Source organism: Zosterops lateralis (assembly GCF_965231275.1).
Source record: "Zosterops lateralis genome assembly, chromosome: 1".
In the NCBI taxonomy this organism is placed as follows: Eukaryota; Metazoa; Chordata; class Aves; order Passeriformes; family Zosteropidae; genus Zosterops; species Zosterops lateralis.
The window spans coordinates 112,627,114-112,699,202 of NC_139762.1; the positions used below are offsets into that span (position 1 = coordinate 112,627,114).

Sequence of the window (72,089 nt, forward strand, 5' to 3'; positions counted from 1 at the left end):
TTTTCCCAAGTGAGGATCTATGTAATCATCCATAAGGTCAAAGGGTCATAACACATGTGTTACTACCTCAGAGCAGGTCAGTCTGAACACTGTGGACGAGTGCTGCTGAGTGCCAGATGGCACAAACACAATGCTAATGTGATCTTCTCCTCCTGCACATAGCCGCAGCTTTGCATTCTTTGAAGACACACGCCACTGATGTGAATTAGTGCAAATCTGCCCCCTGCAGTCACCAGCCTCTTGCAAACATGGCCTTCATGTCCTTCCTCATGTTTTATATCAGCTGATCCTTGTCATCATTCAGATATACAAAGGACATATGGTGAGGATCTCTGGCATGCAGGGACTCGGGTTTGGCCAAACGGGAATCAAGCCATGAAGGACACAGAGAGAATGTTACTTTCATCATAAGCCAAGACTGTGGGAACTGTTCTAGACATTAGCAGACCTTTATGTAGAGGTTTTTTCAGCATGGAAGAAGATGCATGGCCTATTTCATGACAGCCAAAGTAAATAGTGTTAGCAGGACTCCCTTATTTCTCTATTTTTGTACTAGACATCAGAGACATTTGCCAATGTGATGGTGACTGATATAAACTCAGTGCACAAAATAGCGTCCTCATTGCTATTCATTGGCAATATTTTAATGCTGCTGGCTGATCCTCTTCTGTAGTGAACAGTCAGGCCAAAGACTGTTGAACATTTCTTTATTTTTAGGTAAATCACATGAGGGGAAGTCAAGCCAATAAAAAAACAAATACAGAAAAGTCTTTAAAATACTAGACATCTTTATTTTTTACAAAATTATTGAATAGGAAGTTTTAGTCATAGCCTGGTTTTCATCCACAGGTAATTTAGTATGTCACATACAGCAAGAATTCCTGGGTGGTTTGCAGTTTGTACCACTCTGGAGAGACATTGTCTTTTCCATTTCGCTGTCCAGCATTAATCCAAGACTCACATAACTACTCAAAGTTACTGAGTACAGCATTAAAGTGATGTTGGGAAAGCATGCAAGTGTTTTAAAAATTTTTAAATAAAAAAGAAACATTCACTGTGTTCTGTCAATTTCAGAAAAAGTGAAGTTACAAAAAACAGTTCTCTCTATCTGATCTCCAGTCACACACACAGCCACTAAGAGGGAAAGCCAAAACTATGAAATATCTCATTACCTATTAATTCAGTCATATAGCAAGGATAGTTGGCTTGTTCCTGTCTGTTCTGTGTATAGAAAAAAGCTGTCAAGAAACAAACTTAATTTTAATAGTTTGGAGAATAAGGGAGGAGAATTGTCATTCAAAATAGTTTTTTCATGATTTATCCTGGAAGAACAAAAAAGTTTCTGACAGAAATTTCATTTCCGACTTTGCAACTGAAATTTCAGATACACCAAGGTTATCTCTATGCTATCAGTACAGCATCAAAAACTCTTCATTTTCTTGCAGAAAGAGGTAGGCCTAAAAATTTTTACAGGATTTCCTAATTAAAGACTATAGCCATTGCCAGTCTCCTGAAGTCTTATTCAGAAAGAAATGGGCAGAGTAAAAAGCATAAGCTTTAAGGCCAGAAAGGATCATTAGATTATCCAAATTTCTATGTGTTTCAGGCCAATACATCTTAATACGTTTAGCTACTTACTAAGTCTAAGAACTTATGAATGATCCTAGTACATTTTTTTGAAAACCCTCCATTTTTAATTATTTCCTAATGCTCCCAGAAAATCCAACATACCTCAATAGATTAACTTTTTTTTCACAGATCATTAGTGATTTAAGGCCATTCTAAATTTAAATCTGCATAACACCAGCTTCCAGCTTTTAGTCTTTATTGTACCTCTCCATACAAATTTATGAAGTCCCTTTGTGCCTTACTCTTGGGAAAGTAATTAAACATGGAAATCTATTCATTAATTGGTAGCTTTTAAAAATCAACTAGGCAGATTGAGCCCTTGAATTCTGTCATTCTAATGTATACTTTCCAGCTCCCAGACATTTGTATTCTGTCCCTGCTCTCTCTCCACTTATGCAACAAATCTACATTTCTTGAAGCTGTACAGATAAACTACAGATATGGAGGTAAAAAGATAAGTTAAACACTGTGATGCAACATATCACAAAGGTAGCACCACTTTTTTCTCTCAGTAAAAAACTTCTTAGCACACCTAATATGAACTAGAACTCTTCCCAGGGTTTTCAGGAAATAATTCTTCATTCTGTATTTATGATCTGTATTCCATATTTCTACATGTGTAACCTTAGTTTTGCAAATATTAATGCAATATTAAATCAGGCCTGTCTTATAAATCAGTCTGGATATCAAATAATGCATATGATTATATTTTTGTGATTACTTTATATGAATGTTACCAGCAATAACTTCATAGTTCCAAATCATAAATCAAAAATATTTAATAAATTTTGAAAACATTAGTTGATGTGGACCTCCTTTTCAAAAACTCTCCCAACTAATAATGAGTTGTCACTGGCAGTTCATTTCAGATCAGCCTGTCAGCTGTTTACAATCTGTCTACAAAGACAAAATGCAGATTTTGTCATAGATAGAGCATAGAAAGAAAAATATAAGTGAGGTTGAGGGAAAAAAGAGCTCGTATTGCCTTTTTAAAAAGAAGTTGATTGAATTCACCCAATGAAGCACATAAAACTCAGATGGATAAACGTGTCTACACTTTGGGGGGAAAAGTCTGAACAGTGTCTTTATTTCACGTTGGGCTCCTAATTTAGTCATTGTCAGTTAGGATCTCCTAGACTGCGAGGCAGTGAACCGAATAGACATGCTCTCCTCCCACTTCTAATCTGTTCCTCCAGACTCTCAGCCTGTTAAAACAAACTGCACTTCTCTGCTTATTTACATACTCAAGTTTGCTCTGGGAGGTGGTAAAAAAAGGTAGAGAGTATATAATTTTTAACAAAGGCTACAGCCACAAAAACACTGTGACACTTAAAATCAGAATGGACTTTCTAAGATGTGTGGGATCAGAATATCTTAGTTAAAACCTGCGCCGTTACTGGTTTAGCTATGCCCAAGCAAGTCTCAACATTTTCTTCCCATTCTCCAGCGCCCCTTTTCCATATGAATAGATATCAAAACATAAAACAAATTAATCTAACTTTTATCAGTTAAGAGGAGTTCTAGATCTTATAGAGTGTGAATCGAGTCTCAAGGTCACCTCCAAGATTTTTTCTAACCATTGCATTACTTCAGTTAAAAAGCGACAGGAATTCTATTTAGGAATGACAGATTTACTGTACAGACAGCTTCTTCTAGTGGAAGTTTTTGACTAGATTTCATCTTCTTAGAGATATTTTGCAAATATCATGTTGCCAGTTATTATTAGACCTTACATTAATTTAAAAATAAAAATTCCACTTGACAAAAATATTATCGTACATGTGCCTCCTTTGGCTCAAAGCTATCAATCATCATGATGAAGTAGATGTAAGTTATGAGATTTCCATGGAGGAAAGAGTACTGGACCAGTGAGAGAATGTTATAACCCAGCTGTAGCAATAATTCCAAGCAGCTTTTAGGCAGTGAAGTCTTAATAAACTTAAACACTTGTTTAAGCCAGATTTATTGAAGCAGCTTCACATAATGTGGTTCTGGTTTAGGGTTTTCTATTCTGGGCAGAGCACCAACTGGAAAGAAGCCTTGGAATATGCACTCTCTAGTCCTCTAGACTCCTCTGAAAATTTCATATACCTTTTTCTCTGCTCTTCCCTGTCCTCTCATCACATCTATTACTAATGTTAAATAATAACATAATTCACTATTTTATGATGAAGAAGTAAAATTAAAGTAAACCAAAAGGATTGCATTTTATTGACCAAAAGAGGATGCTTATTACTAAACCTACACCTGAGACAGCAGGTATTTGACAGTTCCCATATGAGAAATTGCCATTGCCTTGGATATGTCTGAAAGCTCCTAGTGTTTCTTATTTCGTTACGTTTTTGTTTTTGTTTTTGTTTTTTCTTTTAGTTAGGAAAAAGATAAGTACACTCTAAAATTTCTATTTGCACAATACATTGTGTCACTCAGTCATGTTATCTTCAACTCCCTTTTTTCTGAAGTGTAATTTGCCCTGTACTTCCCCCTCCAGAGCTCTAGAATGCCTTCTATTTAGATTTTGTATGTTAATCATTTCCAGGAGATCTTGTCATTTCCATGACCACTTTTTCATAGGTTTCTTTCCTCTTCCCTGACTAACTCAGAGGAGTGTTTCCATTGGTATCTATTTCATTTCTGTTTACAAATGTAAAGGCATATAATAAATTTTTTGGAGTTCTAACAATCATTCCTTCCTTTCAAACATAAGCCAGTCTGGAATTCATCTCTATTCTTTCCAATAATAACTTATACACATGAAAACAAAGATTACTTCTCTTGCAAAGCACATTAGTCTTCACCATACTGTGGGGTCTCCAGGATCTCTTTAAGTCTAACAAGATTCTAGTTCAGTTGGAGTCTAATAAACTAAAAGCAATGACTAAAATGTTGCTTTGTATTGTGCTATTAAGTCTACAAGATTTTTTTATGCTTCTCCAAAAATTAGTATGGTGATGAAAAGATACGATGTGACCTGATAGGTGTTTCTTGTTATTATACAATGTGGAAAACTGGAAAGAGAATTCTCTCAAACTTCCTCTATTATTGATGCCATCAAGTCTTAATGAAAAATTGCTAGAAAAAAGTCTCAACCCAAAGCCTTCTCTAAGCAAAGCAGTGACAGTGACTCTGACACTCTTCATTAGATTTGCATTGGGCTTGAAGAACTGTTATCCATCCTGGCCTGAGGATATCAGACAGTGGAGAGCAAGGCAGGTTCCTCAGAACTCTGACACTCGGTTTGGTGTCAACCTCCAGCCATGAGACCCTGTATGGATTGACTGCAAGAATTCAAGCATGGATACACTTATTTCATTTGGGAAAATGCATTACAGCTCCATAAATTGACAAAATCCAGTCTCACCAAGAGCAATTCAGCCCCAGAACAACTTAAAAACACATCCCTGTTGTTCAAGTGAGAACAAAATATAAGACGGTGCTTCATAGGTGTCAGTCTGCTGTGTTTCCTAGGTCTGTGTGTGACTGGGCTTGTTCAAACCTCTAGTGTTCTGAAGCAGCCTTTTCATACTTTGTCTCTGGTTACCACCTGTAAATAAACCATGAGCCTGGGTAATGTGCCCTGAAAGCTGTAAAATTCGTGGAAGAGAGGTATAAGTTACTCTCAGGGTATGGAAAAGATGAAGGAACTCTTAAGGAGCAGGTAACACTTAAGACCCTTTTCCCCCATCTTGCAAACTTCATTTTCTGATGTCATAAGTGCTATTTTTTGCTTTTTTTCTCAGGTGTATGAGTGGGAGAGACCTCTTAAGATGCAGAATTAACCTATTAGACAAAGGCATCTTATAATCTTTTAATTAACATAATTGGATAAATATAATGGTGACCCCTATTAAAAAAAAAAAGTGTTTAAAACTGCCATTATAAGGCTCTCTCAGAATCTGAGAATCTTATTCAGGATGTTATACTTTCAAAATGTCATCCTGGAGTTTGTTCATAGTCAAGTGCCATAGAGTACATCTTCATACAGACTTTTCAGGCAGCAAATTACACCAAGGAATTAGTGATTGATGCTGTACGGGTATGGCAGTAAGGATGTGGAGATCATCAATGAGGAGAAATTGTTTCCATTGAAAGCCCTAAATAGCTCAAGCTCACAGAAGTTTAGAGACACAAAAACTCAAAAACTTTAAGTGGCATTTCCATATAGCACTACCTAGCACTCAAAGTGGCATTCAGGGATGTATGAGTTATATAGATCCTCATATCTTCTAGTTGAAGCAGGGAGAACATCATAAGGCAAGGACATACTTATTGGGAGAGGCAGGGTTCAAAATGGAAAAGAAAGAAAAGGCTGCAGTTTGTTTGGTTTCTTAGGCCTCTCTTATGACCAAATGCAAAATACACCCCTCTCTAATGAAGCACAAACAAAAATTGACCAATTTTAAGTACTTTTGTTGATGATAACAACTCGCTTTGGGTACCAAAGACGAAAGCTAGCCTGTAAAATATTCCTACCAGACCTTAAGATACTGAGTGACACAGAAACAATGAAAACAGTAAATTTAACCTGGATAATCACAAAACAATGCATATGAGAAAAGTTATATTGCATTTTATGTACAGATATAATTATGGGCTTCAAGCTAACATTTTTTGAGATATGGAAGTGGAATATTTCCGTGAAAATATAAATTCTTTGTTCAACTCTAACTGAAGGGAGTGTTACTAGGAAAGAAATATCCATTACACAAACTGGAAATATTTAATTTATATACTACTTAGACAATGAGTTCTAAGGGAAACAAATAGCATAAATGGAGTTCATATTGCAGAGAATAGAAGACTACTGCAAAAAGTGCTTCATAAGTGAAGGTACATGACCATCAGTGAATATTTCAAATAAAGAGAACAGTTTTGTTGTAGCAAATGAGTTGGTAATTATTCCTTGAACTTGTTGCTGCATATATAAAACACAAAAATTACCATATTCAATGCAAAAATGGACAGCAATTCCAGTTGACAGGACTATTCATTTTAGAAGAAATGTCTGTAACAGAAGGCACAAAAATTTTCTGATGCTCAAGCAAGCAAATGAATCAACTACTTAAGCAAGGGGCAGAATTACTGCACTTCTATAGAATTACAGGAGTGATAAGACCAAAAGAGCACAAAAGCTAAATTAATTACACTCATTATGGTGTGTAGTGTAATTACATTGATAACACTCTACATGGATAGTAAAGTGATTCTGGTATGGTTAAAAAAATACTCATCCTTGGGTGTGAAAGTAAAAACCATGTTATCAAATGGTATCAATTTGTCTGTCAAAATATTTAAGAATTATCATCTTACAGTGAAGCTACAAATATTCACAAAATATTTGCACTGCATTCTTTTTTGGTGGACTTCTAATGGTAATATTTGATAACAATAATAATAATTTTATTTATTATATTTGATTTTTTTAATATATCTGTGAGCAGAGGATAAGACTTTCATATTCATAGAGACAGTTAGGAGGTAAGACTGGGTGAAAAGTTCATCTATTATATGGTTAATGGAGGAGGCAAGAAATTAAATGTAGACCAGCAGCAAATATTAGCCTAGGGAATTCAAACCCATACTCCAGAGCAGTAAGTGCTGCCTACTCTCACTCCTTTTATTTGTACCTCTCCTTTGCTTCTCCATAGATATCTTTCCCAGCTCAGGTCCGGTGCAGGTAGCCCCTGATAATGGGATGGTGAGAGCAGTGGGACATATTTCAGGCAGAGACTTTCTTTCTTATCATGGCAGCTGCTCATCCTGGTCTTCTGCACTGAACAGTGGTTCCAACTCAGAGTCTGTCATGCCAAACCACCCTGTGCTGGGCAGCTCGGACAGGTCTATAAGCAGCATCTCTCTTTCTAGTGACCAGTGCATGCTTCAGACCCAGGTGAATTACAGATCCATGGTGGACAAGGAGAGTCAGGCGGGATGAAAAGAATGTCTGTGAGGTGCTGGTTTCTTTGACCATATTGAAATAATTAGGATTTCTACATTTCCTATGCCTAGTGTATTCATCTATCTAATGTCTCGACTTTACGCATTTCAGAAAACCAACAGAGCCATCTTTTATATATGATCTGAACATATATTCATTTTGTTGTTTTACATGTCAGTTATTCTCCCAACACTTTTGCTGGTTTTCACAATAGGTGACCAGTGCATGTGTCCAAGGTGAATCTGACAGTTAATCTTTTCCACATTTTTGCTTATTTTCATTTTTTGCGTCTTCCATGGCATAATTTTCTTCTTAAAACCAATGTCTCATTCCATGCTAAAATTTCAGTTTCTGACACTTACAAGGTGTTCATACCATCACTAATTTCCTATGTGGGAAATGTTAGGTTCCTATGTGTAGCGTTGGGTTCTTTTAATTTTTTTAGAAAAGCTCCTCTACAATGAGAGCCCTCATCACAGGAAGAGTTCCTTATAAAACTCTGCTTGGCTGTCTTGCTCTATGCTGTCAAATCTCCAAGTGATGCATTTAGACAGCTGACAATGGAGTCATTTTCCACCTCACTGATCATCAAAAGTTCATTGTTTTCATGTACACTTACCTCACACTGTTTTATTCTGTGGCTTTAACCTCTCTGAGATGAAAATAAGATCTCTGTCCTGCATTTGAGCAGCACTCAAATCACAGACTTGGAAAACTTTTACAGTGCTTTGATAAAAAATTATGATGGTCTCAGCAATAAAGGCAGAAGATTGAACTTTGGGTTGTAGTATCCATTCACACAGATCCAGGTTAAATTGCTGTTGGCCTCTCTGCAATGTGCCAGACCAACAACAGTATTTGTTGACAGTGGTTTTCTTTAGTAATTCAGAAGTCTGATGCAATGAAGTTGTTTCAAAAAGGTGAACAGTTTAGCAGAGTGAAAAATTGGGATGAGGCAGTATTGTAGATGCTGGCTCTATCCAATACTTTCCACCAGAACAGAAATTAGACAAAAAATTTTGAGCATGCAAGGACAACACAGTGATGGGAAAAGCCATAATCAGAAGCATTTCTGAAGCAAAAATATTTTTTTGATTCAACTGCAGGAGAAAAAATGAAAGAAAATTTGGAAGAGAGAACGATCATGTGGGAACATGACAAAATTGCAGTTTACTTGACTGTATCATCTCCTCTCAGTTTCTATTGCATTTGGTTCTTTACTGTGTTTCCAAAAACCATCCTCTAGACTTGATTCCTAAAATGTTGGACAATTAACAGATTTTAGAAGGACTACAACTTATATTTCAGGTTAAACAGGACAGTGATTGTGTTATGCTACTTTGTGATTTTTATGCTACTAACTTTAGTATCCCTCCATCTAAAAACTACAATGGAGTATAGTGACAAACAAATGTGTACAGGCGTAGTTCAGAAAAGTTGGTTTTATTTCCAGCTATTTAGAGGATATTGAGCATCAAAAAGGGGCCAAACAGAAAGAAGGGATCCATGCCACAAATGTCTCAAAGAATAGTTTGTTTCTAGAAAAAAAAAAAAAAATCTCAGCCATATGACTTCTGGGAAAGAACTATGGGATTTTATCCTTTTAATTATTTCATGATTTCTTTTTCTCCTCATAAATATTTGAACTTGTCATACTAATCTCTGCTTTGCATATTTGTAACATCTGTGGATCTTCTCTAAGATAGGGATTTGATTCCTTTTCTACTCACTAGAAAGAAGACTTATTTTTTTCAAAGTGAAACTCTTTAGATTTGAAGCACATTACATTTGAGCTCAAAAGTTTTAATCAATAACCCAAATTAGGTCTTCTCATTAGAATTTAGATATGAAAAAATAATTTAAAAAAAAAAAAAAAAAAACCACACCACAAATACTTGAATTCTTTTCAGTCCTTTGAGGAAAGAAAGGAGAAACTTGTTTTTATACCAAGAAGCTAGCAAACCAGAGTGGAAATACCAAAGCAGGACAAAGAAAAATGCTTTTTTGGGGCCCGATTGCCTGTTCTGATCCTCATCCTTTCTCCTCTGCTGAAGCGTTCCAGCCAATAATCCCTCTATGAAGTATGTTACTCACAGAGATACAGATATCCTCACCATTCAAACCACTGGAATTTTCAGTATGAATATTGCTTTCAACATAGATTAGAAGGAGACTTGAAAACTTTAGATTTTTTTGCTATTACCAAAAGAACATGATTGTGGAAAGTTTGAAAACCAATCCAGTTAATCACAAATACAAAGAGCACAGGACAACCTTCTAGCAGGGTCTATAAATGGAGCAAGTACTTCCAAAAGTTGTGGGTTGGACTGCTTAGAGCATCAGAGTGCACTGCACACCTTCAGTGCAGTAATATACTGAACATATCAAAAAAAAGGAAGAAAACCCCTTCGGATAGGCAGCTCTTAGCTATTTTTTGGGGAAACGCAGGGCAAAGTTTTCCTGCTATTCTGTAGAGGGAAAAGTGCTGGGCATAGAAGCTAAGGGGCTCATGAAGCCCACAGTGGGGAAAGGGCAGAGATAATATTTAATCTGAAAGGATTAGCTTGAATGCACTATTAAACTCAAGAAATGTGATTTGAGCATAGTAATCAATGTATGTTGTCAATTACTCTGGGTCTGATCATAAAACCCTCACTGGATACTAGGTTCTTTGTAAAGCAATCACATGGGCTTGCAGTAAAAGAGATGAGATAGCAAATGGATAGCAAATGTGACCAATACAATTCAATTTTAAATAAAGATATGTAGTTGTTGTGTCTTGGATTCTTCCCAAATATTTAAGACTGATGTATCACCAGCAAAATTCATTCATTATACCCCTTGGATTTATGGTATTTTACTTTAAAGCATTTTTTCTTCTGTTAGACTTTTTTATTTGCATATTTGCAAAGGTTTTCTGTTGTTCACACTAGATTCATGATGCATTTTTTGTTTGCACCTTATTCAGCTGAAGAATAAATGGCTGAATAAAATTTACCTCATGAAAATGAAATGCTGTAAAATACTAAACCCACAAGTCTGAAGTTCTCCATGGAAGATTATTTCAAGTTCACCAGTAGATTAAATATATATGTAGTAATATGTGTATAAGTGACCTCTTAATATACTTAAATAACCCCTCTTGTAAAATAATTTATTTTTATATTCTTTATTCCACCAAAACTGCATTGCAGTTTTCCAGTCTTTATATTTACATTATTTGCAACTCTTTCCATAAGTGCCGGTACAAATGTAACTGATGAAAATCCAGAATAGTCATACAAATGTTCCTGAAAGCAAGGTGCATTTCTGAGCAATTTTTTTTCTGATGCACAATAATATATACGTATATATTAACAAACCTTCATAATATAAAATATCTTCCATGGCAAGTAAAACTTCCCCACTTAACAGCTTATTCAGATTTCAGTTACACAGACTTCTGCATTTCAAGTTAGTGCAAATAATGAGAGTAAGAGCCTGAGCAGAACGATGTAAATACAACGGAACAAGAGAAACAGCAAAATTTTACCAACTCCCTGCATACGGTTATAACATTTAATCAGTATATCATTAGTATTCTTCATATACAATGTATTTAAATAATTGGCTTGTCTGAACTATAGGCAACAAATTTACAAAATAAAATAATGTTTCACACAAATATGGAATGTCGGACAAATATATGAAAATAAAATGCATCTAGTAACAAAACATTGTAAATCAAAAAGATAAAAGATGTCTTCTCCATTTTTGAAGATTTCAAGGCACTTTCTTGGCAAATCAGAATTCTCTCCTTGGTAGAAAGTCTGCAAGAGAAAAGGACATGCCATTTTATAACCAGTTTCAAACCAGAGAAGCAGATAGCTTTAGTAAAATTCTGCTCATAAACCACGGTTTCCTGCGGATTGCATAAATCATAAGATTAACTTCAAATTCCAGGGGGTCCTGCCCTCCTGTGAACAATAATGAGTTTTGCCGTGGCAAATCCTGAGCATCAGTGCCAAGAAATTTAACACACACTGGTTTGCACTGCTGCTGCACCTTGCATGGAAGTTTCCCACGCACAGAGTCACATGCAGAAAAGCATTCATCAAATGCTTTACTTACATTTGCAGGGGTCTGACTCAGGAAATGAAAACAAGCCCACCCAAACTCCTAAGAGCTGTAAGGGCAGCATATGCCCGCTATCCCGGCCCCGGAGCCACCCCAGCGGCTGCCCGGGGCGTGGCGCCTCTCCATGGTGCTGAAACATCCCTCCACCGCCTGCGCGACCAGATCCCGCAGGCAGATGATTGGCTTTCCCCAAGAAAAAAGTTCATTTCCAAGAGGAAAAGACGACATCTTCTTTGTCTGCCAGAATATTTACAGACGAGGAAAAAAAATATTTGCAGAATAGCACTGCAGTTCTTTTTTTAATGAGGAAAAGGCAGCCTATTTTAACATTGGCAGGAAAAGGCCTAAAAATAGCTGTCACTTCTTCAAGTGAGAGAACCTCCTTCTTCAAGGCAACCAAGAATCTCCAAGACTCTGTGAGATGTTAAAGTGAAGGCATATTTTCTTACAGGCAGCAGGATCTTTGGCCACGTCCTCTCTACACTAGTGGTAAGGAAAACAGATCCCCTGCGCCAAAAGATGAAGTAGAAGCAGTCAGAGAATCATGTTAGAATTGCAATGTTATTGAGAGATGAACATAACTCCTTTGTTGCACTCCCTGTTAACAGGGAAGAGAGAGAGATTCCTGCCACTCTTCACCCTTCTCAAGAAAATGTTTCCATTCCAAGAATCAGTGGATATGAGTAAACATGAAGATCTGAGGATGTCTTATTTATAATGGAAACTATCCACTGTAGTTAGTGGAGGAATGGTGTGAGGGAGCACAGAGACAGCTGGGAAACACTCAGATCATGGCTCTGCTTTTTCCTATAATGTTTTCAATATTTTTAACAAAGTAGAGAGAAAGGCGGCCTAGATACAACTTCAAGTGAATGCAGTGCACATGAGCTACTAGCAATGCTTACCATTTAAAACATTCCTTCCCTATTTTTCATGTCTTTGAGTGTATTTTTGGCAGGCAAATTAAAACACCTGGCTTTGCAAATCATAGCAAATTTTGATCCTTTTATGTTTTAAAGATGGAAATAGGTTAAGATAGATGCTTCTGTACTGTGGATGTGTAGGCAGATCTTTGACTCATTCTCTTTAAAGAAAAAGGAAAAATACAAAATTTGGAACACCAGAAATCTCTGAAAGCCCTGATACATGAATCCAGAGGTGTAAATGGATACAGGTAAAGGAAAAACAGAGACTAAAAAGGTAAAACTGTTGAAAGTAAGAGAGTGGTGGGATGTTTGAGAAAGCTGAGATTTAAGAGAGAACACTACAAAAAAAATAGGAATTTAAGCACCCCCCCAATTTTATTTTTTTTTTTTTTTGCCTTGAGTCATGAAAAGGAGATACAGGCAGAGTAATGAGATGCCTAGTCAGTCTCTGGTTCATTGTCCTTGGTATATTCAAAATCATCTGCAAGACCTGGAAATCAAGAGGCCAAAGAGACTGAAAATAGTTAAGAAGAGGGGAAGAGAAAGAAATTATGTCATCTCTTCTCAAGATTGAAAAATTGCCATATTCTTTAAAGCATAGCCACCAAAATGAATCCCACCTCCTCTTAGAAATCAAATCAGCTAACACTGACTCATATCCTACTCTTCTTTTCTTATTCTTGATTAGTATGAATTGAAGTCTTGATGCAGGAAGAAGTGACATACACAACTCCCTCAAGCTCCAAGCTTGCAGTTTTTTTTCAGGAGGAGGTGTGAAAGGAAACAATCTTTCAAGAAATTTAAACAAATAAAGCTCAATGATTTTATTTATTTTAGTGGTTAATAATAACAACCAGTGTGTGTATCTTCAAATTAACCTTTGAAAGCATGATGGTCTTATTAATATTCAGACAACAGCTGACTAAGAGATGTTACTTTTATCAGTGACAATGCTGCTTAATTAACATATTTGAAATTATATTCATAAACAAGAATGGACTGGCTTCTTCCTCAGATTATTTAGTGAAAACTTTAGCATTCCACATCTTTATGTTCAGTTTCGTTCCACCACCATGAAGTGGTTATTAAGTTTTCAGAAATTCTTAGGAAACACTATGGGAATGAAAGGAGTCCCAGAAATGAATGAAGTGACAGGTTATCTATGAAGATTGCATTGGTAGACCTGAGACCAAGACATTCTGTTTCTTCCAAGGATTAACAACAAAGTCCTCTGCAGAATGGCCTGAAATTAATGTGCTGATGACGTCCTTGGTGAAATTTTAATTTCACCAAGCAGACTATTTCTTGAAATTTTGAATAGTAAGAGGCCACCCAGTGCATAATTATGGACTGCAATGCCATAAGTGACTTGTAGGGAATTACAGTGGGGCTTGTCAGAGGTATTTGTGCTTCTACGTATTTCCAGGAGGAGCCAGTCAGTTCTGCAAAGCCAAAGCTGCATGTTGATACACTCTGATAATATCACATTTTTGTATGCAGACCTGAAAACAAGGTACAAGTGTAAAGTAACCCCCTAGACCATTCAACAAATAAGAAAATGAGATACTTACATAGGAAAATGATACTTACATAGCAAACATCCTAGGACTGTGTACACAAAGGGCTCATTGCTAATCTCGTTAGCAATCTTGCACACCTTTTGTAATCTATAAAACAAAATTACCCACAGTAATAATGAATCTCAGTTGCTAGATACCCTCACAAAACTGCATAAAATTAAAATATAAAGTTTGTACTTGAATTTCGGACACTACATAGTGGAACTGTTATCTGATGGAAAATTATGAAATTATGCGTGCAAGATGCAATATTAGATTGTACCTTAGCATAATAGAGCATAGTGCTCTAGAGGAAAAGTACAAGTGATGGCAGGAATTAAATTTCTACCAGGTAGTTTCCTACTGGGATGTGGAAGACCAGAAATTTAACTCATTAATTGGAAGCCTGTTCTAATTATCAGACTATAGCATAGTCAGAAGTCAGGCTGTTTAAAACATTTTATTGCTCCATTTAGTATTAATATTGATTTAATTCCATATTTTTCACATTTAAGTACATCTCCTAATCCTCAGACTAAAGATACTAACCTCACATTTCCAATCTCTCTGTCGTGTGTCCTTGGTTCAAATGACCACTTGGTTCAAGTGGACCACTGCTATCCTTTCTGATATTTGCTAACAAGAAACACATAGGTGCTAATTTCTTCACTTGCTTGATAAGTATTTTAATAAAACTTAATATAAATTGTGCCAAACAGCAAAACTGTGATTGTTTCAGTTCCTCAGAAAATATTTGTACAGTGTATAACCATGTCAGAGGTAGCGGAAATAACTCATCCTCAGACATCCCATGATGACTAAGGTGTCACTGAAAGAAAATATCAAACCCCTCTAAAGATACAGGGAAAGATCTTGGCTATGATCAGCCTGAGTGATGGATAAGATGGAGACCAATCTGAAGATTTAACTCTTCTTTGTAGAACAGAATGTTTCAGGTGAATGAAACTCATTGTCTGCTTTGAGTTTGCTTGATGAAAGGGAGGGACAAATATTCTGCTGTGGTTTAAATCACCCTTTTTATTTTACATTTTGCTTTGATAGTTGAACTAAAAAATAAGTTCTTCACACCGTTCAATAACACAGTCTTGGTTTCAACTTTAAGAAAAGTTATTTAATTAGAAGAAAAATAACATTACTGTGTTTCTTTAGAAATAAAATTAAACACTCAGGCAATACATAAAAGTCTAAATAATATTCTCATGCTCTGGATCCATGTATCAAGGCATACAACATGGTATTTTTGTTGTACATCATGTAATAAAAATATGCCTTGCCTACTCCTCAGTCTACTTAGAAAGCTGTATGTATATCTTTTGAGGATCACCCATGGATTCCCACCTTCCAGCTTCTGATAAGTGTAAAGGCAAATGGAGATGAGGGCTGCTTCATCCCCTTTCAAACACCAAATCCTCTGAGATGCTGAGCTATGGTGAGAGAGCATCTCAGCTGCTCACAGTGTTTCTAAGTGATGCAGTCAGAAAGTGCCATTGTTTTTTCACGTTAAATCCTGAAAAGATTCCAAAGCACCAAATTTTGTCCACAGTTTGTGCTTACACATCCCTAATGATATTCACCTTCTCTAATTAAAATACACTGATATTTTCCACTGACTTTAATTGATTTGTCCATTGCACTAGAGAACACTGAAGTAACTTCTATTTAAGGAATTTCCATTTTGGTTTGGGATTTTTGTTTCTTTTATCCATTTTATCCAAGAACACTTTTATTTTTAAGTGTCTCTGACAAAATTATATTCAGGCTGCGTTAAAGCAAAGCTTCTGCAGTGTCAAGAGAGGAAGGTTGTTTGATGAGAACTGAAAGTATCAACAACAGAATGATGAATTAAATGATTTTATGTTGTTTAACAATGGATATATAATAGAAAATTATACTCACAAGCTGAAATATACAGAACCCCAAAGATATAACCCTACTATTAAGCATTAATAGAAGGTAAAGAATTATTCAGGTTTTATCTTGCACAAGTAAAGCTAAAGAGAGCAGGAAGGAGAATATGGTTTCATGTCTGTCCTCTGCATAAGCATGCCCTATTGATTTTTTCATGTCGTTTTAATTTCATTTCTTTCAGCATCACTTTGAAGGAACTCAATGATGTTCAGCCAACAGCAAGTGCATTTAAAACTTCATATATTAAAAGACCTTTGGTATGTTTTGTAATGTAGTGCTAAAGAGCAACTGTTAAAAAAGGACATCAAACACTTAATAGGAAAAGTGTGCTGCTTTCAAACAAGTATCAAAGGTAGCATTAAAAGGTAATTTGCTACTTACAGGTTGGCGTTGAGCAGTCCCTTGTGTTGTGATACAGTCGATGAAAGTGCTTGCTACACTCTGAGGAAAATGTGACTGGCCCTGTTTGAAAGTAAGGAGGAGTTAACAAAAAGTTCTCAGTGTCACTGCTCTGCAGCCTTTAATGAATGACAGCACCACATAGCATTAAGTTCATTCTTTCTTGGCTAAAATTGCATTTAGTGTTTTACTATACCTTAAATAACTACAAGTACAACACAAGTACAATAATGCTAGTGAAATAACAGAAAGAGATTTTGTTGCCGTGCCTGTATGCTCAGGATATAAAAACAGATAAATGACAGGTGAAAATGACAGGCTGGTTTAGCCTTGAAATTCCACTGATTCAAAATCAGCAGTAGAATTTCTTATATGGTGAAAAATAGAATGGCAATTACAATAGAATTAAGTTTGTTCAATAGATGTCCGTAGTACAACATAGAAGGAATAAAGCACCTGGACTGAGGATACTATTTGTAAAGTTAAATAAAAGCAACATATTAAGCAAATATGAGTTTCTAACTCCTGGAAAGATTAAGTGCTTTCATGTACGAATGCTTTTAATTTGCACATAGATGGTTTATAAAATTCTTAATATACAGTGTGGGTGTTGAGGGGAAAAAAAATGACAGCTGAATAACATCTAGGAACCTGATCTCTTGTTAAAATAATCCTAGTAAAAAAACATACAGGTGTGCAGAACGCAAGATGTGTTTCATCTTTGGCAAGGCAAATCCCTGCATGTCCAAGGTATAGTGTGCTGCTCTCTTCTCTGGATACACGGTGCCATCTGTTTACAATATTATTTAATATAAAAGGTGTCCCTGCTCATGGCCAGGGGGATGGAACTAGATGATCTTTAAAGCTCCTTACAACCCAAACCATTCTATGGTCCTATTTTCCTATAAAAACATGGCTCGACTGTAACAAGTTGCCAAAGACCCCTTCCAAAATCACTGATGGCCCCGGGAAAGTATTACTGGTGACATTCAAGGAAAGCAAGAGCGTAATATTTGCATTGTGTGACCTGTTTAGCAAGACTGCCACTGACAGCTCTGGACAAGTATCCTGTGGTTTGGACAGAAAACATTGACATAAACTGATGTTAAGTGAATAAGACTAAGTTGAAATCTAAATTTAGTTCAAGTAGGAACCCTGAATAAAAATAGCTTGTTTCATGCAATGCTACAAAATGATCCACATGAAGCAGATTTTGTTGGCCAATTTTCCTTTCAGAGGAAGATAGGAAGCATTTCTGGGGAAAAAAAATACTTGTTTCATAACTTGAAAGATGGTTTATTAGCCTGGTAAAATATATCAAGCTAATTCTCTCTGCATAGTGAAGCAAAACTGCCATGAGCTCCAGAGAAGATTCCTTTCTATGACAATGAACATACTTGAAGATTAGATATATTTTACAGCAGTACATGGATTTCAGTAGATTTTTTCAGCCACAAATAATCTTTTCAACAAACTGGAATATTTTTTTATCTGAGTGAGTAATTAGGCTCAAGGAAAAGTATGTAATTTGAAATTATCCAGCATATATGGAGACAACACTGGCTTTTGTCACTAAATAAATTCCATGTCCCTTCAGATAATATATGGTTTTCCAGCTCTCTTCCCTGTCATCAAAAATAGGCTGTTAATTTTATTTGTGCCTTACAAAACACTCTGTGTCAGCTGGCTTTCCAAGCTAAATTGATAGATTGCTTTATGACTCACAAGATTATTTATGATTTTTCCTATAGTCAAGCACTGTTACATACGGTTCTTATTTGGCTTTAAAATGTGTCTATTATTCCTGGCATATGAGAAGCAGGCAATAATTTTCTTAACCCTGAAACTGTAAATATAATGGACTATAATGTTGATTTCGGCTTCTCTCTTTTTTTTTTTTTTTTTTTTTTTTTTTTTTTTTTTTTTTTTACAACTTCATTAGGTTAGGATGTCTTAATTCTTGAACTAGTAAGGACTATAAACAAAGTTTAATTAATGAAGGCTGCTAGAAGATTATGATTGAAACAGAATAACAGAGCTCTAAGTTCCACTGTATTTTAAGAAAATGCCTATGGATTAAAGGATCTAATAAAGCTATGAAAAATAAAATAAAATTAAAAACAACAACAGGCAGAAAACTCCATCACTGAAGATCATAAGATATATTAAAAAAAAAAACAGTGAAAGGAAGAGAGAGAGAGAGAGAGAGAAAGAAAGAGAGAAAGAGAGAAAGAGAGAAAGATAGATAGATAGATAGATAGATAGATAGATAGACAGATAGACAGAGAGATAGAGAGATAGCAAGAAAGGAAAGGAAAGAAAGAAAGAAAAGAAAGAAACTATCTGTAGGCAGAAATTCTTAGCCAGCAAATAAACTTTCAGTATTTTGGAATGATCCTGCTTTCCTCATTCATTCCAACTAATCTTACTCAAGTAATTTCAGCAATTTTGATGGCAACTACTCATGCAGAAAAAGACTATTAATTTAATGAATGGCTCCAGAGACAGGCCTTCAAGTTGGTTTTTTTTCTCTTTTTCTTTTCTATGATTTACCACTCTCAAATTACCTTCTGTAAAACTCATGGCTGTTTTTCCCTGGTTTTGAGTAATGAAACTCATTCTGTATTCATTACTTAGCTTTCCTAGATTCTTATGTTGAGATTTTTATGGTAGCTGAGGAGTTTCCAAAGCTAAAAATGAAAAGGAAATGGATTAAGTACTAAAGCAAACAAATGTTTCTTCTCTATCCTTCCCAGGAGAGGAATATTCAGTATTGCTGTGTTACATAGCATAGCATAGTTTGAAGCTCTATGTTAATTTCTTTCTCATATGGACTGAAAATGGTCAGGTTCACAACTCTTGTTTACTGCCAGACTTGTTCAGACTCTTGTTTACTGCCAGGGTGAAGGGCCAGCTGGCTCTGGCACATTTCCTGCAGAGTCTGTTGGGTTGCAGTGAGCCATTGGCAGAAAGTTCCTTAAAGTTGTGCTTATCCCAAAGGTTTGAATACACTTCCCCCATGCAAAAGAGACAACAAATACCTTCCTTTCTTGTCAGGCACTGCTTGAAATTTCCAGCAAAAAGGAAATGAATAATTATTTCCAATTCTCTTTTTCATGCTCTGATGGCCAACTATTTCTCTAGCTTTTAGTTTCAATACTTCAAATAACCTTGAAAATTAGCAAGAGATTTGCAGTGTCATACTTTGAGACCTTCACTTTTCTGAGTTACAGAAAACTGGAACTGGAGAGCAAAGAAGGAGTGCAAGCACCTTGTCATTGGCAACTCGTATTGCATGTATTCAGAGGGTACAATATTTTTTCTCAGTAGTTACAATACTGTCCCAAAGCTAAGTGCATTATACAGCTCCACCTCAGTTTTCAAGTACTTGGCTGTAATCATCATAAACTTTCATATTTGAAACAGCAAGTTATTTTTATTTTTCATTTACACTAATTTAATCCTTCCTTGTTCTATCAGCTTCCACTATTAAAATAAGTATCCAAACATAGACATCATGAGACAGATGCAAAAAATCTTCCCTGATTTGGTGAAAACTTACTTGGTCACAAAGGTCTGTTTCTTAAAGATATGTGCAGTCCAATGAGAAATTCTAAAATCAGTTAATGTGAAAATAAATGTGGAAAGCATAATAGGAGGATAAAAGTTAAACAATGACTTTTAAATAATGTTTTAACTTAGCAAACTTTGATAGTTATTTTAGGCCAGATAGTTCAGTCGATTATTCAATGAAACTAGAGTTCTTCAAAAATTTCTAGTTCGAAAATTATGCACATTTAACTTCAGAAACATTAATTTGGTGTTGGGCCTCAAAAAAAATTAGTGGTGTGACATTTGTAGCTACTTAGAATATGCACATGTGGGAAAACACAAGTGCTGCCTTACCTGTAAAATGTTTTATGAACTTGTCTTTTAGACTGGAATCTCTGGGAAAAATTTCTGAGGAGAGAAAAAAAAAATAAAATTATGTACCCCAGGAATTACAATAAAAGCTCTGAAAGTATTATTATACATTCCAAGATATCTGATGTACAGAGACCGAATAGCTTCCCAAATTAACTATAGATGTAATTTTTCATACTTGTAGGGGTGTGGATATGTAAGCAACATTATGAAGTATTTCAGGTAATTCCCAGATGAATATTAAATGGTCATCCTGCAATGCACAATCATTTTCTGACACTAATTTCTGCACATCTTAGGTCAGAGTGGGGCTGTAAGTATAGAAATACTGCAAATAATATAAATACATTATCACACAAGTATGTGAATACCTGAAGACATTATGCAAAATATTTAGATAAATACAAATTAAATATCACTTTTTGGGTTTTGAAATAACAAGTATCTGAAGAGAAAAATCTCCCACAAATCACCTAAAACAGACATGGGCCATGCACACTTTAATTGCAATATTAGTTAAAAAAATTCTCTTGTGAAAACTGCTGTGAATTTTAAAATATTCCCTTTTCATTTATGGCATTTTTTCCCCAGAAATTACAAGAAAGTAGAAGCCTCAGAACATACAAAAGAATCATAGAGAACAGAAAAGGGAACTAACACAAAAAGAGTTATTTTTTCCTCTTTTTTTCTCCTCTTTTTTCAATGGGATGCTGCCTCCGGCTGACAGTAGAAACTTTTGATGCAAGTAAATATCCTCAGAACCAGTACATCTTCCCCTCAGTCTCACAAATTTTCCACTGAAAACACTTACAAAACCTTTGGGTACCTGCAGCTATTGCTGGAGACAGTAACAAGCTGCTTGTTATGTCAAATTCAAAGAACTTTCTCTGGCAGTTAGACAAGGAACACGACTAACTTGCAGCATTAGGACCTGCAGTTAAATATATTTATTCATTAAAAATATTTCCTTGCATCTAAAGTAATTTTAAATCTTTGTATTCTCCTACTTTTTTTCAATTCCCAGTCTGAATTAATATCTAGCTCTGAAGAGAGCTTGTTTCCTTTCATACTACAGACAAATGCTGGTTATCTGCCAAGATAAATTCTTACCACTGGCTTTAGGCAGTTTCTCAGAGGTCACATGGGTGTATTTTTAGGCTGGGATTTTAAGATAGAATGCCCAAGTCTTACAGCAACTCATCAAGGTTAGGAGACCTAGTTTACTTAAGATTCTCTAAAAATATCAGTTTTAACTAATTTCTTTTCTTATTGCAGAAGAAATGCTACTCCTTCTCCAACAGACTTAGAACTTTACTGATAAGAAATATCAGGTAGTTTAAAATTATACAGAATGAAGAATACAAAAAAGCAAAATAGAGAACAATTGGTGTGAGTTTTGAATGAGATGTGTCAAGTGGACAAGTACTGATGAATAAACACAGCCTGGTAAAGGATAGGATAGGAACTGACCGTTCTTGCTCAGACAAAGAACATTTAGATACACACACTCGCAAAGTACATAGAATTTCCTATGGGAACAGTAGCTGCTTTTTACCCCATAAAATTCCCTATCTGCCCCATAAAATCCTTTAGGAAAAGTCTGTTTACAGCCAAACTCCCACCCCTTAATGCCCAGAAGGTGAAACAGAAGGACAGATTGATGCTCTGTCGAGGAGCCAGGCGTTGCAAGTATAAAAGTGCAGCTGTAGCTGTGTGGGTAAGCCTGAGAAGGAACACTGCAGAGTCTGCTTTCCACGAGTAACCCACATTGGGCCAGGGTTCACACCAGCCCAGCCTGGCCTGCCCCAAGAGGGAAATTAGGTCAGTTGTGTGCTGAAAAGCATCGCCTGCGTGCCTGCTGCTCCCCTGCTGCGGCTGCTGTCCCTCCAGGCGGCAATCAGCTTTTCAACATGTGCCCACAGCTCCCTTCCTTCGAGTGCTCCTTTGCTTAATACTACAGTGCATTTGCTGGGTAAAACACAATCGGCGAGCCCCCAGCCCTGCACAAAAACAACCGAAGCTCGTTTGTGTAAGAATCACTGGCAGCGCAGGTTACTGGAATGCTTCTGGCTCCCCCTGAACTATTACTTGCCCAACACAAGCACACTCATTTTCCCCCTTCTGCCAGTGGCTTAGCCAAGCCCTTCTGTCTGTACACAACTGTGAGCCTGAGGTCTCAAAGGACTTAGCATTTCAATCAAACTAATGAACATATTCTTTGAATAGAGTATGTGCCACTGACTCCTGATCACACTGCAGACAGAAGCAGGATATCAAGTCCACACATACTTCTAACAAGCTCCTCTATAAAGCAGCCAAAAATCACCATGAAAAAGCCCCTGAACTTGCTTCTAATGTCTAACAAGTTCTTAGTTGCTCCAGTCATATTTCATGAGTTATCTATCACCTATTAATGTGTCCACTTTCACAGCAAAGGTTCATATCCTCACAGTGTAAGTTAAATTCCTTTGACATACTAATTTCACAAAAGAAAAGCAGAAGCGTTAATATAATAAGATAGATTGGCAGAGTATTGCTAAAATCAAAACACCTCAAAGTCACACTGGGAAAAACTAAAACAGGAAAATGAAAAAATGAAATGTTTTAAGTATGAAGCCCACAGGAAGGGGAAATATTGAGTGGAGAGTGCTTACTCAATCCATTTTTACCTCAAGGCCATATTACACAAACTATTAAAATACAGCCAGCATATATCCTACAGGATAAATGAACATTGGTTTTAATCAGCTGGGAGAAACTGTGGCATTCTTGTGCCCAGGCTTATAGAGTGTCCACTGCTCACCACCGAGTACATCTGAGTTAAAAGGCACTTGAGCTATTGACCCTGTGTTCATTTTGGGCATAATCTCAGTTTTTAATCATAAATAACCTCAGTTCAAGGATTTATTTCCTATTTACAATAGGACCTCCACATATATCCTTAGATATTTACTCATCTGGGGCAAAATATTGATTGCCCTTCCACAGACAGAACTGGCCATGGGCAACTATTTAATGGCGCTACTATGGATTTGGTACTGGCTCTTCTGTCTAAAATAGCAGGAATATTTATGATAAACTCTAGGGACAAGACAAATTTGAGGGTTTTCCAGCTCTGCTTCACAGACAGAAAGTTGGTTCTAAACCAATCCATACTGTTAGTTTTATCAAGCTATGACATTTCAGATATCTCATGACTTTAGGTAAGAGGTGACTTGATATCACTGCCTGAGTTTTATCCCAGCTGGGATAATTGTGATGATAGGGAGAGCTAGCAAGGTCTGAGCTAGGAATCCGTAAGTAACAGCTGATCCAGCTCTCCTCTCTCAAATTTTGTTATAAACTTTACAAAATTGATTTGACCACTGTTGTAAAGCTAATTCCCCAGAAGACTATTCTTTCAGTTGTTCAGCTGAGAGTAATGTTTAATTTTTCACTAATTTAGGTTAAATTACAAAAGGGTAGAATATTAAGTAAAGCCTGGTCTCAGGTTTGTCTTCACCTTGCAACTTAAGACATAGTTGCTCCACCTTCAATGGGTCTTTTCATCTTTCTGTGCCTTCAGTTTATCTGTGTTTTGTCTGTTCAGACTGCAAGTTGTGACACAGGTGCTGATTTTTACGCTGTGTTTGCACTGTCTCCAGTATCATATCACCATAATTGTGCCAGGAACATTCATGTCCTAATGGAGTATAAATAAAAAGAACTGTGATTGCAGCCCTGAAATAAGCCAACTCCACATAACAGTTTGTTGATTTGGAACATAAATGCTCCACATCCTCAGGCAGAAAAGAAAAAAATCAAGATCTCCATTTGTTTATGTTCCCAACAGACAACTTTTGTATATTTTTAGTTTATTCAGAGAATTAGTGTCAATCAGACACCAAAAGTGCTCCACTGGTCAAGGCTGGGCCAATCAGAAATGGTGGTAACACCTTTGTCATAACACATTTAAGAAGAAAATAAAAAGAAGTTATTGTGTAGATGTAACTGCAGCCAGAGAAGAGCAGATTGAGAACATTGAAAGGAACAACTCTGCAGACACCAAGGTCAGTGGAGGAGGAGGAAAGGGAGAAGGTGCTCCATTGTGCTGGAGCTGAGATTCCTCTGCAGCTGGTGGTGCAGATCGAAGTGAGGCCACTGTGCCCCTGCAGCCCACAGACATCCAGGTGGATGCAGAGATCCACCTGCAGCCCATGGAGGAGCCCCACGCCAGAGCTGGTGGGTGTCTGAGAGGAAGCTGTGAACCTGTGAGAGGCCCATGACAGAGCAGGCTCCTGACAGGGATCTGCAGACCCATGGGGAGAGAAGCCCATGCTGGAGCAAGTTTCCTGACAGAACTTTTGACCCTATGGGGACCCTCACACTGGAGCAGGCTGTGCCTGAAGGATTGCATCCTATCAAAGAGTGGCTCACACAGCAGCAGTCTGTGGAGAACTGTTCCCTGTGGGATGGGCTCCAGTAGAAGTTCATGAAGAATTGTCTCCCGTGGGAGGGATTCCATGCTAGAACAGCAGCAGAAATGACATGAAATGAGCTGACCTAATATCCATTCCCTGTCTCCCTCTACCACTGAGGGGGAAGAGATAGAGCTGAGAAGAAGTGAGGGGGGGAAGGTGTTTTTAAGGTTTTATATTACATCTCATTATCCTGCTCTGATTTTGTAAGTAGTAGATTCAATTAGTATCTCTAATTCCATCCAGCCTGTTTTGCCCATAACAGTATTTGGTGGCTGATCTCTCTGGCCCTTATCTCAGCTCATGAACCTATATTTTCTCCCCCATGTCCAGTTGCAGAGGGCAGTGATAGAGTGACATTGGTGGGTGTCTGGCATCCAGCCAGAGTCAACCCACTACAGTTGTTCATTTTCTTGTTTCTATCTGTGAAATGGCAGAAGAAAACTGTCAACAGTAAGATGTAGCTGACTCTTCTATTATAAACCCAGATGCAGGCTTCCAAAACATTTTGGCATGAAAATAGCATGTGGGTTTGGGGTTTTTATTTTGTTTTGGTTTTTAGAAAGAACATTTCATGTCATGAAACTGCTAACAACACAGTATGTTTTAGCAGTTTTAAATAAATGTGACATTTTAAAGGACAAGGCTCTCAGAAGTTTCAATTTATACAAAGTCTATATTGGCTCATGATACACAAATAAATCTTGCAATCGCTGAAATATCATGCTCCCAAAAATATTGGAACACTGTCAGCAAAACTATCTCAAGTACTTACACAGACGAGTCACATTTATTTGGATGAATTTTTCTTTACTACAAATTCTCCATTTTGCCTAAAGGTGGCAACTCTTGCCTGCTGCAACAATACTAGGTGAAACACTACTAGGAGGAGGTTTGCATACTTTCAACAATGTCAAGATGGTTTAGTTAGCACAGAAAATAAAATGTTTCATGATAAAAGTGATAATGAAATCTTTCAAATGTAAATTCTTAAAGAATTTTAAAAGTTCCTAGAAGAATTGAGCCAACAAATTCTGAACAAGATAATCATTCCCAAGTAAAGTGATACGCTAGGAAGATGAGTGAATAGAATGACATTGCAATACCAGGATGAAAGTATCCTCAGCATCACTGTCTTAAATGTAAGTGAAACCCTAGAAAAACGGTGCTTAAAAAAATAAAAAAAAAAAATTAAAAAACTTAATGTCCCAAAACTTTCTTTCTCTGCATTTAATCTACATACATAACTATTCCTACAACTTTTAGAAGTAGATGTACTTCTTCAGGTTAAAAAAAAATTAAAAGAGTTTTGCTCAAAATAGAAAACAGTTCAAAGGACAAACATAAGGCATTCTAGTGGAGAAAAAATTGTTAATGTTCATTTGATAACAATTCAGTGTGCATTTTTATTCCCTACTAAGGGACCACCAACTGATTTTGAGGTCCTTAAGGGTGCTCAAAATCCTTAGGATGAATTTGTGGTTGTATTACAACTCAGTTCACAGACTAATAGATTTAATATTTTTCCTATTGCAGTCTCCCATAGAGAGGGAAAAAACCCTTTGTGCAACAAGGAGCAACCCCTTCCATCATTATCAATCATAAATAATTTAATATTCTATATTATTTATAAATTATTATATTTAATATTATATATTATTTATATTATTATTTTATATTACAAATAACTTCCATATGAGAAAATATCTACTTAAGTGATGTATTTTCATTCTCTTAGACTACTCATCTGCAACTTCTACTACATAAAGTGCGTTTCTTCTTTTGTTTTGTTTTCTTCCAGTTTTCCACAATTAAAAGTTTCACAATGATTTCTAATTGTCTTACTAATTTGTTTGTTTATATACCTCCAACTCACATACTCAGCTTTCCCCCACTACATTTGTAATTCATTCCTTTAGGCAAGGGAAAATATCTATTTCTGTGTGCAGTATTCCGAGAAGTCACTGTGTTACTACTCCTGTTAAGTAACACACACAGTTCCCACTTACTGAATACTTTTGTTTTGAGACTTTGATGTGTACATACTGAGCATAGATGGAAAATGAGTCAATGCTCCAGACAGACACATTCCTTTCTGGATGTAGTATTGCTGTTTGAAATTCAAAGCTTACCAGATTCCTCCAAGTGCTGTCTAATGAACATTACAATAACTTAGCAATTTTTTTCGTTTTCTGTCACTTTCTACCTTTAGCAAATGAAGAATTATCTAGTATCTTAGTATTTCTGGGGGGAAAGAGCCTCAGCTAAATCCCCAAATCAACACTGCTTGGATTCACAGAGGTGGAAGTGTCTGCTCAAGAGAAAATCCAGAAATAATTATATCACTGCATACCACTGCCATCTACTGAATGTGGAATATGCTGAAAGTACTCATGCATACCTTCTTGCTCTGAGAGCAGAGTTTAACAGGCTTCCCATTACGCTGCCTAATGGGAGCCCTTTCAGCTCCCACAACACAAAGTATACTCCAGAGCTTAAGGGTTACACAGAGTGCAATTAAGAATTCATAATTAATGAGTTGGTCAATTTATCCTCTCAAAGAGTAGACATAAACGCTATTCTAATCTCTTTGGATTTATTGGCTGTCCATAAAATTTTTGTTTGGGATTACAACTTTATTTCTACAGAAAACTGAAATATATTGTGATATATTATTGTACCTCACTAGTCAAGTCCTAAAATGCTAGTTCTGCTCCCATGTCTAATAAATGCTTCCATGTTTAATTATTTGTCCGGGCTTGAAACAGTGTTTCTAAGGATACTTAAACCAATGACTTAACATTTACTTGCCTTGGTATTCATTCCAGTAATATTTTTCTGATGTGAACATGGCAAATAATAGTCTTCTGAAATGCAGAATAATTCATATATCTTCAAGTTTTCCCAACTTTAGATACAAACACAATATCTGGTCTTGTATATATAAAATTTCAAGGTCTTATTCTGGAACATTGACCAGAAACTTGAGTAATGAAGTGGGCTGTTACATCAGGCAGTTTAGAAGTACGAAGGAATAGCCCCAAAGAGAAAGAATACCAGGGTCTGCTTTCATAATGATTGATGAAGTCTACCACATCAGCCACCATTGTCAGGAGTACTACATTAAAAAAAATCAGTGTTGTTATTACCTCTGCGCAAGATGGGTGCAAAAAGAAGCACTAGCTCCCAAAATTACAGTCTGGCATTTAGTCATAATTGCTATTTTTGTCCTCTCTTCACTCTAGAGTCAACCCTTCACTCTTATCCCAGAATGTCTACTTACATATGTCCCATCTCTCTTACTCGTCCTTGTAAGTCTTATCTACATCAGCTGCTCCCTTAAAACCAGGGGGACTGATGTCTAGGGGAACTCAGGAGCATAATGCAATCAATTTGGTTCTATGGAAACTGCAGTATTGCATATACTAGACATTTAAAAAAAAATGTGTAAATCATTGTACAATGGGATTCCTAAAACTCACAAAACCCCCCAAAGCTGATAAGGAGATCTTCAAATGGTAGTAAAATGTGAAAATTAGCCCATTAAAAACATACAGACAGCAAAGGTATACACCTTTCGTAGTTCTGCATGCTTAGGTTTTGTCTGTAGATCTATGTTTATATGTCCTCATAAAATTTGTTTGATGGATTGACATTTGCACACTACAGATGCTAATAGATTTGAAGTATTTCAAATTTATCATTATTCACCTTTTGCTCAGAATGGAATATTCATTATTTCTTTAAAGATTTCTAAAAATAGTCCTGAAATTTAATTTGAAATGCTACCTTTTTACAGCGACCAGAGTCAAATTCTATTCTCAGTGATGGTTGTATATTCCTTCTCACTCATCAACACCTCATTCATGTAATTGCAAGAGAATTATGGAAGGCATTTTTTACTCAAGTAGTTTTCAGCTTTATTCTTATTAGAGACCTTTGGGTAAATATCAAGAAAACAAATGACAAATGTGGGATGCTTAATTTCAGTTGGATTTATAGAATTTATTTGAACAATGGGGCAGTAAACTTCAGGAACACTGTTATAAATAGTATGGAAGATTCTGTACATACTATAATATAAATAGTAACACAGAAGATGTGACTCAGACCTTTCTTCAAGAATAAAGAGGTTCTTATTTATCTCTAATAACTGATAAACAGGCAACAGAAGTCTTACATTAGCTAGGCACATTCCATTTATTTGAAAAAGATTATGAACAAGATTTTTGGATGGGCTTCCCTAAAGAGCAGATAGCTGGATTCAATAAATCCAATAATCCTCAGCCAAATTATTTTAAGTGTGAAATACAGATGTTAATTCAAAATAAATATCTCAGTTATGTTTTATGTACTATCATCCCCATTGGATCATGCCCTATGAACACCTGAGAGGGATAATTTCTCCTTAAATCCCTACTACGTCTCTCCTAAGAGTCCTTCTGATTAAATTCTACATCTTACCTAAAAATGATGCAAGCTTGTAAGCCATGAACCAAAACATGTTCTTAAACCTACAGAAGAAGTACATTTATTTGCCACAGTGTTTTGTTCCTAAATCTCCCATTCTTTGTTTACTGCAAATCATTAAGTGGAGTAATTTTCTCGAATTAATTACTACTACATATGAAGGAGTACATGGGATTAGAAATGGGATTAAATGTCTCAAGGTTCTTGTCACATTTCTGGTAAATCTGTAAGTAATATCCTACTGATTCAGTGATAGTTTTTATGAAAAAACTGTCCATTATCCAGGCCCTTTTCGGATGTTTCAAACTGTAAAATATCACTGTTTTTAGGAAAAGCAAATGAACTTTGATGTACATCATGAGACAGATAACTTTTAAGGCAGTCCATTTTTTTCATGTTTCTCTTTCTGAAGCACCAGAGTCATAATTGTGCTGCTGTCTCAGAAGGCGTTATGTGCTCATTTATATTCTAAATTTATATTCTAAATTTGTACTCATTTGTATTCTAAATTTTCTTCACTGCTGCAGTTTTTTCTCCATTCATCTGTGGTAGAAAATGAATGAAGTCTTTTTTGAGAAAGCAAGACCTTCAGTCCTGTAATCCTTGTACCTCTCTATTGCAGGACATAGTGAAAGCAAATTGCCCTGGCCAGGGATGTTGTGCCATTGCAGGTAGGATCATGGCAGTCTTGCAAGGGTCCATCCCAAGCACAATGTGGGATGGACTGTGGGAAACCTGCCTTCTTTTATGCTAGTGCAGGAAGGAGAAGTGACACAAAGTCCTCTGAGACAAACTTTTCTCTCCAGGTTTTGCTATGTTTCAGGAATTTGTCAATAAAAACTTTCACAAAATCAGATCAGTAAGAATAAACAAAGCAAACACATATTGATTTTACTTGATTTTGCTTTTTCATTTTATTATGCTGCTAATTGGAAAGAATACAGAATTCTTTTCCAGCTTTCTGATTTGAACTCCAAGGACCATCTTTGAGATAGCACAACTGTTTGTGTAGTCTCAGTTTCCCACTCCCTATGATCCACATCACCATATTGTTCAAAATTAAAAGCATCTGTGGCAGTGCAAGGGTAGAAAATGGAAAATTCATCCAGATGTAAGAGAACAAAAGTAGGAGAAACAGGCATAGGAGTATTTGGTGTTCATCTTGTATCACTTGGAGCACTTTCAGTGGATACAAAACACATTCCTATCTTTACTCATACTGAGGTCAATCCTTCAGAAGCTATGGAGTACAACTATATTTAACCAAGGCCCTTCAGTAGCCTTAGAAGCAGAAAAGGCTGACTTGCAATCAGGGAGGATGATGCAGATCTGGTCACGTCCATGGTAAGGACCCAGACAGATACTTCCCCCACTCTTCCCTGTCCCTGCCCTACTCTTGCCAAGCCATTGCCCTTTGCCTTTTCCCCTCCCTTGCATTCTGCTTGGCCTCCACACCTGGTCTGGGCTCTGCTGAGCTGCGAGTGGGAGCAGAGACTGACAGGAATAGTTAGCAATCGCTGCTATGAAGACAACTAACATGAACAGCATGAACAGCAATTTTCCAGGGAGTCCTTCCCACCTCAGCAGAGCAATGACTATTTACAGCCTGAAAGGGCTTGCCAGCCACCAGTTCAACATCCTCTTAAGGGCAACAGATTATCCCTAGAGTTGGCTCATCCAAGACTGGGCACTGAACTGTGGCAAGGACATAACCTGAAGCTGGAGGGAGCTAACTCACTCAAGCTACAGAAGAAACATTTAATTGTGTTTGAAGTATCAGGATAGGTACGAAGTATCCTGAAGTATCAGGATAGGACTGTGAATGGGGAGAACAGTTTCTCCTGCTGTGAACTATTCATGCTTTTCAACACAGGGAATATTATGTTCCTCCTTTTCCCCTCAAACTTTGATTTTTATTTAATTAGTTCATCATTTGTGAAGGAAACATAATTGCTCACTAAGTGCTTAGACACTATAGTTTTATTTCTCAAAAAAAGAAGTCACAGCTCAGTTCTGGTTAAAAGATTGCTCTAATGGTATTATCATCATCACAAACTTGAAGAAGCTGAGCCCTAGCTGCAGTGTGAATGCAGAAACCAGCACGTATTCAAATCAGAATATTTCCCACAGCATCTTCCAAGTATGTCCAGAAATAAGATACTAAATAATTTCTCTATGCTCTGTTCCTTTATAATGTATCAGTTACATGCTGTACCAAGTCCTTCATCATCCAGACAGAATTTGTACAAATATATGTCAGTCTATAAACTGGCTGTGGATGTTTCCAAACATTTTTTTTTCTGTCCCATGTCTACCAGTATTTCACCTTGTCACTAGTACTACGTGAAGGACCTTAGCCAGATAATGGAAATGTACATCAGTTGCACGTGTGGAGCTTTCGCCCAAAACCATCCCATTCTTCCTGAATGTAAGATTGTCAGTCGGCTCCAGGTAATTTAATTTTGGTTGTAACTAAAAATTCCTTTCAAGTTTTCAGTTTCTACTGTCCTTCTTTGGATAGTCTTCTCACTCCTATAAAGCCTTCATGATTAAATATGGGGGTTTTTAAATTTTTAATGGAGAGTTTAAAAATACTAAAGAAAGCATTCATTAGTGTAAGATTAAAAGTGGCAAGATTAATTTTTTTTCTCCTTTTATTCATAAAAGCAACAAACATCTCTTAGATGCTCATTCTAATTCCAAGACTGGAAAAGCTGTAATGCAAGACTACAATAAAGGAAGGAAAATAATTGTACATGTCAATGTATCTCTTTAAGACTGGCAACTGTCAAAACCCAGTGTCTGAACCAGAAGTTCCAATTGCTATGGTTAGTGACAGAATCCATTGTTTGAATATCAAATTTTGGAATAAAAAGCAAGCGCAAGTAAGGAAATGGATTCTGTTCAGGGTCTTAGCTTATGTTTACAGCAATAAACCACAAAGCAGTTGTGTAGAAGCAGCTCTCTGGATTCCCGGCTGGTACAATTATTCTAGGAGCTGGTGTACTCTCAAATAACATATTTTCGAGGACTGAAAAATGCTGGAAGGAGAGTATGCCCTGATTCTGTTCTCCTTGATTTCAACAGGAGCAAAAGCAGGTCCTCAGTCTGTGTGTAATTCACATGATCTACTTAGCTAAACAATTAAGTCACAGCTCTGACATCTGATATTTATTTTAAGTTCTTTGAGCCAGATTCTCTTCTCTGAGCCAACCCTTTTTTCTGTTCTGTTGGCACAAAGGCTGTAACAGCCATGGATTTTCCCAGCTGGAGATTCTACCAGCATGGATAAGTCTTTACCTGCCTGGTAAAATCATCTTCCATGTTATTTCCTCCTCTATGTCACCCTCTGAATCTTTACCATACTCTTATGAGAAAGAGTAAATTACTAGGCCTGGGCTACATTCCTCATTTCTATATTCAAATATCCTTAGCCTGTATACTTGCCTCTTCACACTAAACCTATATGGTTAATTTGAAATAATCCTTAGGCTATTGTAACTGAAGTAAAAGCACAACCTGCTCTGGTGCTCCTTCTGTGGTATTTCAGAAGACACATAACTGAGGATCATTCCAAGGTGTGTTACCAATAAGATACCTCAGAAACTCTAAACCCATGTACTCTGGGTCACTTCTGTCTGTGCAGGCCATGCTTAATAATTTAATCATAGTGAAAGGTCATCCCTAAAGAGCTTCAATCCAAGCATGCCAACTTCTTAACCCCCACCTCCACTCTAAGAGAGCAGAGGCTGTGTGAAAGGATAATCTGAAGAGAGGTTCAACTGAAAAATTCCACACCATCTGAAGATAGAAATAGAGTGTTTGTCAACCATTTTTTGAGTGGGGAACCTTATGGCTCCTTCTACATTATTGCAGGGGATGCATGCAATGAGAGGAACTTTTAGTGAGACCGGTTTAATGGAGATGAAGAAACCAAGATGCAGTTTAACAGTGTGCTTATTTGAGTCTCCTTTAACCAACAATACAGTGCGGAACTGATCTGCTGGGAAATGTGAATGCTCACAGAGGGACCACCTCCTGTGTGTGCTGTGGGAAGTAACGGGACAATGCTATGATGTTGTGAAGGGACCACCAATTATTCAAACTTCATCCACACCTTTGAATATCTTCAGACTGTCAAGGAATTAGTCAAGGATCTGAGTCCAACCTCAAGATGCACTCATACCCTAGTCCCTTACGCCTGTGCACTTTTTTGATTAACTAAAATCTGGAGCTCTCCACAAATATATGCTGGTACACAGTGTAGGCTACAGCTTTTCCCCAGGGCCACACAGTGGCTTCAGTGCCACTAACAGATATTTTCACATTATAGACTCTGCCTTGGACAGCTCAAGAGTCATTGATTTCAGAGGCAACTGGAAACTGGTACCAAATGGGTTTACCAAATACATACACACAAAGAAAAATAAAAAATAATAATAATAATTAAAAAAAAAAAAAAAAAAAAAAAAAAAAAAAAAAAAAAGAAAAAAAAAAAAAGAGGAAAGTGTGCTTTCTGAGAAGAAACTAAAGGTCTGCTTGGGCATCTCTCTTATATTGTTGTATCCCCTTTAGCTACCAAATAGTTGTACTCCACTTCTGGGGAGAACTCTATTCTAAGGTATGAGTTCCAATGAACACTTACAACATTCACCAAAATCTTACCTACCACATTTATCTTCCAAGCACAGTATAATGGTCTAGCAAGGTAGGCTCAGGGCTTCATGTGCAGAGATTGTTGGCCAAGGAAATGAGTCAACTTGGGAGGTAAACAACATCAAAGAGAGCAACATTCAGAATGCACCAGCACCTTCTGATCCAATGCTTTTTAATCAGCCACTTTCCAATAATTCATTAAGACTTGAACAAAGAGATTGAAGTATTGGCTTCTTCTAGGGCTTCAGCCAAGCATAATGAAATTATACCAGGATATATTTACAAGGTTGGATATCTTGAACTCAGCTGTAATTATGTTTATTAGTAATTCTTCAATAGCTGCTCAGAAAGCATATTTGTATTAGTTAATCCTTGCCTGTGGAGACCCTTATATTAGCTTGGCAAAAGAACATTAAGAAGGATGGATTTATTTTTTTTTTCCCTCTCAGCAAATCCCTGTTTCCATCAGAAAATGCTGTGGGATCAAGAAATAAGCCAATTGTGGTGTGTATGGTTACTTTTCTGCTATTACTATTAGCGATCAGTTTGGAAAACAGTTAAAACAAGAAGGGATAAAGATCTAGGTTAACATATTCTGTTAAGTTTTCATTTGAAATATAAAAAGATGTTTAACAACTATACTTCGCACTATGAGACCCTGGAACAGCACCACATATGTACAGATAAGCACTATGTGCATATTGCACCTTTTTTCTTTTCTCTTCTGAAAGAAATGTGAACATGTAAAACACTAAAATATATATTTATTTTGAAAAGTAAAGAAAAAATCTCAAAACTATTACAGGTCTGATGTATGAGTTTAAGCAAAAGATCCCTCTTTTTAAAAGAAAATCTAATATACAGGATGGCATGTCTCTCAAATAATTCAAATGAGAAAAGGTAGGGTATTATGAAACCCTTGTTATTTTGAATACTAAGCTGTGAATATGTACTTCTGCCTTTCCAAGAGGAAAGATGTATTGCAATACTAATTGTTCATTAAACTTACAAAAGGAAAATAATGAGACATATGGAAAGACTGGTCAAACTATTCAAGGCATTATTTACTGAAGCTATCTTTCCCTATTCATAATTTTTTTTTCTATAACAGAAAACGATTTTCAGTAATTGACCCATCATCTACTTGGAATCACTAAACTATCAAGATATTTCAGATGATATTTCAGATGAATCCAGAGACTCCAAATTATGCTTGGAAAGTTACTGGCGGGCTCCTGATTGAAGGCAATACCACTCTTAGGATAAGATACAGAAACTACACATCTGTAAGTATTAAGAAATTCACTTTGTGCAATTCTGCAGGACTCTGTGCAAAGCACTCTGTTTTAGCTATCATGGCTGCTAATAAACGTAGTTTCTGGAATATTTGCATAAATTAAACACAAGAACAGCTGCAATACATCAAAGGCAATATAGTTGAATCAACTGAATGAAAACTGATGACATGTGCTTAACTGCATACAAGCCAAACTCAGCACTGACAAACACAGGCAAACTCTACTGGTGTGAAAGGAAATAGAATCGAGTTTGCTGGAGCTTAATTAGACCCTGCTCTTTTTTCCAAATTTGAATAGGCTCCAGGTTGATTGCCGTGCAAATGGTAACATTTAACTGTACTTTACTTTTCCTGTGCTTATTTTAGGAATGTTTCTATTTCTTACCAAATTAGAACAGATACAGAACTGTCACAAATGGATTAATAATACACCATTTCCCCATTATAGATACTTTATTCTAAACTACTACTTTAAAGATGTTCCCAGTGATCATATGTGAGGTTTATACTCAGGCTAAGGTCATTTTACCCTTTCATAATTACATAAAGTATAACTGAGATCAAAATATTTTATGTGAGTGTTACATATAAATGAATCAAAAATAGTGAGCTACTTAGATATACTCATATTGGAGGTTTTATAGGAGGCGTAATATACATGCAAACATACATTTCAGGGGGGCAAAAGCTGCTGGGCAGAAAGAGCTAACCTTAAATAAAAAAGCAGAAAACACTTTCCATATTTTGTGACTGAGCAACTTTAACATTCCCCTGATTTTTTAATACCACTGTCACTGTTATAATATTCTGGCATTCTGAGAGTGTAACTGCAGAAAAAATGCTACCCTTAATACTTGAGAGGTTTTCTATTTATTCTAAGATAACACTTAACATATTTGTAATACTTAATCTCCAGATTTTCTCCTTCTCTCACTCCTTGTTCTAGCAGGAAAGAAACAGTTATCCCAGGCAAAAGTAAAGATGGCTTTTCTGGAGGTGCTACTCAGTTCTGGGACAGTGGACTTCAGTATAAAAATGCAGTTTGGATTTGTTTCAAGGATTTTGAAAGCCCTGACTGCATCTTACATAAGTGATCCTCCATGTTCCCATGCAGCCAAATCACACATCCATGCATGGAGTGGCTCCACCATGTAGGTAATGTAGAGCCACCCTGTTCATGAGAAGTAGATCTGAGTGTAAATTTGCTGTGCCTTTGCCAGTCTTATCCACACAAATTATTTATTTTGTAGTAATCCCTTTTCTGAAGGAATGAAAACTGCCTGATATCTGGCAAAGTGACTTGGTACTGAATAAAGGGGGAAATCTGCATACGTTATCTTCATATACAAACCTGGCATTTGACCATATAATAATGGGAAGCCCAAATCGTGGTGCTTTGCTAATTTACTACTGACCAAGAGGTCCATTCAAACTTTAGATGCACAGTATTAAATGCAAGAAATTAGCCTGCTCTAGATTACCTTCTGACCCAAAAGGTTTCCCTGAAGGCCACAAGAAATCCTCTTATTAGTATGTTTCAGCCATAACTCTTTGTTTAGTGTGTAAAAGACAAGTTTTGAAAATCTTATTCCCAAATTTCCTAAATTGGAATTTCTGTGACAGAAGAGCAGTATCTCATGTGTTAAGCATGCTATGTCATTAACTGACAAAGAAGTAATTACTCTATCATGATTAGAGTAATAACATCACAGCTATCTCCTTACTTATTTTAATCCAATAGGATTTAAGGTTTTTACTAATCCAGGGCATACATCCATTACTGCCACATATACTGACAAGGATGGATTTTCTAACACTTCATTTCAAAGTCATCATAAACAGCACTGGCTAAGGAAGAAAAATTGTCTGACTGTTTTCCAGTAGGGTTTATTTTGCTTTTCACTTTATTTTACAGGTTTGAGTATAAAAGGAGAAAATAATTTGAGTAGCAAAGCCTTAATTAGATTTGTGCCATGTCACTCAGGATGCTGTCTAAAATCTGCAAGGAGCATGACAACAATTGCTTTGCTGATGTAACTTTAAATGTTTTTCCTTAAACCAAAGATACAGATAACAATTTGTGTAATTTAGTACGTGAAAGATACCATGTACTAAAATCCAATTGAACCAACATATTTGAATCGAGAAAGAAAAACTTAATAGACTTTTAAAAACAACAACAAGAAACTTACAAAAAGAAAAGTTTAAATATTCTTAGCATTTAAAATCTTGCCTTAACCATGAGTGCTTTTTTTCTTGGCTATGTACACTTTTAAAAACAAAGTATTAAGATTAAAAAGTAGTCACAATTTGTAACTCCAAACAGTATTTTTCACTGCTGTTAAAGTCTATATTAAACAAGCACATTTTTTAAGCATTTTTTTGGTAAAATCAGTGGAGCACTGCACATCAATGATTTTTTTTTTTTTTTTTGCACAAGCATACATAATAAAATGTAGGATAATACCAAAATGGCCATTAATCAATCAAATGCTTGGATCCTTCATGTGTTAAATCTTGTTTATGACCTAAAAAATTGTGCCTTTAGTATGTAATCAATAGTCAATTAAACTCCTCACTAGAGCAACTGTTTTCCAATTGGCCAACATTAAAAACCCACAAACTTGTGTAAATAGCCTGTAGGACTTACACAAAAGTAGTAACCTCTGATTCACAAGTGACAAAATGAAGCAGTCATCCTTAAATTGAATATAAAAGCCTAACTATCAACCACCAAAACCAAACATAAGCAAGCAACTGAGTTGTTTGGGTTTTTTTTTTTTTTAAAGTACAATGTCATCTGAATGCATGTGATAAAAAATAAGATATTTACCTTGACTATCAAAGTGTACTTATTGGGTATGTTTTAAAACAAGTCTTACAAATTATTAACATAGGATAAGGTTTCATTTCAGGTTTTGGGTATTTTTTACTTCTGTAAAATGTACAAGATAAACCTCTGAAAATTTTACTTTTCTAGAAAGCAGGTGTTAACAAGGGGGATATGTTCCCCTTCCAAAAGCTACTTTCAGGTCACTTGGAGATATCTTCTTTAAGAATAAAATGATCCCAGAGCAGACAGTAGCCTCACATATACTTTAGGCATGGAACCAGTCACCCCTTTCCTCCTGCAGCCTTTCAGTGGCTCTTTCTGTAGATGGTGCATCTTTCTCAACAATCTCATTGATTATGAAGTTTTGCTTATAGCTTTCCATAATGACTATTACTTTGTAATTATTTTTATGCTGTGTTAAAGCGCTTTGGAAAATATAAGCCTTCGTAAGTCACATTGGTAACTCTTAAATCACATGTGGGTCTAAAACATCACATCATTCTTGTGCAAATTGCACTCAAACCTTATTAATTAAAAGGGGAGTCTATGCCTAGATGTATGGATGTATGTATAGTCCTCTTTTTATATCTTTCTCCCTGTATACATACTTATTTAAAAAGCAACATCATCTCCACACCTGAAGGAGTGTATTTTCAAAGCTAGATGCTATCCATCAAACAATAAATGTACTACAAAGCCTTATACCTGTGCACTAACATTCTCCCATCTCTCAGAGGCTTTCCCTGGCAGATTAACACCTGAAACAACAAACCACAAAAACACAGAGACCTGCCATTCTTTCTTGATAGAAAAATCAAATTGTGTGTAGTGTAAAGAAAAGAACCCATACAAAATATTTCAGCTCTTCAGTTTGCTCACAGGCTCAGGGCCAACTAGACCAACAGAAAATTCATGCTGTTCCTGAGTTACAGATAGTAACGCATGCAGCTCTACTTTGAAACAAAACTTCTGTTTTCTTTGCTATTCACTTCGCTGCCATATTGGAGATGTCCTGGTGTACTTCAGGCCCAATCCGGGTGTAATACAGTGAAAATTTTAACACTTAATCTTTTGGGGCCAGAGCTGCACCCATTAGTAATTGTGTGTCTTGTCATGCTAAATACAAGTTTCATAACAATATGAAATAGGACTCAAACAAAACCCAGAAGATCTCCTAATATCAATCAAAGCAATGGCTCAACAGAAAAGCTATTCCATATGCTGACATCCTATCTTGTTCCTAGGACAGCAAAGTGCACTCAGAAATGTTTGCTGCTCAGGGTGCTGCACTTCAATGAGGCTTCTTCCTTTGTGCCAGCACAGCACAATGTCTCAGGTATCGAGTGTCCTTCACTGAGAGTAGTGGGAGTGAGAGCAAAGCCCCTTGGAGACCACCTCATCTGAAGGACTACTCCGGTACTTCACTGTATTTTAGGTCTCCATGTATACAACAGCTACATTTTATCTTTGCTCACGCCCTCATCAGCTCTCAGGGTTCGTCCATGGGCTCAATATTCTCCACCATGATATGGAAGACTTCTGTCTCATCCTAGATTTCAGAGGCCTTTTGCTCAGTGGCCTGGCTCTACTGTCTGGCAGTTATGTTTGCCAAAGGCAGAGTACTGCTGTTAAAAGTCATATTGCACAACACACCTAAAACCTCAAGCAGGCAGGGAAAGGAATATAGCAGAGATGTGACAGATCCCAAAGCCATCATAACCATGACTGATCCAAGCACCATGCAGAACTGAAGGAATATGCAACCTCTGTAGCTTTTGGGACTTCCTCTCATCAAAGGAAATGAAATTCTATCCTGCCCACTTCTACATTTTGGGTGGGACTGACACCTAACCATGGTACAAACAGAGATAATGGTTATTTCCACTGAACCCTCTGGGACTGTTTCTATTTCTGCCTCATGGTGTAGTGAGGTGCTCACAGCCCCTCTGATCCTGCCACAGGAACCACTGGCCTGGGAAGCATACTGCCCTATGGAATCTTCACTCATAGGGCACTCATTCCCAGCACCCAAGAGAATTGCCCTGTCCCAAGGACACTGCCATGTAGATGTTCAGCTGAGAGGAATAGTATTTGATGATTCATTACATTTGTTAATTTATGAGAATATATTTTCTTTTAGCCACTAGGTCGGGAACTACACAATTTAGAATTTATTTCTAGATCATGTCATAATGTTGCCTCATTAAAAATAAAGAAAAACAAGCCCCTTGCCCATTTGAAGTATGGATTATATTAATCTTTCAAAAGCAGAATATGTTTGCCTGGTTTTGTTTCAGAAAAGCCTACCAACCAGCTTGACTGTAAAAAAATAATTGATTCAAAAATGTCAGTTACAGACTCAGGAATGATTACTACAAATCAAAAGAATTTATTTTGATTTTTCTAATGTAACAGTTTATTCTTGTTTTAAACCAATTTCATCCACTCTTTTGTCATTTCTAAGATAATGTGGTTTTGGTAAATATGATTTTGGAGAATGTAATTTTTACTAACTCTCATCTTCTTCTAAGTCTCATGAATGCCCAGCAATTCCTATTAACACAATACAGTAAAAAAAAAAATAAATAAATAAAAAGCTAGCTTATTAACAGGAATAATAATCAGATGAGGCTTAAGTATTACAAAGAACACTGTTTTGTATTATATCATCCCATACATTTTAATTTCCTAGAGACAAAGTTTACATTCCTCAATGGTCCCCTTTTTTAATCCCATATCTGTAATTACATTACTGAAGTAGTTTAGTATTAGGCACAGCAGGTCTTGCAGAATTAGGGACTTCCAGCTGTAATTATCACTACACTTACAGGAGATCTTTTTAAGTGAAGAAAAGGAACAAAACTTTTCATATGCCTTACATAGGATACATGGGTTTGATTTAACCATAAACTAAAATAAACCTCAAACATATCTTTCAAATCTTATGCATGATGAATAATGGTTTAACTAGCACTATGTCATAGGACAACTTGAAGTTTTCTGCTGCTGATGTGTAAGAAATTTTGGCATAAAACTGAAATCGTAAGTGCAACCTCAAAGTTTAAATAGTTTGAGGGCTAAATTCTCTTCTCTGATATGTTGTTTTAAATCTGAAGTAGATATGCTCAGGAGGCTAATTTGAACATACTCATAAACTCAGAGCAATATTTATCTTCATTCCTTCATGCTTGAAAAATGACTACTCAAAATCTTTTAAAATGTCTTGTTGGTCTCCCAGGACAAAAGGGAAATTTCAGCCCCCTAACAGTTGTAAGGTTAGATAGTTCCTTTCTCCACCATGGTGGGCAATATGTAAGGAAAGAATTGTCAAAGAAGATTTTTTTCACTTCTCAAGATTTCTTTAAATCTAATTACGTGGAAGCTATTCTGGTTTGGAGGAAAGTGTTTGGATAAATGTAACAAAGAAAATCTAAGAAGAATGACAAACTATTCTAGTTCCCCTGATGTGACATCCAAAAATAACCTGAAGCTGAATCTTCTCTTCTCAGAAAAATACATGTTTTCTTCATAAAAAAAAAAGCTGACCACAATTATGCATCAGAAGCAGGAGGAAGTTATAAAAAGATTATCCATTGAAGAGCTTTCATCAGTAAGCTTAAAACATTTTAAGACACTTCTTAGTGAAAAAAAAAAATCACACTCAAACATAGAAACTTCATGGAAATCAGGCAAGTAAAGGATGTTATGACAGAAATTTTAATCCCACTGGATATAATAACTCAAAGTAGCAACTTGTATTTTTAGTGACATCCTACCAGAAATCCTGGAAAATATGAGGATTGCTTTTTGGTTAGTTGGAATTTCTTCTAAAGGTACTGTTCAGAGTAAGTGCTCACTCTCATTAATCAGGTCACCAAGAAAAACAAGGACAGATCTGTATGAGATAAGACTTTTGAACATATAGGGATAAAAAGAGATAAGAAGCTAAGACAGCTAAAATGATGGTGAAACTGGTTTTTCTATTGCATCTGTAAGTGCCCTGCATCATACAAGAACCATGACACAGATTTTCTGATGGTTAAGAAATGCATGACATGGAATACAACCCTGGTCATTAAGGGGCAAGAGAAACCTAAAGAATCCTTTCCAGACAGGTGACAGCATCTCACTGTCCCACACAGCTGGGCAGCTTTGAGTGTCCACTCTATTTCAGGCACACCCTTTTGCTCTGTGACAAAGTCACAAGAAGTAGAGCTCAGCTCTTATTGCCATGGCACAGCTCTGGCCCAGAATCTGTCCATGAACCACCTGCAAACCTCATCCAGATGGGCTATCACAGAACAAAAACACTCTTGCTTTCAGATCCTCTTTATACATCTAAACTGAGTGGTACATGTAAAATGTCTGACAGGTAAGTGTTTTACTCTTCTTTTTCTTGCCTCATCGAAGACACCCTATGGATGCTGTACTTTCCCATTACAGCTTGAGCTAAATGAGCAGGACCCCATCAGTCTAAAGGGGAGATCCTATCCTCTCTCAAACCTCATCCCTGGACATGTGCTGTAGCCACTTGCCCTGTCCTGCCCGTAGAATTCACCAATGGTTCTCCAAATCCTATTTCTCACTTTACAAATAGTTGACCAAGCCCCTAAAAAATAAAAGAAAGGTTCGTGTAGAGGTGCAGCTCAGTGAGTGGCTAGACTAAAGCTGGAGAGAGTCCCGAGAATGAGGGAATGAGAGAAAAGGAAGAGAAGCACATTTCAGTTCTCCTGTTGTTCAACTCATTGATAATACAGAGTCGCATCCTCAGAAAATAAAAAAGGAAAAGAGAAAACACACAGAAATCATTTGTCTCTCATTCTCTGTTCTGTATACAGCACTATTCCGGATGCTTTTTGTTTCAAACAAAAGAAGTAATTAGCTGCTCAGTTGTCTTTTAAATCAGACACTTGTGTTTGATTTTCAGCAGCTACAATCAAAATACATAACTCCAGTTTCAAATGCTTGGCTGAGTACTCAACTGAATACAAAAACTTTTGTGTCTTTGAAGGGGAAGATAAACTGTTCTGTTCAGCTGATGGTCAGTTACTACCAGCTGGAGTAAAAAGCTGCCGTTAATGTGTTGGTGACAGGAGTTATATATTAAAAAAGAGTTAATTACTCGTAAGAAAAACCTTGTTACACTCCTCTATCACAAAAAACAAGTGCACACCATCATGACAGGTACTAATTTGGTATCCTTGGTATTGGCAACAAAAAATGAGATGAACATAAAAATGTTTATTTAACTATTATTTATGACTATTATTTAAACTGTAGATCTGCTCTTTCTAGGCTGGAGAGACAAATACCTTTTTGGCTGCCCCTAGGACACCGAACCTATGCCAGGAGAGAGAATTGGAGAATTTCTCTGAGGATGTTCCGCTGTTCCTTTTGTATACAACTTAGTTACTAAAAGTAACAACTAACAGAAAACACAACCTTACGTGTGTAATACTGATGGATTTAAGAAAATTCTCCTTCAAAGTTACGTAGATATTATGAAATATTTATGCTTTCTAGAGTTAAAAAGAATTATTTAGTTAAGAGCAAACATCTCAAACGGGAGAGACTGTTGTCCAAAACAGAATTTTTCCTCAAACCACCTGATAATACAATAATTACTGCAAAGTATAAACCTGAGACTAATTCTCAGGTTTATACTATTCTACCTTTGATTCTCTTGAAAAGAAGAATGTAAGCTGTTATGTATTCTGTCTTGAAATGACCATTTTACTTTTTTTCTTGAGCTGAGGTCTTGCCCATAGCACATAAATAATTCACGCCACAGTAAATAAACAATTATGACCAATCATGCTGATAACCTGCAGCATCTTCTCCTGTCAGCACACAAATCTGTGGCAAATTTGGGCTGGTTTTTTATAACTATCAGAAACTTTACGGTCTGAAAAAGCAAGAATACCTGGAAGCTCACTGGGACAATACAACCCCTTACAGATGTACAGTTCAATACCTGGAGCAGACCAGACTGAGAAGCTTCCAAGGCCAGAGCATTGATTACTTTTTGATTGATAAATTTCAGCCCAGCTTCCTAAGAATATGCACCAATCTCCTTGCACAAGTGCCACACTACCAACCAGTTATTCACCTATTAACCTCTGAATTTGTCACTCAACTTCAAGTTTTTCCAAAAGGGGGCTTAATTTCATTTTAGACAGACTAGTGAACAGAAAAAATCTACCAATGAGACTTGAGGAGGGCTGCATCCCAGCTTCACCCATTAGCAGCCATCAGCCACAAGGGCGCTCTCCAGGGACACAAATCCCTAAGAAACGTAACTTCCTTGGGTTTCCTCAGTTTGGTTTCTCTCCACCAAGGTCTGTGGCTGGTAACTAAAGAAAAGTATTCGTGGGCTACAGCCAGGGACAGTCACTATATTCTCCTTTCTTGTGGCACTGCACCATCCTAACCCACACAAACCCTCGGGCAGCTCCACTCCAGGAGGAAATGTTTTCACAGGGCTCTGCATCAAGCCTAGCAGTGTCAGTCTCCTGGCCAAGGACAGTGTGACCATCCTCAGGCAGCTGTGCCTGGCCCTGAACTGTCCCTGCTCTCCCTGCCAGGCCTGGCCCGTGCCAGCGCTGGAGTTGACTCCCTGCCCCAGTCTGAGCACCCTCCGAAAGGTGAAATAAGCCCCAAGCCCAGCTCGGTCTGGATCTCCTGCACCTGCCCTGCAAAACTAGAGAAGTGCATCGCATGGGAAGCAGCAAAGTTGAAGAGGAAGTTTAAAGGAGTACGTCCAGAGAGCTGTTGCTCAGATCGGTCATTTATGCTCTTTGTGCAGATCAGAGCAGCAGCAATCCTAAGAGTGGGGACAAATGGGGTGCGCTGCAGTGTGGGGAAGCTGTAAGGCTTGCTCTGAGGGGCAGTAGATCAGATGTGGCCACAGCTGGCCTCCTGGAAGCCCCAGTGACCCTCCCCTCCCTTCCCTCTGGGACACCGCCACAGCTCCGGCCAGGGCGCGGGGCTGGGCTGTGCCGCCCTCGGCGGGGCTCGGACTCAGCAAAGGCAGAGCCCCGGCCGTGTCAGCCCCGGGGCGATGGAGGGGCATCCCCCGGCCCGCTCCCTCCCGCCGCGGGATGCTCCGGCAAAGGAGCCGTCGGGCTGGGCGGCGGAGGCGGCGGGGACGGGACCGGGGGTGCGGAGGGTTCCCTGCGCGGGGCAGCGCGGCGCCTCTTACCTCCGTGCCGGGCGGCGGCGAAGAGCCGTGGGGGCGGCGGGGCGGCGCGGGGCTCAGCCGGGGGGGCGCCGCCGCCGCTGAAGCGCCGGGAGATCACCCGGTCCCGGCGCGGCGGGCGGGGCGGCAGCGGGCGGCCGTCCTCGCCCAGGGCTTGGAGGAGGATGTCGAGGAGCGCCCCCCGCTCGGCCCCGGCGGCGGGCACGTCCCTGCCCTGGGCGCCCGGCGGCGGCGGGGCCGAGGCCAGCAGCAGGAGCACGATGGCGGGCAGCGCCTGCCGCCTCTTCGCCCCTCGCATCTCTGCGGCGCTGGGAGGAGGCAGAGAGCGAAGGCGGTCAGCGCCGGGCCCGGCCCGCACCCCACCCGCCCGCCCCCCATGCCGCAGCCCGGGACACCCCGCCCGGGCCGGGCACAGCCCCGGAGGCGACCCGGAGCCGGGACCCGACGGGCCGCCGCTCCCTGGATCTCCCCGGCCCCGCGGGGCTCCGTTTAACAGACGCGGGTTAGGGGAAGGTTGATAACCGCGCCGCTCATATTCCCGGTACGGGGTTTGCAGGGGGTTTGCCCGGCTCCCTTTGCCCCCGCGATGGGCCAGCCCTGTAGCCCTGTCCCGCAGCGCCGCACGGGGCTCGGGCAGCGGGAGCGGACGGCGGAGCTCAGTGAGGGGAGAGTTATATTGGAAGTGCTGCAAATCAGGGTGTTAAAGGGCGAAAACAACGCAGGCTGGGGCTCCCAGAGCAGGATTAATGCCCTAAGTAAGCTATTCTAATTTTAGAAAACGGGTAAGATTAAGAGGGAGGGAAATTCTCTTATTTACAAACTGTTTTCTAGCTGGCCTGCCTCTCAAATCCTCTCGGGCGAAGGAGTTAACCGGAGCCTCAAGGCAGCCGGCTTTCCCCGACGGCTCCGGGCTCTCCGTCCATCCCCGCCGTACCGGGGGCGCACGGCAAACCCCAAACCCGGGGAGTGACCGGGGAACCACCACCCACCCCTCGTTCCACCCCTCCGGAGAGCCGGCGGGAGGCCGCTTACCTTCAGGCAGAGGCGAGTCCGGCTGTGTCTGTGCGGGCCGGGGAGCGAGGGCTGGAGAGCCCCAGTCCCGGCGGGCGAGCAGCGGGGCGCGCCGTGCTGCGCCCGGAGATGGGGGATGCGCCCTGCAGGGCCATGCGCTTCTCTTATATAGCCCACACCGGCGTGCTCATCTGAGGACTATCGACCTCAGGTGGGTGGCAGTCGATGGAGACACCTCTGGTAATCACTCTTGGGCTCAGAGAGGGTCTTTTCTGACAAAGTCCCTCCTCCCCGTTTGTCCCCCGGTGGATGGCGGCTGAAAGCTACGTTTGAAGTGACTCTGATCTATTTGTGAAATTAGATTTCCCTGAAGATTGGGGAATGCTTACTAATAAAGCTGCCGGCTCAAGAGATTAAAATGTGCTTTAACTTAGCGGGATTCCCTCGGGAGTACAACAAGGAAACTGTTTAATTCCCCCACTTTTTTTATTGAATCAAGAAGTCGTGAGCAAAGTCTGAAGGGTGTATAAATTTGGTTCTGTTTTGATGGCGAAGAAAGTGGTAGTCTGTCTTTGGCAGGTGAATTCACAAATTGTGAGTCTTGTAAAAGTTTGCTTCTTCAAAACAGCTTTTTTAATGTTTGAAAACCAGACTTAACAAAAAGCTCACAAAAAAGGTAGCAACCTAACCAAACCATTAAACCCACAGGTTAAAAATCTTGCCTCCTAAAGCAAATAGATCAGCCAAAAATCAGCAAATAAAATCTCAAATTTCAGAGAGCAGTTGTATGCAGGTGGTCTTGACAGATTGAAAAGCAATACACATTTTTCAATTTATACCAGACAATATTTTATGTTGGTATTTTGCAAGTAAAACTCTTTGTCATAACTTACCACTTAGATATTTACTTAACAAGAGTGGGACAAAAAAAATAAAAAATATTTCAGATATCCTCTAAGATGTGAAAATGGGGAAATTAGATTCGAAAGAGATTTAAACTATTCTGAATCTGTCTGCCACACAACATTTCCCTATGAACTTTGTCTTCTTCCCCAAAGTCCTTCATTCATACCCTTCTCTGGTTCTCAGGCAACACACTCTGGGCTGTATCTCACAGGGACTGAGACACTGCTGGTGATGGGAACCAGCCTCTTCCCCACATCATCCTCTGCTTGGGCCATCCTCACTCACCTTTGGGGATGTAATCCCACAAAGATCGGAGGTCAACCCATGTTTGACTAATAAAGGCTTGCAAGGGGTTTTATCACACAAAGTGATGTTTAGAGGTCGGTGTACTGCACTAGATACACTGGTCTGACCTGTGGATTCCCAGGATAACTGAAGCAAGGTGGCTTTCTCCTTCTTTGCTAGGTGATTTCCTGCTTTTGCATCTTTATTGGGGACTTATAAGGAGTTTACTTTTGTTAAATTCAGTGAAGTGGGAAAGGGGAGCAGTAATCAGCTGAGAAATAAAGCAGCATATTAATTAACTAGCTGCAAAATAAATCCCAAATTTTGTCTCCATTTGCTTATTTGTTTCTATTATCTTATTATTCTTTTATTTTGTCCTCAGAGACATATATTGACACCACAGAATGGGACTGAATTTTTCTGTGGAAGCTACCAAAGTACATCCTTGGCTTGAGCCCCTCTGCCCAACTTCATTACTAGCCATGGACTAGGTTTACCTCTTCTAGCCCTGGGAGCACACTACATGGGAAGGAAATCCATGTGTCACTGTTAAGGCAGAGTAATTTTGCTGCTCATAAAAACCCCAAAGTCCTTATTGGATGTCTGTTTGAGGCAGATAGCAGAATACTCCTAAGGATTAAAAGCAGTATTGCAAAAAGCAAGTAAATAGTCCCTCTTTTCCCACCCACATCCCCAGAGAAGATCAAGGGAGTCTGCAGACTGACATGGCTGGCTATGCAATCTTGATGGACAACATCCTGGAGCTGCCCATTTGGGAAATTTCTAACCCCTGCAGCAAAGATTTTTAAATATGTCACCCTCATGCAGTGGGTTCCTAAGATACAAATGCTGCTACAAATACTAAGGCCATTAAATTTTATACTTTAATATTATTGATATTTAGGGTTTTGAAGCTTTGTATTGGAACCCAATTAGGCCCTTTACCATCATGAGCCACCCAGTTTTACCCTTTTCCTTTACCTATGCTGTAACTTGTTTCTCCTTTGGAAGAGCTGTATTCTTGTTTCCTTGGATGAACATTATACCCACCCAGGGGCCAATGAACTGTTTTATGATTAGTTTTAAGTTAGACAAAATAAACATGTAGGTTGCTTAATTTCTTACCCTTTTTTACGTTGTCTCTTGGTATTTTCCAAAAGAATAATCAAGAAAACAAGAGAGTGGGTGTCCCTGCAGAGCAGCTTGAGAGGTAGATCTCTCAGTCCTTGAAGTTTCTGCAAAGATTTTAATTCACTTTTTTAAGGGTTGGGACAAGCCTTGAAATGAAAAGAACCAATTAGAACTATAGCACACCTAAATCACAAGTTTTAAGTAGCTTTTTCAGATTCTTTCTATGCTCAAGAACCTTAAAGTCTTGTGTAAAAACAAAACAAACAAAAAGATTTGTTTTCTATTATTGCGGAAAGCCTTGTCTCCTTTTAACTTGTTTTGATATTTGTATTCATCAGAGTGCAGTTGAAAGAAGGAAGACCAGATTGCATCCAGAGGATGATGTTTTACTAATCCTGGGCAATTCTGGCAGGATGAAACCCCATTCTCCTTGGCCCTTTTGTTAGTAGCTCTAATGTTTCTCCTCATCATTATATGGAGAAAGAATCTCAGCATGTGATTTACATCAAAGAGACCATCTTAAGGCTTCATTCAATATCTTATTTAGGAACAGAAAACCTGTTAGTAGTGAGCCTAAATAAGTCTGGTTACTTGTTTCCTGTAGCTTACAGATTCAAACAGATGCATCACATTATTTTCCCTGCAACATGTTTTTTTTCATTTTGTTTTCTTGTCTTCGTTAGCCACAAGTATGTCTGATTGAAGTTAAAAGGAAACTAGTTATGTTGAAGTATCTTAGGGCTGACAGAGACTCAGAGAGATGATCTAGTGCTTTCCCTTGCTCAAGGCAGAGACAACTATACCTATGTCATCAGGGCTCAGCAAAAAACTTTTAATTTCTCCCGTCAAGCTCAACACTTCATCACAAATCCATTAAATGAAAAATTGGTAAAGAAGTGGTTTAGAAGTGACATTTTACCTCGGGATTTACACTGAAAATATAAACATTATCTAAATGTATTCCCAAAGCACACTCAAATAAAAGACAGGCTAAAGTGAAGATTTAGAATTTAGGTGTCTTGCTGTCTCTACATAAATCTGCCAGCCAGAGATTTCCATGGTCACTCATCTAAATCAAGAAGAAAAACAGAGAAAACCTATTTCTGTTGAAGTTCATGGGAATTTTCCTGTTGACTTTGTTGAGCAGGGATTTAATGCAGAGTTGTTACCAAAGGAGAGGCAGAGAAGTGAGAAATCACCTCAAAAATATGAATGTATTAGCCAAGGCAGTAAATTATAGATGGCTGATGTAATCTCTGATAAGTAACAGAGGATTTCAGCTGGTTTTGGATCACAACCTTTCCTTAAAATCAGAGTTTTTTACACAGCCATATGCATACATGCCTGTGTTTGTTGAAGCTCAGTGCAGAGGAGTAGATCAGATGGCCTTTTGAATACTTTTTGCAGTCCTTTGTTTCTATGAATCTATAAAGGTTTTTTGCAAGTGGCTTTTAAGGCACTTTTAAGGTCATGCTAATGAACTATCTGATGGAAAGGCCATACAGTTAAAGAAGCAAAACAGTGTTACTAAAAAAAAAGTGAGAATCAGTGTGCTGCATTTCTATCTTAAATGAAAACTTAGTGCAGCTCATAACTTGATGTTATTTTTTGACCATTTTTGATAGAAGCAGCACAGCAGAGAATCGTGGCATGTTCTCAATTGAACTTTAGATAGTGGCTTCCAGTGGTTATTCCATACAATAAAGATCATCTTTCCCATTAAAGAATAACATATAAGTTTTATTATTACAAACATACCTAAACATTTTTAACTACAAAGTTGTAATGATCTTTATTGTCCTTATCTTGAAGAAATTCTACAATGAAGTCAGGTTTAGGGGGTATTTTGCACTTGCAATTATCATATAATGAGTCATTTTTTTATGCCCTTTATCTTCCCGGTGCTCTGGAGGCCCAAGCTGGGAACAGGAAGAAGTATCTGACACAGAGATTTCAATCAAAAAGCTGAAAACTAACTTACAAGTGGTTCAGCAAGAGGCAAAAGGATCCAGGGAGAACACTGAGGAGCCAAGTTTGGTGGGACTGTGAAATAAGTCCTTCTCTATTCTTTTATTTTTTTCCTGAAACAGTTTCAGTAGTGAAGGTTTTGTTTCTGCACTGACTCACTGTCTGCAGCTGGGACTGTTCAGCTGAAGGTGGCACATGGGATAAACGACCGAGTCTCAGTCTAGAGATGCTATTTCACAAGAATCTAATCCAAATTGTTTTTCTCTTAGCCTATTGAGAACTTAATAGCAAGAAATGAACATGCTTGCCTTTTAAATTGTTCCCTGGATAAAATCTTCTACAAGATTTTCAAAGAAGAAAAATAGAAAGACTTTAAAATGTGGAAAGATTTTCCAGGACCTAAGAGTGGTGTGCTGAGGACAACTGGCCTCAAGGCCTGAGAAATAATCAGTCTGATCAAAGGACTTTTTGAACTGCTTGCAGTTCTTCACAAATGCTGGAACATGGAAGATATGAAGGCAGTAATTTGTATTGCCATGACTCTGAAGATTGACAGTTTAACTTATTTTAGAAAATATCCAGTGGTGGCTTTGTTTGTTGTCACCTTTTGATTTTGACCAGAATTACATTTAAGAAGGACAAAGCAGACCCTCTACCACAAGAATCCTGCTGCAGGTACCTGCTGTTACCTGACCCCAGAATACCAAAAATAGATACTAAATTGTCCCACAGGTTTGAGTATTTTTTCTTTTGAACCCAGATCCTCAGCTCTGTCAGATGCACTGCAAAAGACAAAAGTTCTCTTTCTAAGGTAATGACAGCTTATTACACCTGTCATTACAGCAGCTAAAAGAGTTTATCTGCAGATGCAGCGGGTTTAAATTAAATCTCTTGCCTGGCACAGAAGGCATCTTCACCATTTGCCCTTTGTGACAGCAAATTCATGACAGCAAGTTACTGACAGCACCAAAAAACTGACTGGTGACCAGAGTAACTGTGCAGGTGACGTGGCTTCCTTGAAGAGATCCATCTGACCAACATGAGGATCGTCACCCAAACATTTCCTTTCAACAACACCAAACTGACAAAGAGTGACAATTTCAGGGCTTGGCAACAAGGACAATATCAAGACTTTGCATTCAAATCATGGAGTCACTGATTCAGGAAAAAAAAAGTTTAATTTCTTCTTGCAATGAGAATCTTCATTGATTCTCGAGGGGGAACTTGAACCTCGGGCTTTTTTGTGATAGAAAGGTTCAAAGGCAGCCTTCATTGCAGATGGAGAATCACTCCAGGTGTGCTGCAGCAGAGTGGTCTGAGTTTAGAGCTCACTGACCTCCACTGCTAAAGTAATCAACTTTTAAAAAAGAAAAAGGAAATTTGGATGTAAGTGTTGTGTCAGTGGTGAAAGAAGAGGCTCAAAAAGTTTTAGAAAACATGAACTGTGGGGACCACCCCTAATGAAAAGGTCCTCCAGCTTAGGTTTATGTTACTTCCAAAGCAGAAGTTAAGACATTTGATCCCATTCCCTACAGCAAAGATATCTTCTGATTATCTATTACATTAAGGATGGATTTCCACTGTGGTCTGCTGTGAATCTTTGCTGATTTCTTGTCTGATTTCTCATCAGACTGGCAAACTTTCCAGACCTGCTGCATATTGATGGTTTCAATGCAAAGGATTTCTAAGAAATATTTGACTTTGTGCCACTTGACAGTTTAGACAAGAACTTTGAAAGTTAACGTGCTCTGAATTCAGTGGATTAATTAACTTGTTTTCTGAGGAGGTTCATACCAAAAATGTTAGTGGGGTAATGTTTATTTGAATAAAATGCACATCAGTATTGATTCAGTAAGAAATTTGCAGCAGGAATTGATTTTTAGACTGGAAAGAAGTAAAGAAAATTGGTTTCTGTTCTGCAGGCCAATATGGGTTCTGAGACTGAGGGGGCACAATCAATCAGAACACAACCAAATGCAGAGTGAAGCTTTCTGAGGGTGGATTCGTGCCTGAAAAAGAGTTGGCCAAGCAATGCTGCTGATGTCCAGAAAGAAGAATCTCAAATACTGTTTCTCACTGATGAGATTGTTGAGAAAATCTTGTACTATAATCATCAATTTACACCTCAGGAAAAATAATGAAAAAAACTGAAGAAAAATAAGGAATATGCTTTTAAGTTTGGAAAAAAAAACTGCTTTAAAGCAAAAGACTCAAGTTTATCAGAAAGAAATTTGAGTTTGGTCTAAAAATATCTTCTCAGAAAACAAAAATTTGATGTTAGGAATCTTTTTAATATAGGAACATGAATCTGTAAAAGACCACCATGGTCATTTGGTCCACAAACCTGAAGCTGTAGGACTGTGATAGAGACCTACTTCAAACAGAGTATAAGACACCCTCCACATGCCCCTACAGACTTCAGATGACACAGTATTAATAAATAGCCTAGAGCTAATTTAAAATGCCTGCAACAGGCCAAAATTACATCTACAATGTCTGAAGGCACTTCAAGGAAAAAATCCAGAACAATGTTGCCTGGAAGGCTGACCTGAAACAGAGACTGGACAGAGCTAGAGAATAAAGTAGGTATTTATATGAAAGGCCTCCAGGATCCACCCTGGGCAGGACAGGAGCCCAACCAAGGCTGCACCCCGGGTGGGCCAAGAATAGTCACAAAAAAATGCCCCCCCAGTCATGAGATCTTACACTTTTATGAGTTTTGGTCCATTTGCATATTGGGGTTTAATTGTCTAATTACAGCTTCAGGTTGTGAGGTCTCATCCTTCTTGTTCCTCCCTTTAGTCCACTGTTGTTTATGCTGTTGGGCCTGAAAAGTGTCCCTGAAAGTTCTCCGCAGAAAAAAGATTTGTTTTGTCTCCCTACTCTATGAAGAGAGCTTACTGCCACTTAATACGAGGCTCAGAACTACAGCCCAAGGCAGCACAGAATCTGAAAACAGGAAAACTAAAACTTAAGGCATCACAATGGCAAAGTTTTAAGGCCTTGAAGGAGTAGGGGACTTTGGAAATAAACCAACCTTAGGAAGCAGGTCATCCCCTTGCTACGATTATCAGAATTCTTCTGCCTATCTGACCTAGAGGAAAAAATTCATGATGACTCCAGCCCTGGTGACTGACTTCAAGCTGAACCTGTGATTATGATACACTAGGCAAGCAGCTGGCAATTTTATAAATTACTAATGGATCTTTTTGACTTATTGTCTCCGGCTGTGAAAGTCTCCAGTGACTCAAATGGAAGGGAAAAATACCAATCTGTTCCTCCTCTGCCTCCTGAGGCAAACAAGGCATCAAAGAGTTGCCTAAGGAATAGTTCCTTTCATCAGGTGAGAACATGGTGTTAAAGCAGTGGAAATTGAATAGGTGAGCAGTGTTCCTATAACTTCTAAATGCACTTGGATACAGGTATTATTATTTTTAACAGTCTACTAGGTCTGTCATTCTTCTGGTAGTAGGGGCAGTGGAACCAATGACTTTATATTCTCCCTCCCTACCCCCTATATTTATTATTAAATTAAATAACAGTTCAAAGGACTATTTGATAGTAGATTGTCCTTATTTCTTAAGATGTCCATCCTTTGATAAAAGTTATTTTGTAAAAACCTCTGGCAATGGCAGAGAAAATTCACCTTACAATAAATTACGTAAAAGTGTCTTTGGACCTTATAAATAAAAGAAATAAACTGTTTAATTTGTTAGCAGCAGGTTTGAAATACTTTTAAGGACCTTGCCCAATCCCAGTTAAAGCTTTTGATTATCATAAGAGCAACTAATAAATTACACATTATGTAATTTATATGTAGGTTTTTTGATAAGTTTGAAGAACTCAAGCATTTAATTTTGCTTGCTTTAAACTGTGTTGTAACACTGGACTGTTGAAGAAGTCAGGTCTAAAATCACATATAACAATAGAACTAGATCTTCCTAGCTCTCTTCAATTTATGCTTTTTGTCCTCTTTTCTAATGCCCTTCCTGTCATGCTTCAACTAAATCTAAAGACATCACTTAACCTGTTCCTTCAGCTGTCTCAGTTTCTCCTTGGTATTCATTTTTTTGATCTTGCCTTCCTCTTTTCAGCCGTCCATCCCCCACACCATTTTTTTTTCTTCATTTAAAATGACACGTAACACTACAGCTGAAATATCAAATGTATTCACTCATGCAATTTTTTGCATGTCCATTGTATTTCTAACAAACAGAAAGCCATTTACTAAGTTCTTTTTTACCAAGGAAAGGAAGAAGAAACCATATTGGACACATGCAAAATTTCTCCTAAACATTAATTTTCATCCTGATCTATGACATCTTAATAAAGAACCTCAGTAACACTTTTAATGCTTTTTGATTATTTTATTTTAATACTAATTATAATTTTGGTGGTGGTGATGTCTTTCTTTTTTTCTGTGGGGTTCTTTTTCCAAATTGACTTGGACATTTTTAAAAGAATAAAGATTGACTGGCAGAAAATCAAGCAGTGTTAATTACATGGTGTATTGTTGTTGGAGATTATTTTCAATGTAGTTGAAACTAATATTAAAACTGGAAGTTGTGCTGAGGTTGTACATTCTTTATTCTGAATTACTGCATCTTTTGCCACAAGTCCTGGCAGCTCCTCTATGGGAGCTAAGCTGTGCCTACCTAATAGCTTCCACTGGATCCCTTTCTGTTCACCACTGAAGGGGCTCCACAGTTCAGAGAACACACTTTACATCACTGTCATCTCTCTGTCAAAATGGGACCACTTGTAATATAGAAAGGACCAAATGGAGCAGAAAATATACCAACCCCCCCCCCCCCCCCCCCCAAAAAAAAAAAATATTATCTATCAATCCTTTAAAATAACAGGCAGGATAAATATGAGGCACACCATGATCATAGAGTCATAGAATAACCTGAGTTAGAAAAAAAGAAGCTGAACTGGCTCAAGGAACTGTTTTAAGCTAAAATTAGTTTCTAATTGCTGGTTTCCCCCACCAGGTCCACTGTATGGGTCACAATTCCTCTTGGGAAGAATATGAAGAAGCAGATACCATGAAGATGTCAGTGAATTGATGGTAGCAAAGTAGAGCAGGAGTGTCTCTTCCAGAAGCATTGCCATCATAGTGTTAATAAATTTGTGGGTCCAGATGAGACTGTAGTGCCCTTTGCCCAGCTTAATGATGTTTGAGTGCACTGGACATTTCAACCATTTTGACAAATGTATAAGAGTTAGCAATATCCTTATATTTTTCTAAATACAAAAGACAAAGGCATACCGAGCAATTCATTAGTGCATGGAGAGCAAAGGAACTAAAGACCTTTATGAGGGATGCTGTGCTCTTCTGTTTTCTTTCCCAGGTCAATATAGAATTGACTTAGCAAGAAGTGGACCCAGGACTGTATTCACTACTGTTCCATCTCTCCTGTCTCATCTTCTGTTTTCCTCCCTCCACAACTCTCATTTCATTATCATTGCAGGAATTTGAATATGCTGCTAAGCAAACTGCATTGGACTCCTCCTGTGCTGCCTACTCACCTGGTAGGCAACACGCAGCCTGCAAAAACCAGCAGAAAGCTAGGCAAAGACTGCATTTCCCAAACCCTTTCTTCCTTACACTTCTAAAAAAAAAAAAAAAAAAACAAACAAAAAAAAAAACTATTAAATAGATTTTTATCTGCCAGATATGATGATTAGACAGTTTATAAAACACTGTGAAAAAACCTGTTATTAAAGCTAGTGGGTCTAAGATAAGCAGATCTCCTTGGTCCAGACAAAGACCCTTAGCTGTTTGAGGAGAAAGACTAAGATTAGGGATAGCTTGCCACACTGCCTCTCTGCAACATATGGGCCTTTACTAAATCTGATTTCAGTAGGTTTAACTTATTTGGATATAAGCCCTAATAAATATTCGAAGAGCAATTTAGAGTTAAAAAAAAAAAAAAAAAGGACAAACCTTTTTTGCTTTGTATAACAAAGTGCCAGCTCTGTAAGGCAGAAGAATAAATACTGCAGACAATACTGGAAAAGAAGGAAGAATATGGATGTCTCTGACAAATGGCTCCAGTGACACAGTTGAAGCACACCCACTTGGTTACCTGAAACAGCTACCTATCTAAAGTGAGCTTTGCAGGTACTTTAATCCCTACCCCAATTTTCTCTCAGTAGATTACTCAAACAATAAAATGATACAAGGACTTAATTGTCCCATTAGGAGCCATTGCCTTCTTCAGTTCTATTCACCTCACCTCTGTCCCTATAGTCTCTTTTTACATTGTCAGGTTCATTCGCAGAGACCTCTTTTGCTTTCTATGGAAAGCCTCTTTTCTACTATTATTATTAACAATAATAACACTTGAATGAGTCAAGGAGAGAAATTAACTAGGGAAGAGAACAAGCTAGTGGAGGAGGTGGAAAAAAATTGAAAAGAACGTTGAGTGAGTGCAGTGAGGAGCAGTGATGCAGGGAGGAGGAGAGATGCAGGGCACATAAGGGTTAAAAGAGGAGCAAAAGAAAGTGTGAGTCAATGGAGAGTAGGAGGAGGTGATTAAGAAGAATTTAAAAAGTTGAATGTGAAAAGGAAGGAAGACTTTTACAGTGAAATGAGAAGGGCAAGAAGAAAGAAATGGAAAGATAGAATAGGCTGAATAGGCTGAAGGAAGGAAGTTCTGCTCCACACCTTTTTATAAAGTGAAGAAATTGAAGCAAATTTAGAGGAGATGAAGAATTTGGAATACATGAGGTAGACAAGAAGAAAAGAATAGTGGGCTGTGGTAGGAAAGGAAATTATGAAAAGCAAAAAACATGTGTTTGACATATGAAGGGGAAGAAGCTGAGGTATTGGTTTAAATATTATATTCATTGTATTTTCTTAGAAAATGAAGGGGTCGTGTCACAGGGAGACTTAAGTTGGAATTGTACATCTGAAAATGGGAGTTATAAAACCCAGGCAAACAACATTTATAAACTGAAGAAGAGGTGTTTACAAGAGAAATACCACTTCAAATATAATAATTTATGGAAAAAGACCACTGTCAAAATGTCACCAAATACATACCTGAAACATATATGGACAGGTCAGAATCTTTTAATGCACTCTTCTCAAATATGAACTGTGTTAAATAGATTTTGGTTGGTGTGTTAGTTGGATTTTATGCCATTTATTAGCTGAAAAAAATCCCAAAGCAAAACATTTTCTCTGGCATTGGGCATTATAGCGGAATTTGGTTTGTTACTGAGGTAAATGAAAGATTATGAACTTGGCTTTGCTGTTGCATTACCAGGAGTGATGTTCTTTACCTATCCTCTACTCATGCAGTGACCCTAAACTTTTAGAAATTGACTCTGGGCATTTCTGAAGCATGACACACTTACAGCTTTACACACATCCCATTCTCTGAGATCATTCCTATGTTTCTGAAATGCCCTGCTTGCTCATTCCTTGAAATTCCTGAGTGTCTTTCACTATTGTCAGCTTTCAGGACCTCTGTGGCTCTTTCTCAGTTTTTCTTGAGCCCTATTTGAATATGTTTCTGATACATTGGCACATCCTGGAAGTGCTTGGCAGCTAGCAAATCAAGAGAGACATTAGAAGTATCTTATTCCCACAAAAAGTGTCAGGTTTCTGACTTTTCATCCAGGTCCAGGATGAAATATACACATGTGTGTACATATGTCTATGTATAAGAAAAAAAAAAAAACAAAAAAAAAAAAAAAAAAAAAAACAAAAAAAAAAAAAAAAAAAAAAAAACAACAAAAAAAAAAACCACATAGCAAAGGCTGAAAATGCTGTAATATGTACAACACTGCTTCAGACAGCAGAACAAGCTCTCCATTTTGGCAGCTACTGATGGAGGTGGCTCTGATGGCCAGCACTGCCACAGAAGTATCCTGAGGATGTTGCTTTCAGCTGGCCAAAAGCACGAACAGTGTTTTGAAGAAGGCAGTCCTGGATGGCTGGACCAACCAGCCAATGCTTTTGTCTAGGCAATGTGCAGAGTAGTCGGGGAGAGAGGAGACTGAGACAGAGACACACAGATGTCTACAGGTGGGTGACCATGCACTGGAACAGAGGGCCCAGAGTGTTTGTGGAATCTTCCCTGAAGATTTGAGAACCATCTGGATACAATCCTGTTCAGTGTTCCCCAGGATGACCCCAGTCGAACAGGGAGATTGGACCAGGTGGCCACTGTGGTCACTTTCTACCTGATCCATTCTGTGGTTCTGTGTGGTTCTGTGTCTTGAAAGCAAAGGTGACTGACCCAAAAGACAAACAATACAAAGCCACAATTACTTCATTTTAGAAATGGTTTTCCTCCCCTTGTATGTGGAACAAGGGGAAATTATAACAAAAAGAAAGTGTAAATGATGCAGGAAACCTCCTCATATGAAAATTTGTTGTCCTGGATATGGAAATCACTCCTTACTTTAAGTCTTAAGCAAGTAAAGAAAAAATTTACATTTTGCTTTCTTTTAAAGAAAAAAATAATTGAATGTTATTTCATAGAATCATAGAATATGCTGTGTTGTAAGGGACCCACCAGGATCCTCATGTCCAACTCTTGGCCCTGTGCAGGACACCCCAAGGGGCACACCATGTGCCTGAGAGCACTGTCCAAACACTCCTTGAAGTCTGTCAGGCTTGGTGCTGTGACCACTTCCCTGTGGAGTCTATTCCAGTATTCAACCACACTCCGGGTGGAAAACTTTTTCCTGATATCCAGCCTAAACATCCCCTTGACAACTTCAGGCCATTCCTTTGGGTCCTGTCACTGGTCATGAGAGTAAAGAGATTGTTACCTGTCCCTCCTCTTCCCTTCTCAAGGGAGTTGTAGACTGCAATGAGGTTTCCCCTGTATTTCCTCTTTTCCAGGCTGAGCAGACTAAGCAACCTCAGCCTCTTCTGAGAAGGTTTCCCCTTTAGAGCCTTCACCAGGCTCTTAGCCCTTCTTTCAACACCCTCTAATACCTTAATATGTCTCTTATACTGTGGCACCCAAACCTGGCCCCAGCACTGGAGATGTGGCCACCCCAGTGCAGAGCAGAGCAGGACAATCCCCTCCCTTGCCTGCCTGGTGATGCTGTGCCTGATGCCCCCAGGACAGGGTCAGCCCTCCTGGCTGCCAGGGCACTGCTGACTCACACTCAACTTTCCACCAAGCAGGTCCCTTTTTGCAGCACTGCTCTTCAGCATCTTCCTCCCCAGTCTACAGACGTCCAGGGTTGCCCCATCCCAGGTGCAGAATCCAGCTCTGCCCCTGAAGGAGTTGACAGCTCCTCCCAATTTGCTGTTGACAGCAAATTTATTAGATAATGGCAAATTAAGAAGACTTTCTTTTTAAAGAGAAATAACTTCAAACCAAAGTTTACAATATAATATTTCTTTTATTGATAGTAAATTTTTCTTCTCTTCTGAAATATCTCAATAATTTAATACAGTAAACCTGCAACATAAATATATCTATTGACACCAGCATGTTTTGATCCCCTTAATACTGGCTGGCCTCTGTTGCCTCCCACTCTTGATTTTGTTAACAATAATTTAAGCAACAATCCTTTCAAGATAAAAGGATTACAATTCTATGAAAATCCTCTCTTACAGAATTCAAACAACCATTCATAAAGCTTGTCAGGCAGCTTTACTTGCCGTGTATTTCCGTAGCACAAGATTCTGAAATATTTGGTCTGTTCTGAATGGTTTCCTCCTGCAAGCTAGTAGTCTTAAATTTTATTGTGGTTCAAGATGACAAAGTTTTCTTTACTGCTCCAAGCACCTGAAAAACATTCATCTTAAATGAATGAGAAATGAAATTTTAGGCTATTTGAATCACCATTCTGCCTCTATATAGAATATCAATTCTCATCTTACTTGGTGAATCTACAGTGACTTTTTAGAGGAAAGGATGTCAGCTGAAATAATTCAAATTCCAATCTATAACTGGGACACAAATATGGATGAAATTTGGGGCTTCTGAAAAAAATACATCTGTTAATTTTCAAGAGGAACTAGCAACCTTCAATGTGTTTAAGAAGGCCTATACACCATTGACTACAAATTGGGAAAAATCTTTATTCAAATTTGTTTTGACTAATTCTCTAATCTACAGTCACAATATTGTCACTGAAGTATAAATTTACACATAGCAGAAAAAAATATTTTTGTGTTAGTTACAGCACAACTGCAGTTATGGCATCACTCGTGGTAAATTAATATTGTATCTTTCTAATGCAAATAGATCCAACTTCTAATAAAGTTAGTGACATTGAGCCATTGAGGATGTGTCAAAAATTAGTTTTGAATTATTTATATGTAGGTATGAAAATCTTTTAAACACTGAACATTCAAAATAAAGGTGTTGAGAAACATAGTGCATTATTACATTTGTTAGTTCTGTACAATTAGTACTCTTAAATATGCAGACATCAGAGATAAATGTTTAAGATATTAATAAGGGGTTTATCACTTAGTTTGTTTTGCTTGTGATTAATTTCATAGTTGCTGGTAGGGTCAGTTCTCCTTTACATGTTTAAATTGGTAGAACACTCATGCAGCAAGGGTTTTCCTTTCTTTTCTCTTAATTCCAGTTTGATAATAATAAACAAAACTGTGACAATCAGTGCATTTCTTTTAAAAGATCTCGTGATGTTTCTTCTCACAAGATTTGTGTCATGAGCGAGGAACTAAATATGGTAATCAGCGACTTCTTTGAGATCTCATGGTGTTTCTTCTCAGAAGATTTGTGTCATTTTCCCCTCAGGCAACCCAGTTATCTCATGCTTGGAAATTTCAGTTTTTTAATCCCCTAGAGTTCTCCTAGCCAGGTGTTTGTTGGAAACAGGAGCACAATCTCATACAAATCATATAAATGGAGATTCGTGTTGTAAGAGACAAAAACTTCCAACTGAGACAAAGACAACTAGAATAAGAAGTGCACGTTTCACCTGGAGTAATACTCCCATTAAAAAACAAAACAAACAAAAACAATTTTAACAGTAGAACGTTCAATTTCAGGTCAATTGTGCAACTTTTAGTGCGTTTTCTGTGGGATGGTAATGTTAGCTTATTTGTTGCCAATAGATGGCAGTGATCACTCAGTTTCCTTCAGGAATAAAAAATTGTGTAACAAATCAAGTGTCAGGAGCTGGGTAGGTATTAAGGCAGATCCTACAAATCCTGAAGTTATTACTATTGGGCTTTTAACCAGAACATTTCCATACTTTCATGTGTTCCAATATCAGGTAGTCCTTGGATTAAGGAAACCTCTTTTGGTGCTTCCTTTGAAGTCAATTTCACAGCCTGGTGTCAGCCTACTGGACTGGAGCCTTCCCAGTACACTCCTCCCTCCTCAGGAGGAACACAGGCAGGTGTACTTCCTTTGCTACCTCGTATCACACCGTTTGTAGGCATGTCTTCCCTCCCTGCTGTCTGACATGTCTCTTTTTTGTCCATTTTGCTTCATGGACACCTGCCAAGGGTGACTCAGCAGGCGCTGGCCACTGTCTTTGGAGAGGCACAGTCAAAAGCAGACTTGATGGACAGGAAGCTTTGGAGGATGAGAATGAGGAATTGTTTGTGTCCCTGGTGATGCAAGGGATCTCCTCATCTGGTATATGAGATACATTCAAATTTTCTTCTTTCACTCACTTCCTATAAGCAAAACAGAAATCAGCTGTGCCATCAGTGTGAAAGCAACAGAAAAGCAAATCATCACCAAGTCACTGGTGGGGTTTTTTCTGATCCAGATGGTACCTACTGGGCTTCAGTCCTCTGTAACTCACAGAAGTACGGATGTGCTTTCTTGAGTGACTCAGAGCTTGCAAACTCTCACTCTTTCACAAAGATCAGCCAGCCTCTTGAAAGGTCTGAGTATGCAAATGGGGAAATATGCAACACATTGAAAATTTTCTCTTTCAGCATTTGCACAGCTTGCCAAGACACAAGGTGACTTCAGCTCAAATATCATCTGACAGATGTATCTTCTTCCAACATATTTCAGTCTATATCAAAACATCTCAAGATTTGGTAAAGGAGTTAACTATTTTCTTTGTTTTAAATACATTTATGACCACTCTCAGTTGTTTACCTTCCACTGTAAACATTTTCTTCTTTCTTAGAGGAAAATGAACCTTTCCCAAACATTTCTTGAGTCTTCAGGAGCTTTTGAATTGACTAATCACCACAGATCCATTTAAGGACTTAGACATTTTACTTCTCCTTTAAATACCTAAGTCGAATCTCTAGATCCTCAAAATACCACACTTATTTGTCACCTAATCATGGTTCCATCTGTAGTCTGAAGGCACTTCTGTTTTTACGGAGTCTTTATATATTTGATGATCAGCCAGACATTGTCACTGTACTGGAGTTCCAGCAAAACTAAGAAATTAAGAGCTTCTCTTCAGAGTTGAATGAGGCAACTCTCAGAAGAGTATTTGCACACATACCAGCAAAAGAGATGCAACAATGGAAGCATATTTTTGCTTATTAATACTGTGGTTAAAATTTTACTTGGAATGAAGAAAATCAAAACTAGCTCCCTTTCCTGCTAGAAAATAAAAATCTTTGAAATTTGACAGCTGCTCCAATCTGTACCATTGCAAATTCACAGGAAATCACAGGAGGTGAGCACACTTCTCCTCCTTTCTAAAAGTTTCCCAAGCCATTGACTCATTTTATCCTTTCAATACCCCTTTTCTCTTTCCCACCACCATTTAGACTGCATCAATGTTTTCCTAACTGCAAGACAAGCATCATGGATATGAACATCATAAGAAGAAACACTTATTTTCCAGCCTTGAGATAAATGCCTGACTTCCTAGAGCAACTAGTGATGGCTGAAGATCCATGTCACTGTCTTACAGAAAGACAAAAGGGATGTGTACCTATAGTACTGCAAGGAGCAACTTGAATTTATGCTTCATTTCTAGTACAACTGACTGAATTTGGATCCAGCACACATTCCCTATTTACAAAGGTCTCCTCTACTCAAAGAATTGGGTTCTCCAGGTCTCATCTGAAGTACTGATTAAAGTGAACGGTAGGAGAAGGGAATATAGGTGACCTTGTCCCTGACAATAAAAATCTGTGTTAATTACCCAATACAGCCTCACCCCTGATGAGTCACAGCTACAGCCAATAAAGAAAGATAAGTGTTATAAAAGGGAGTGGGTTAACTATGTGAAGAGATCATGAAGGAGGAGGAGCCTTGAGGAAGAGGGAATAAGAGAATCATGAAGGGGAAGGATCCTGAGGAGAGAGAATCACTGCTGTGAGGTCAGTCTGGGTCTGCAGTTAGTCTGCTGGTGGAACCTGCAGTCATAGTCAGCTAAGTAAAAGCCTGCATTCCGAGTCTGCAAACTGATACCTGCAGTCCTAGTTTAGCAGGAGATAACCAGTAGTCAGAAGCTGTAAGGGAAACCTACAGTAGAAGCTCGCTGCAGCCAGAGTCAGTGAATGGTTGGAGTCAGGATGGCTGAGCTGTAAAGAGGAATAAACTAGGACCCATTTCATGCTGTGATAAGCAAGAAGTCTGTGTCTTAGCCCATTTCTACTCTCTAACAAGAGGGCTGCTGCATCAATGAACCAGTAAATATGTGAGGAGGACTATTTAGTAATTTTGGTCTTAGGATGGGAAAGTTTCTGGAGTTTAAGACAGATCATGGTAGGGATGAGCAAGCATTTCTCACCTACCAAGCTTCTAATGCATTATAGCAAACACATAGATGGCAATTTTCTCTATGTGGCTTTAATGAATCAACTGATATAGTGGGGTTGCAAAATTTCACCAAAACCAAGCTATTTTGATATTTGCACTCACATACCCATCTGGAAGCCAAAGATATTACAGAAAGCAAAGTATGCCTTGCTCATTTTTGTTGAAAAGCTCGAATGTTCCCACTTGCCCTAATTCAGAGAATGCGTCCATGCATAAGAAAACATTTAAAGGAAGACTGAACAAGCCTTCAGAAAAACACATCAAAGGTCACTGACAACACAAAGAAATATCTTAAAACATGTACAAAATTTGTAAGACACATAATCATCTCATTTCTTTTCCTTCTTTGCACAGTAAATTCAGAAGAAAAAGGCTATTATTATGTGACAGTCATAACTGGGGAGACAGAAATCATTACTTGAGTCCTCTTGATGATGAGACAAATAGCCTCGTTTACTGTTCCAAACTTCCTTTTATAGTGAGTTTGAATTTCCCAGGCTTGGAAAGCCTATTGGTTGGGACTCTCTGCACTGCCCAGATATCTGTCCAGTGATGTGTCCACATCCAGGGCTTAGATGGGATTGGCTGAGGTCTTTGTTCCCCTATTAGCCAAATTGGCTCTTTTATGGTCAGACTCATTTGGCCCAGCTGTAGACCAGCTTTACCTTGCTACTGACTATCTACAAGGGTTTGCATCAACCCTTGTTGAAAACATCTTACTATATCCATTTTAACTGCTATTTTTACCACTGAAAAGTTTATTTTGTTCCTCTAAAAGAAGTATGGTTTTGCCTATGTGGCAGAAAATATGTTTTTGAACTCAATTCCTTCCATCCTTACCTTAAAACACAAAAGACTAGTACCTAAAGATTAGGTTCCCATTCAAAAACCTGGTTTAATTCGTCCTAAAAAGAGAGGAGGTTAACACAAATAAGCATATGTTTAATCTACTGTCATTAAATCCCTGCCTCTTGCCTCCAGTCTGTACTCGGCATTGACTCCTTAATCTAAACCTTGAAAGAGTTCATTGTATTTCCTGGTAAAGGAGAGGACAAACCTATTAAGATGTTTTGAAAACACTGTGACAAAAATATCAAGAGGAATTTTGAACACTTATGTGTGAGGAGACAGAAAGCGTTGGGTGCACATAAGATTCAAGGAAGAAGGAGGAAACTGCAGCTAGACAGACACAATGGACAAAGCCAGAAATATTGACAGAAGCAGCAGGAAAAAGGGGAGGGACCAAAATGCAGTGGAAGACAAGTGAGCATCCTTAAATAGACAGGAAATCTGCTGGAGAGGAGTTTGGACTCTGAAGTGAATGAACAGACTTAAAAGACATAGCAGAAAGATTGGTACAGCAATGGTAACTAAAAATGATAGGAGCTAATGAAATCATCTATGCAAGGTTTTTTCTTGGAAAAAAAGACCCATGAACTTTAATTTTTAACCTCTAGCTTCTCTCCTGAGTGTTTCCCCAAGATTTTCCAAGTGCCAGAGATGGTGATGACAACAATTTTAGCAGTTTAGTCATCATATTATACATTAGGACCACAAGTGAATACTTCAGTCAAGGAGGTCATGGAACAACAGATAAGCAATGCAAAAGGAATGTTGTTCAAGGTCATCTTCTAAAAGTTTTAGTTTTAGCAATGTTAGGAAATGTGCAGGCAGCTTTGGCTGACCCTAGATCTTGTTACAACAATGAATATAGCATAATTTCCTTCTGTTACATTTATGAAATTTTTTTAAATTTTTTTAAAATATAACCAAATTGCCTTTTGTTAAATTTATGCTCATATAAATGTCACATGATAATAAAGGTCCTTCAAACAGGACCTCCCTTACTTTGTTTTGAAGTAGAAAGAGATTTAAACTCACCTAGTCTGGGTATGCTCAGGAGAACTAATAATTGCCATGTTATAAACAGCTCATGAAAGACAAAAGTAAAAGAGCAAATAATCCATTTTTATATGCCCTCCTGCCTTAGCTTTCAAAACTAATTAGCCAGGAAGCTTTAAAAAATGAGTGTACGTATATTGCTTAATTTCTCTTCATATAGAAAATTGTGTTTACTTTCTCATTAGACCTTTTTTCTACTTTGAGTCTAAAGAATCAGCGAGAATCATAGATCATAGTTTTGACATGTGTTTCACTAGATTTTATTCCAGTGTAAAATTTTAACTTAGCTGTGTCCCAGACTTTCACAGCTGACTCAGTGCATGACATCCATAAATAATGTAATTTATGACACAGAACTTTGAGCTATCAAGACAAGATGGCTGGAAGTTTTCTCAGTTCAGAATTACTTTTTTCATGTGATTGTTGATTAGTGTCAACAGTTTTTCTTTGACCTTTTTAGAAAGGAGTTCTCCTAAACTCCAGCTACAGATTGCCTTGATGATAGCTTGAGTCTCCAGACTACCAGAAGAGTTGCCAGAGCTCTGCAGCACTTTTGTTTATTTATGAATTCCATTGGTTTCTCATTCACCTCTGAATAATTCCAGAGTCATTACTGCATGCTTTAAATGTGCCTGAGGGTTTTTTTTTTTTTTTCAGAAACCTAAGAATATACATAATTTTTTCACCTGTTACAGTAGCTCTGAAACATACATGCTCTTCATCTAATTGGCTTCAGGAGAATGCTTATGGCGTTATTTACTTCAAGATCAGAATGCCAGATTTGTTGCTGTAATCTAAGATAAATCTGAATGGAAAAGAAGTTATTAAGAATCTGAAAACACATATTTAAAATTTTAAATTCTTGGAAAAGTAGGATAACATTAGATATTGAGATCCATAACAAGCATATTTCATAATTGACTTAATATATTAGAATCAATCCATTCATAATAAAGATTAGTAAACCAAGATTGATAATTGAGCACAGGTGTCAAACAATCTTGCTGTAACCATACATTTCTTGATTCGGTGAGACATGCAACAACAGCTCAGCAATATATATATGACCTATGTTTGGGTGAGGAACAGCCTCTTATTTAATGAGGTACCATGCATAACATGCAGGCTTTTAGAAGAGAAAACCATCCCAGAGTAGTTAGTCACTGACAGACATGTATTTTGGGCCCTGGTTGGTATCTCTTTAGAAAAGGAAATCATGCCATGGGTTTCAAAGATCAGAGCTCCTCTGTCCCTGTTTTACAACAGAGATTGTATTTGAGTTGTAAAAATACTTAATTGAAACAATAGTTGAGATAATGTGAGAGTTGTCTTTTACCAAATGCACTTGGATGGGAGGGAAGGCAAAGTGATACAACCTGAGACCAATGGTATGACCACTTCACCAGTCAGGATAATTTCCAGGTCACACAGAGAAGTTCCAGTGCATGTTCATCTCTAACACTCTTAAATGTAGGGGGTTTAGCTCCTTCAGCATCTTTTTAAAACTTCCTTTTCTCTTGTGTGTTCTATTCACTAACTAAAATATAGCTAAAATAAAGTTTACAGAAGACTTGGGGCTAGATTTAAATCTACTATTTCAAAGGAATGGCTATGTTAAAATAAAAGATCAAATTCAGCGCACCATAAAATAACAAATGCATTTTAATATTTCACTTACAAATTTGTAGCTGTCATACAGGATCTGTCCTAGATTAGTAATCTTGGTGATAACACAGACTTGTTCAATCTCAATTACATATGTAATACCTTTCTCTCCTGGTTTCTGGCTAACTTGCTATGGCTCTAATTAAAGAAAATCTCATTTGTGAACTGCAAACATTTCATATTAACCCAATATTATTAAAACACAACACAATCTTTTCATAAACAGGAATTAAATCTTAGAAGAATAAACACATTCTCAGGCATATAAATAGAGGCTAAATATTCAAAGTACTTTCTATTAAAATACCATGCAGTGTTCTAACCTACAAAGTTTAGTAGGGGTAAATGCAATAAAGATCACACTACTAAAACAAAATTATCATCTGGGAAAAAAACCTACAAGCTTTAAATAAATTTTGAAAGTCTTAGATCTAGAATTGACCAAGTTATTTAGAGTACAAGCAATTAGAAAAAAAAGGTGGTCAAAACAGTAATATTACAGCCTCAGACCTTGGGGATATACAGCCAGATGACAAAAAAAAAAAAAAAAAAAAAAAAAAAAAAAAAAAAAAAAGGTTTACATGGCTAACATACCAACATTCACTTGAGAATCTAAATGCCCTAAATAGGACTCTGGGAGAAAAAGTAATTCCCTAGTAGGCAACATATCTATTGCCTTTGAGACTAAACATCCCTGAACCACTTCCTTTTGAGCTCTGATTAAGTCTGATCAAGAGGATGGTCAAGTCAGATAATCTTTATTTCAGAAAAGAGATGCTAGGAAAATGAGTTTCACGAACTATCCCATTCCCTTCTCACTTCTCTTGCCACTTTTCTTTCAAAAGGGATGTGTGACAGATCTCTGCAGTCACCCATCATAGTTGGTAGAAACATAAATTCCATATCAGGAAAGGCTTTACAAACACTTAACTACCTGTTGCACTGACTGTGAGGCACAGAGATAGCACAAGTAGCAGGTACCTAAAGAAACATAGGATCATTCACCTCTTAAAGGAAGGCAAGGGATCTGGAGTAACATCAGGGGGAAAAAATGGGAATTGTGCCAATTGAACTTCAGTCTGGGTTTGGATAGTGAACTTTCCTGTAAATTCTTAGCTTTCAATTTCACCCAAACTTTTAATGTAGCTTTAGGTTAAATTTGACACATTTTGCTGGAGCCCACCACAGTTAATATAAATCCCAGAACTGGATAATGGAACAAGGCTGATGGACTATACAAAGAAAGGAGTCTGATTGTGAAATATTTTTGCATAAATTTGGTCTCTCAAAATGATAGCAACATCACTACACTCGATAAAATGTACTTAAAATCACCCATTTTATTTAATTTTGTCTAGTTCCATTTGTTATAATCATGTCTTAAAAGAATCCTCCTAGTTTGGCATTATGTTTAGTAATAGAAAATCACAGAACTCTAAGGGTTGTAAAATACCTCTAAGATAATTAGGCTGAACCTTTAACTCAGCACCACCATGCTCATCACTAAACCATATTCCCAAGTGCCACATCCACAGGCCTTTTGAATACCTGCAGGGAGAAGGCTTTATTATTATTATTATTATTGGTGTTCTGCATTTATTGAGGCTGGAATTAATCAACATATGTAAGGAATGCTTAAACTTGAAGAAGTCTCAATAAATTTTTTTAGGGTCTTCTGGGAATACAGCACTGGTCCATTCAGCAATAGGAACAATAGTATGCTTCATTCAGGTAAAAACTACAGAGCAAACTCTTGTGTTTTACCCCAGGTTGACAGGGAGCGAGCACCTGACTGCTTTTGTATGGTCTTGAACTGTCACTCAGGCACTCTGTGAGCCATTTCCTTTCTCTGCAAATTGGGGTAAAATTGCTTGAGTAAGACCCTGAGATGCTCAGCGGAGAGACTTTGTGTCAGCGCAGTTGTGCCATTCTCAGCCAGGCGGTCACCGCTGAGAGCCAGGAGCAATGGCTGAGTTCTCAGAGCCTGATGCCTGCAGGGATGGCACTGGTACGTGCGCAGGAATTGTGTCAGTGCCTCCTCGAGATGTAGCCTGCAGCCAGTAAATGCTTCCTCTTCCATTAGCAGAGATGAAAGCAGAGGGAGCTTATGCCTTGCAGGCACACTAGAGAAATGGCACAGCCTTCCTCGTCATCCTTCCATTACAGGTCATAATGCTGCTCTCCTACTTGCCTTACATATAGGTTGATAGTCTAGCACTGGCACCACGGGAAGCAAACTCTCCACTCTTCTCTTTTAGAAGAGTATTACTCTTTCTACATGTAGTTCCCAAGTTCCCTCTTGTCATAAGAAAGTAGGGCTGGAAGTGATTATCACATAACATCTGGTCTCTCAGCCTTCTCCAAAACAGCACTGGTGTTTTTGACAGAAGTTTGCAGAGTCTATTTTGAAGAGCCTACAGTGCTGGGTCCCATCTCTAAAAACAAACTACTTCAATGCTGTAAGAAAGTTTTACTCTTTATAATTTATTGTCACTTATTATAATTTAAACCTATTATTACTAATCCAAATTAAAACGAGGTGAGTGCTTACTCTTCCACATCTACCTTTAACATAACTGAAGACTATTATCAAATCTTCTTCATATGTTCTCTTCCCTTTAGTAACACCCATCTTTATGGAGGACAAGTGACCATGATTGTTTTGTTGGTTTTTTATTTTCAACATAATAATCCAGGAGAAGCTTTCTGCTCTTTTATTGTTTGGAGTTTTTTTTCTACAAGAGAATTCTTATGACCATTGCTGGAGGCTTGGCTCTGGTCATGCCTGGTAAAACAACATCTGCACCATCTCCCAAAATATATAATATTTTAGATTTTAAAAGCAAAAGTTACTGTCTAGAAATATTAAATCATATCACTAAGAATTACCTAACCCTAGAACCAAGTTTTAAAGTGTAATTCGCTGAAGACATCAATCAATGATAGAAATAAGCATTTTTCCAGGAAGGCACAAACCCCTTAATAGAAGACTAAGGCAAATAAAAAAAATCTGTCTCTTAAATCATAGTCCACCTTACAGAAAAACCAAGAATCCATAGCATTGCTGTATTACTGAAATTGCCTATTAGAGTCCTCTGAGAATTTCCCTTAAGATTTTTGAAACATTAAGACTGAGAAAAAAACCAGGAATAAAAGTCCTCTTGATTTCTGTCTTGCCTTATTTAACTTGAAAGCAAATATAAAGCAAGAAAATTCAGCTGGAGGCATTAATTTTGGAAGATGTATTTACTTGAAATATTCTGACACTAGCAGTTAGAAAAGAAATGGAATTTAATGCAAAAGTATCAGCATATTCACAGATCTGGGGCTGTGGCTGGTGCTGCTTTGCCTTAGCTTAGCAAATCTGACTCTAGCTTCACAAAGAGCCTTACTGAAAGGATTCATTCAAAAATTAGTTTTCTCAAAATCCTCTTTTTTTCTCCTTCCCTCTCCTGTCCAAGATGTATTAGATGTTAATCCAAAGCACGACTTTCATTACATGTCCATCTACAAACAGTGTACTTGAGTAGCAAACAGATATGGAGAAAAAGATCATTACTTAGTGGCCAAACTATTCCACTTCATGGTATGTGACTTGTAAAAATGAACTAAAAACAGAGTGTTTGCTCTAGAAAGCTCCAAATGATGTCACCACCTGATAGAGATTTTCCCACAGAAATGGTATCTCCCTATTTATGCAACCCAAAGTAAAATGAAAGATTGCCATCACTCTGTAGATTATATACTACCCCTGAAAGATGGATTTTCTTTGTTTTACTTACTAAATACTCAGCAGTCCACTGAGAAAGGTAATATGATCACAATAATAAATTTTATAGATCTATTGCTCTGATTTTCTGTCTAGGAATGGTAAATCACTTTTAAAATAGAAGCTTAGCACAGAAGAAAGTGCAGTTCCCTTTGGTACCTCTCTGTTATCTGACAGACTATGAATGAGACTCATAGAACGAATGTGTAATGTCTAGAAAAGGCTTTTTGTTGCTTGGTATAAATTTCTGCTGAAGAAACTGCAAGAAAGGTTAAAACTCCTTAATTCCTCATAGAACTTCTTAAACCCACTCAAGAAAAAGTGTTGGGCAGGCACAAGAAAGATGCAGATCCCTTCCTCACCATCTTAAACCACTGATGAAATAGCCCAAACTCTTTTAAAAAACATGTTG

At 37.9% G+C, this 72,089-nt stretch overlaps 1 protein-coding gene across 1 annotated transcript; it reads right to left on the reverse strand.

Moving 5' to 3' along the window:
* Positions 1-14,211: 14,211 nt before the first annotated feature.
* ALKAL1 (ALK and LTK ligand 1) lies at positions 14,212-45,629 on the reverse strand (the record flags this gene model as incomplete). The annotated part of the gene is made up of 4 exons (XM_083856166.1): positions 14,212-14,276; positions 16,479-16,559; positions 20,403-20,456; positions 45,335-45,629. 4 exons carry the CDS (start codon positions 45,627-45,629, stop codon positions 14,212-14,214), a joined length of 495 nt encoding a protein of 164 aa, XP_083712292.1.
* Between the last annotated feature and the right edge of the window lie 26,460 nt (positions 45,630-72,089).